General features: G+C 55.3%; 4 protein-coding genes across 5 annotated transcripts in view; 2 read left to right on the top strand and 2 right to left on the bottom strand.

The window, feature by feature from the left end:
• The first annotated feature begins 4674 nt into the window (after positions 1–4674).
• Positions 4675–17793, top strand: LOC142827968 (interferon-induced protein with tetratricopeptide repeats 5-like). Its single transcript, XM_075924751.2, has 2 exons — positions 4675–5033; positions 14965–17793. The coding sequence occupies exons 1-2, from the start codon at positions 5029–5031 to the stop codon at positions 16310–16312; spliced, it is 1353 nt and encodes a 450-aa protein (XP_075780866.2). The 5' UTR covers positions 4675–5028; the 3' UTR covers positions 16313–17793.
• Positions 17794–28177: 10384 nt separating this feature from the next.
• On the bottom strand, positions 28178–30658 carry LOC142827866 (C-type lectin mannose-binding isoform-like). The gene is made up of 3 exons (XM_075924047.2): positions 30506–30658; positions 29287–29401; positions 28178–28245 (listed from the first exon to the last, which is right to left on the bottom strand). The coding sequence occupies exons 1-3, from the start codon at positions 30656–30658 to the stop codon at positions 28178–28180; spliced, it is 336 nt and encodes a 111-aa protein (XP_075780162.2).
• Positions 30659–38032: 7374 nt separating this feature from the next.
• LOC142827937 (C-type lectin lectoxin-Thr1-like) lies at positions 38033–50947 on the top strand. Its single transcript, XM_075924564.2, has 6 exons — positions 38033–42632; positions 43690–43768; positions 45238–45374; positions 45606–45743; positions 47177–47291; positions 50543–50947. Exons 2-6 carry the CDS (start codon positions 43702–43704, stop codon positions 50608–50610), a joined length of 525 nt encoding a protein of 174 aa, XP_075780679.2. The 5' UTR covers positions 38033–42632; positions 43690–43701; the 3' UTR covers positions 50611–50947.
• An 11366-nt stretch (positions 50948–62313) lies between these two features.
• Positions 62314–64897, bottom strand: part of LOC142827963 (C-type lectin lectoxin-Thr1-like) — a 7045-nt gene continuing 4461 nt past the window's right edge. For both annotated transcript variants that reach the window (XM_075924733.2, XM_089777892.1), the window contains exons 5-6: positions 63626–63740; positions 62314–62670 (exon numbers count right to left, since the gene is read on the bottom strand). In XM_075924733.2, coding sequence (XP_075780848.2) covers positions 62603–62670; positions 63626–63740 — 183 coding nt within the window. In that variant the 3' untranslated portion in view covers positions 62314–62602. The remainder of the gene's footprint in view (positions 62671–63625; positions 63741–64897) is intronic.

Raw genomic sequence — 64897 nt, 5'->3', positions numbered from 1 at the left:
TGCTGGTTTAAAAGTTCTTATTGCACATCCTACGATCAGGATGGGTTCACAGGTCTTCCGGGCTCTTCAATCCCTGCAGTGCTGCCTCTGGGATGAAGTGCTGAGCTGAGAACAAAATGGCATCGACCACATGGCCTCTTTATACCCTTCCTGGCCTCTTCTAGTATGTAGCAGGTCACCTGGTCCTCAGCCTCTCTGCTGGCAGCTCTTGGGTCTCCGCCCTCCTGCTTTAGGTGTGTCTTTGGGCCATCAAGTGCCATTGTTCCACAGGGCTTCACTACTCAGCCTGTACATAGCCATGCTCAACCACATTCACAGGAATATTCAGCTTCCACACAGATTACAGATTCCTACCTACACACACAGACATTATACACTCACATAAATAGCATACATAAGATCAACAAACAATAATCTTCCATTCAATACCCCACATGGCTCCCCCCACACCAATTTCTGGGGCCAACACCCCCACCTAGGGGTGCAGCAGCGATCTGGCTGCTTCCCTCCAACTCAGTAATGTGACACCCCCAGCGCAAAATTGATGCAGGAAGTGATGCCAGTAACATCACTGAGGGCATCACAGGCCTCCCCCAACAAAATGGTGGCGTGCCTCAGTTTCCCTCCTTACACAGGAACTTCTGGCGGGAACCCTTTTTGTCCTGTAAGAAGTTCCAAGACCAGTTACAAGTGTTAACCATGAGATATCAATATCACAATGTCCCCTTACATACCGTCTGTCGTTTGGTACATCTCCAGACAGATTACATGGTATTTTCATAAGCTCATGCACACTGTATACCGTTACAATTCTCTGCACCAATAATCCATTGGTTACAAGAATTAACATCAGTAACAAGAACAATCCTATACCAGGTGTATACTGAAATTCTCCGTCAGGCCCCTTCTCTGGCCCCACACCATTGCAGTTTTGGCCCTTCAGGTTTAAACTGCAAATCTTCTTGGCCAAAGCAAGTCCTGCCCCTCCCCCTTGTCCTCTGGGCTCCAGGCCTGAAACCTCTGGCCAGACCAAGACAATGGGCTGGCTGGGCGTGACTCCCTGGCTCACAATGGCCCTGGAATTCTCCCCCTTCCCCCACTCAGTGGGTTAACAGCAGTGAGCTGTAGACTCCCAAGTCTCTCCTCTGTCCCTCTCTAACCTCTGTTTCCACATGGAACCAGCTATCCACTTCCCTGATTGAGTATGAGTGTCCACCGTGTCCAGAGATGGGAGCTTAATTGCCATCTCCTGCCTCCTAGGGAGAGTGACCACACAGCTGTTCTGCTCTGCATACTTGGCTACACAGTCCTTCTCCTGAATCTGAGACACTAAGTTCCCACTCTCCTCACTCACCTGGGAAGAATCCTGTTCCAATTCTCTGGCTGTTCCTGCCTCATCTGGAACAACCCTCAGTCCCTCTGAGACCTCTCCACCACCATCCACACTGGGTTCCCCTAAACCCAAGTCAGTGGAGTCACTGTTAACAGACAAGTTCTGTCTGTCAGGCACCAAAACAAGTGCCTCACACAAGAAGCTGCTGCCTTTTACAGGCAGAGCTTTCTCCTGAATGCCTTCTCCCAGCAAGGCCCTGTCACCTCCCTCAGTCACAGCAAACTGCTTGCCACAAGCACTGCCAGGACTCTCCTCCCTATGAGCTTCCTTAAGCAGCCGTTCACCCTTCCCTGGCTCTGCAGTAGCATTGCCCTGCTGAGCCCCAACCAATTCCTCCTGCAATTCCCTTACTCCCTGAGTCATCTCTGGCCCCTCAGGTGGATTCACAGATAATCCCCTCTCAGGCACACAGACAGACTCACAAGAGACAGGGTCAGAGGCATCTTCACTCCCTGTGCAGCTCTCTAGATGGCTGTAAACGTCCACACCATCATTAGGCACCAGAGTTAACACACCCTCATTCTCTCCTTGTGCCTGGGCTAAGGGGTCTCCCTGTTCCCACAGAGTCGCTCTGCCAGCAACACAGCAGCATCAGGCACAATATCAGGGTCACCACTGTCTGGTCTCTGGGGTTCTGGTAAAACACTGACTGACTCTACCTGAGTCACCTCATCCCTCTCCCCAGCAGACACAAACCTTGGGCCACCCCCTTCCTGGGCCTTTGCCATATCCAGACCCAACTCTGGGACAACCACACTGCTCTCAGCCTTCACAGGCTGTGGGGCACCTTCCTCAGACACAGGAAGAAACTCTTCCCCACACACAGCCAGACAACCAGAGACAGCTTCTCTCTTGTCCCAACACCCCGGCTAATCTCAGGCATACAGCTAGCCACTGGGACAGCTTCCTTTACTGCCCCCTTGCTACTTCCACCAGCCAAATTGCCAGCTTGCACACACTGTGCTTCTTCACACAAATCAACTTCAGCTTGTGCAGGTTCAATTCCACAAACCTCACCAGCCACCAACTCCTCAACTAAAACTTCCCTCTGGCCAGCCACTCCAGACTGCCCCAGAGAAACATTTCCCTGACTTCTGGGCTCTTCTTGCCCTGGTTCTGATTCCAGCCTCACCTCTGAGGCATCAGACGGGCCCTCACCCACAGGCTCACATATAGAGACACTTTCCCCTTGGTTACAGGGAGACTGACCAGCTCCAGGAAACTTTCCATACCCACATGCACCCCCTTCCCAAACCTCCCTGTTAGCTACAGGTAACACAAAAGGTTTGCATTCACACATGCTTTGGGGTTGGGTTCTCACATCAGCTGGGTAAAATACGTCTGCCATCATATAAGCATACCCCATACCCACAGAGTTATACATTGAACCTTCAGGAGAATACAGTCTCTCTTGTTCTTTTAGTCTCTTAAGCTGGAGGTCAAGTCTAGCATTTTCCTCCTTGGCTAGGGCCATCTTCTTTGCATGCTCTGCTCTTCTCTCTGCATGTTCTGCTTTTCTCATCTCAAGTTCCCGATCCATCTCCTTCTGTCTCTTAGCAATTTCTTCATCCGCCTTCCGCCTTCTTTCAGCAGCCTCCTTGGCTTGCTTCTGCTCCTTTTCATCCACATCTCTGGTTAATAACAGCACTACCAGATCTAGTTTAGAGGCCCTTTTCCTAAAGGCAATGCCTCTCCCCAAGCACAAATCCTTCAGAGCACTTTTGCTCAGACTCTCATATAATTCCGGGTTCATTGCAGCGGCTCTTTAATCAACCAAACTCTCAACACCAAAAATCAAATTTAGACAGCGTGGGGTCCTGATCCCAAAGCTCAATTGACCAAGATCTGTGGATCCTGCCGACTATGCCACTGTGACGGACCGGGCCGTGTCTGGGCACAGCTGAGGGCGTCCGCTCAGGGCGAACTGCTCGAATCCGGGGCTACTTACAGCCCCCGACTGGAGACCTCTCCACACAGGCCACACACCAGTCCCAGAGAGCGCTTCAGCAGCCTGCCTGAAGCCTCCCGAGCAAAACCCCTCCGACACCCCAGCAATATCCATGCCCCAGATGGCCCCGGGCCTATACACAGGTGGGGGGTCCTAGCACCCAATCCCACCTACCCCGAACAAGTTCTGTCCGGTTCCAAGAAACCAGCCACAGATCCCTGGTCAATTTACCCTTTGGACCTTACCCACAAATCACGCTGGGCCAATCCTTTAGAATCTATATCTAAAGGTTTATTATTACAAGAAAGAAAAGCCTGAGAGTAAGGTTATTAAAGTACAGTACGTTACATGCACCGAATCTCCCAGTCCTCGATGCAGGCTCTAGCAGAGATGTTGCAGCTGCTGGTTTAAAAGTTCTTATTGCACATCCTACGATCAGGATGGGTTCACAGGTCTTCCGGGCTCTTCAATCCCTGCAGTGCTGCCTCTGGGATGAAGTGCTGAGCTGAGAACAAAATGGCATCGACCACATGGCCTCTTTATACTCCTTCCTGGCCTCTTCTTGTATGCAGCAAGTCACCTGGTCCTCAGCCTCTCTGCTGGCAGCTCTTGGGTCTCCGCCCTCCTGCTTTAGGTGTGTCTTTGGGCCATCAAGGGCCATTGTTCCACAGGGCTTCACTACTCAGCCTGTCCATAGCCATGCTCAACCACATTCACAGAAATATTCAGCTTCCACACAGATTACAGATTCCTACCTACACACACAGACATTCTACACTCACATAAATAGCGTACATAAGATCAACAAACAATAAGCTCCCATTCAGTACCCCACATGGCTCCCCCCACACCAATTTCTGGGGCCAACACCCCCACCTAGGGGTGCAGCAGCGATCTGGCTGCTTCCCTCCAACTCAGTAATGTGACATGGGCGTGTATGGAATGCTTCTTATCTTGCACCTGCCTATGCACCAAGAGGAGATAAGGCCAACACCTGGCCCGTGTTGGATGACTTCACTATAGTAGCAACACAACAAGACATTACACTAGAAATGGGGTTTGAGAGACGGTCTGTCAGACACAGGTGACCACCTGTCTGGACTAAAGACTATGTTATGTAGTATTGACAGTGTAATATTTCTGCCAACAGTATAGCGGCTTGTTCCATATTGTTCCTGTGCTTAGAATAACAGTGTTTATTTTATAATTGAGAGCGCTTCTTAAGAGAGGAGGGAATGTGCTGTTTTAGATGCTGTTTGTAATGATTAGAACTGGGAACACTGGCTGTTGGGAGTCTGGAAGCACAGGAAACAGGAAGGGGTGGGGAGAAGATTGGCAGGGGCTGCGTGAGAGCTACTGAGCAATGCAGCAGCTTTGTAAAGAGGCTCCCCTTTTGGTAAATAAAGTCCTGTTGAAGTTTGTTAGGACCTTGCTTGCATGATACAACACACACACAGACACACACACACACCAGGTCCTGTATCAGCGCCCGGGCTGCAGCTGACACCCCAGGCAGGGGGACAGTGGACGGGACGCCGAGTTGCACTTTCCTTTCCACTCCCACCCCGCTCACTCTCCATTTCCTGACACTCCCGCCCCGGGAAGGGGCGTGGAGTGGCAGTAGACAGTCCAGACCACAGACAGGTTGCAGTTCCAAGAGAGGAGCCCTGGCACCGAGCTGTACACAATGAGGTAGGGGCGCTGGGGGCGGTGCATCTCTGGGTCCTTTGCCTCTCCCGGCCCTAGCCGGGCTCACCCAGCTGGCACCCTCTGCTTACCCCCCCCCCCAGCTGACCCCTGATGCCTAAAGGCCCCGTACCCCCCCCCAGGCCGACCCCTGATGGCTAAAGGCCCCCTACCCCACCCCGTACCCTCTGGCTACCCCCCCCAGCTGTCATTCCTGCCTTCCCCCCTCAGCCCCCAGGGCAGCCCCCCCCCCGATGTTTTGCACACAGACGTGTCTGGGGCGGGGATCTCCCCAGCCTGTCACCGCCCCCCCGCTGCCCTGCACCCTGGCTGGGGGGGACCCGGGATCTCTCCGGCCCCGCAGCGCTGTGGCCCGGGGCGGGGCAGGGGAGGAGGCGGCGGGAGCCCGGGATTCCTGTAACGCCCGGCCCGGAGCTGGAACCAGCCGCCCCCGCGCTCGGAGCCCCCAGCTGCCCGGGGGGCGGGGCCAAGCTTCCGAGGGGAGCAGCGGAGCGAGCCGGGCCCGGCCGGCGATGGGGGGGGGCGGCGGAGAGGACACACCTGGGGAGGCGCCAGCCCCGGCCCGGGCGCCCGGACTCCTCGGCTGAGCGCGGGGACCGAACAGAGAGGAAAGTTGGGGGGGGAGTTGTGTGCCCAGCTAGGCCCTGTGGGGGGACAGAAAAGGGCTGGGCGGGGAGAAGAGGCTCTGTAACTGGGCACAAGGGTGCAGAGTTGGGGTGTCTGTGTGTAGCCAGCCACAAGTGTGCAGGGGTGGGGTGTCTGTGTGTAGCCAGGCACAAGTGTGCGGGGGTGGGGTGTCTGTGTGTAGCCAGGCACAAGTGTGCAGGGGTGGGGTGTCTGTGTGTAGCCAGGCACAAGTGTGCAGGGGTGGGGTGTCTGTGTGTAGCCAGCCACAAGTGTGCAGGGGTGGGGTGTCTGTGTGTAGCCAGGCACAAGTGTGCGGGGGTGGGGTGTCTGTGTGTAGCCAGGCACAGAGGTGCGGGGTGGGGTGTCTGTGTGTGTAGCCAGGCACAAGGGTGCGGGGGTGGGGTGTCTGTGTGTAGCCAGGCACAGAGGTGCGGGGTGGGGTGTCTGTGTGTGTAGCCAGGCACAGGGGTGCAGGGTGGGGTGTCTGTGTGTGTGTAGCCAGGCACAAGGGTGCGGGGTTGGGGTGTCTGTGTGTGTAGCCAGGCACAAGGGTGCGGGGTTGGGGTGCCTGTGTGTGTAGCCAGGCACAAGGGTGCGGGGTTGGGGTGTCTGTGTGTAGCCAGGCACAAGGGTGCGGGGTGGGGTGTCTGTGTGTAGCCAGCTACAAGTGTGCAGGGAGGGGTGTCTGTGTGTAGCCAACCACAAGGGTGCGGGGGTGGGGTGTCTGTGTGTGTAGCCAGGCACAAGGGTGCGGGGTGGGGTGTCTGTGTGTGTAGCCAGGCACAGGGGTGCAGGGTGGGGTGTCTGTGTGTGTGTAGCCAGGCACAAGGGTGCGGGGTTGGGGTGTCTGTGTGTGTAGCCAGGCACAGGAGTGCAGGGTGGGGTGTCTGTGTGTGTGTAGCCAGGCACAAGGGTGCGGGGTTGGGGTGTCTGTGTGTGTAGCCAGGCACAAGGGTGCGGGGTTGGGGTGTCTGTGTGTAGCCAGGCACAAGGGTGCGGGGTGGGGTGTCTGTGTGTAGCCAACCACAAGGGTGCGGGGGTGGGGTGTCTGTGTGTGTAGCCAGGCACAAGGATGCGGGGGTGGGGTGTCTGTGTGTGTAGCCAGCCACAAGGATGTGGGGGTGGGGTGTCTGTGTGTAGCCAGGCACAAGGGTGCGGGGGTGGGGTGTCTGTGTGTAGCCAGGCACAAGGGTGCGGGGGTGGGGTGTCTGTGTGTGTAGCCAGGCACAGAGGTGCGGGGTGGGGTTTCTGTGTGTGTAGCCAGGCACAGAGGTGCGGGGATGGGGAGTCTGTGTGTGTAGCCAGGCAAAAGGGTGTGGGGTTGGGGTGTCTGTGTGTGTAGCCAGCCACAAGGGTGCATGGGTGGGGTGTCTGTGTGTGTGTAGCCAGGCACAAGTGCGTGGGGTTGGGGTGTCTGTGTGTAGCCAGGCACAGAGGTGCGGGGGTGGGGTGTCTGTGTGTAGCCAGGCACAAGGGTGCAGGGGTGGGGTGTCTGTGTGTGTGTAGCCAGGCACAAGTGTGCGGGGGTGGGGTGTCTGTGTGTAGCCAGGCACAAGGGTGCGGGGGTGGGGTGTCTGTGTGTGTGTATCCAGGCACAAGGGTGCGGGGTTGGGGTGTCTGTGTGTAGCCAGGCACAGAGATGCGGGGGTGGGGTGTCTGTGTGTAGCCAGGCACAGGGTGCGGGGGTGGGGTGTCTGTGTGTAGCCAGGCACAGGGGTGCGGGGGTGGGGTGTCTGTGTGTAGCCAGGCACAAGGGTGCGGGGTTGGGGTGTCTGTGTGTAGCCAGGCACAAGGGTGCGGGGTTGGGGTGTCTGTGTGTAGCCAGGCACAGGGGTGCGGGGGTGGGGTGTTTGTGTGTAGCCAGGCACAGGGGTGCGGGGTGGGGTGTCTGTGTGTAGCCAGGCACAAGGGTGCGGGGGTGGGTGTCTGTGTGTAGCCAGCCACAAGGGTGCGTGGGTGGGGTGTCTGTGTGTAGCCAGGCACAAGGGTGCGGGGGTGGGGTGTCTGTGTGTAGCCAGGCACAAGTGTGCGGGGTGGGGTGTCTGTGTGTAGCCAGGCACAAGTGTGCAGGGGTGGAGTGTCCGTGTGTAGCCAGGCACAAGTGTGCGGGGGTGGGGTATCTGTGTGTAGCCAGGCACAAGTGTGCGGGGTGGGGTGTCTGTGTGTAGCCAGGCACAAGTGTGCGGGGGTGGGGTGTCTGTGTGTAGCCAGTTACAGGGGTGCGGGGTTGGGGTGTCTGTGTGTAGCCAGGCACAAGGGTGCGAGGGTGGGGTGTCTGTGTGTGTGTAGCCAGGCACAAGTGTGCGGGGGTGGGGTGTCTGTGTGTAGCCAGGTACAGGGATGCGGGGGTGGGGTGTCTGTGTGTAGCCAGGCACAAAGGTGCGGGGGTGGGGTGTCTGTGTGTAGCCAGGCACAAGGGTGCGGGGGTGGGGTGTCTGTGTGTAGCCAGGCACAAGGGTGCGGGGGTGGGTGTCTGTGTGTAGCCAGGCACAGGGGTGCGGGGTTGGGGTGTCTGTGTGTAGCCAGGCACAAGGGTGCGGGGTTGGGGTGTCTGTGTGTTGCCAGGCACAAGGGTGCGGGGTTGGGGTGTCTGTGTGTTGCCAGGCACAGGGGTGCGGGGTTGGGGTGTCTGTGTGTAGCCAGGCACAAGGGTGCGGGGGTGGGGTGTCTGTGTGTAGCCAGGCACAGGGGTGCGGGGTTGGGGTGTCTGTGTGTAGCCAGGCACAGGGGTGCGGGGTTGGGGTGTCTGTGTGTAGCCAAGCACAGGGGTGCGGGGTTGGGGTGTCTGTGTGTAGCCAGGCACAAGGGTGCGGGGGTGGGGTGTCTGTGTGTAGCCAGGCACAAGGGTGCGGGGGTGGGGTGTCTGTGTGTAGCCAGGCACAGGGGTGCGGGGTTGGGGTGTCTGTGTGTTGCCAGGCACAATGGTGCGGGGTTGGGGTGTCTGTGTGTAGCCAGGCACAGGGGTGCGGGGTTGGGGTGTCTGTGTGTAGCCAGGCACAGGGGTGCGGGGTTGGGGTGTCTGTGTGTAGCCAGGCACAAGGGTGCGGGGGTGGGGTGTCTGTGTGTAGCCAGGCACAGGGGTGCGGGGTTGGGGTGTCTGTGTGTAGCCAAGCACAGGGGTGCGGGGTTGGGTGTCTGTGTGTAGCCAGGCACAAGGGTGCGGGGGTGGGGTGTCTGTGTGTAGCCAGGTACAGGGGTGCGGGGGTGGGGTGTCTGTGTGTAGCCAGGCACAAGGGTGCGGGGGTGGGGTGTCTGTGTGTAGCCAGGCACAGGGGTGCGGGGTTGGGGTGTCTGTGTGTTGCCAGGCACAATGGTGCGGGGTTGGACTCCTCATAGAATCCGAGGGCTTGGAGAGACCTCAGGAGCCCATCTATCCAGCCCCCTGCTCTAGGCAGCACCAATCCCAACGAAATCAACGCAGCCAGGTCGCTGTCAAGCTGAGACTTAAACACCTCTAGGGATGGAGATTCCACCCCCGCCCTAGGGAACCCAGCCCAGGGCTTCCCCACCCGCCTAGGGAAATCGTTTTTCCTAATATCCAACCTAGATCTCTTCCACTGTAGCTTGAGACCATTGCTCCTCCTTCTGCCATCTGTTGCTACTGAGAACAGCCCCTCTCTATCCTCTCTGGAATCTCCCTTCTGGAAGCTGAAGGCTGCTCCCAAATCCCCCCTCGCTCTTCTCTTCTGCAGACTAAACAAAGCCAAATCCCTCAGTTTCACCTCGTAGGTCCTGCGCTCCAGCCCCAAGATCATTTTGGTCGCCTTCCACTGGACCCTCTCGAATGCGTCCACATCCTTTCTATAGAGGGGGGCCCAGAACTGGACACAATGCTCCAGATACTGCCCCTGTATAACACTATGGTACGCCCACATCTGGAATACTGTGTACAGATGTGGTCTCCTCACCTCAAAAAAGATATTTTGGCCTTGGAAAGGGTTCAGAAAAGAGCAACTAAAATGATCGGGGGTTTGGAACGGGTCCCATATGAGGAGAGGTTAAAGCGACTGGGACTTTTCAGTTTAGAAAAGAGGAGACTGAGGGGGGATAGGATAGAGGTCTATAAAATCATGAGTGGTGTGGAGAGGGCTGATAAAGAAAAGTTATTTATTAGTTCCCTAAATAGAAGAACTAGAGGACACCAAATGAAATTAATGGGTAGCAGGTTTAAAACTAATAAAAGAAAGTTCTTCTTCACACAGCGTGTAGTCAACCTGTGGAACTCCTTGCCAGAGGAGGCTGTGAAGGCTAGGACTAGAACAGAGTTTAAAGAGAAGCTAGATAATTTCATGGAGGTTAGGTCCATACAAGGCTATTAGCCAGGGGATAAAATGGTGTCCTTGGCCTCTGTTTGTCAGAGGCTGGAGAGGGATGGCAGGAGACAAATCACTTGATCATTGTCTTCGGTCCACCCCCTCTGGGGCACCTGGTGTTGGCCACTGTCGGCAGACAGGATACTGGGCTAGATGGACCTTTGGTCTGACCCAGTACGGCCGTTCTTATGTTCTTATGTTATGTAGATGTGGCCTCACCAGAGCTGAATAAAGGGGAATAATGACATCTCCGGATCTGCTGGCAATGCTCCTCCTAATGCACCCTAATATGCCATTCGCCTTCTTGGGTACCAGGGCGCCCTGTTGACTCAGCTCCAGCTTCTCATCCACTGTAACCCCCAGGTCCTTTTCTGCAGAACTGCTACTTAGCCAGTTGGTCCCCAGCCTGTATCAACACGTGGGATTCTTCCGTCCCAAGTGCAGGACTCTACACTTGTCCTTGTGGAACCTCATCAGATTTCTTTTGGCCGGGTCACTCTGGACCCTCTCCCTGCCCTCCAGCGTATTTTCCTCTCCCCCTAGCTTAGAATCATCTGCAAACTTGCTGAAGGTGCAATCCAGTGCTTTTTGGTGACAGTACTGCCCAGTACGCAGTACCGGCACCTCCAGACGCAGTACCCACACCTCCAGTCAGAGCTCAACAACTTTTCCCCTGGAGTACCGGCACCTTTTTTTCTTTTAAGCAAAAAAGCACTGGTACAACCCATCCCCTTGTCCGGTCATTAATAAAGATGTTGAACAAAACCGGTCCTAAAACATATCCTTGGGGTACTCTGCTAGAAACTGACTGCCAACCTGTCATGGAATTGTTGATCTGGACCCAACAGTCTAGCCAGCTTTCTATCCATCTTATCGTCCATGTATCCAATCCATATTCCCTTAACTTACTGGCAGGAATATTGTGGGAGAGCGTATCAAAAGCTTTGCTAAAGTCAACGTATATCACATCCACCGACTCTCCCATATCCACAGTTACCTCCTCATAGAAGCTAATCAGATTGGTGAGGGACGACTTGCCCTTGGTGAATCCATGCTGACTATCCCTGATCACTTTCCCCTCTTCCAAGTGCTTCCAGATGGATTCCTTGAGGATCCCCTCCATGATTTTTCCATGGACTGAGGTAAGGCTGACAGTTCTGTAGTTCCTGGATTGTCCTTCTTCCCTTTTTTAAAGATTGGCTCTGCATTTGCCTATTTCCAATCATCCGGGATCTCTCCCGATCTCCACGAGTTTTCAGATAATGGCCAAAGGCTCCGCAATGACATTTGCCAGCTCCCTCAGTAACCTCGGATGCATTAAATCCGGGCCCATGGATTTGTGTATGTTTAGCTTTTCTAAACAGTTCCTAACTTGTTCTTTCCCCACCAAGGGCTGCCCACCTCCTTCCCATACTGCGTTGCCTAGTGCATTTGTCTGGGAGCTGACCTTGTCCATGAAGACAGGCAAAGAAAGCATCGAGTACTTCAGTTTTTCCTACATCATCTGTCACTAGGTTACCTCTCTCCTCCAGTAAGGGCCCCACGCCCTCTCTGATCACCTTCTTATTGCTAACAGGCCTGTAGAAACCTTTCTTATTATCCTTCACATCCCTTGCTAGCTGCAATTCCAGTTGCGCTTTCACCTTCCTGAGAACTCCCCTGCATTCTCGAGCTATATATTTATACTCCTCCCTAGTCATCTGCCCAAGTTTCCACTTCTTGTAAGCTTCCTTTTTGTGTTTAAGTTCACCAAGGATGTCCCCGGTAAGCCAATCTAGTCGCCTATCATATTTGCTTTTCTTGATGCACATCGGGATGGTTTCTTCCTGTGCCTTCAATAAGATTTCTTTAAAATACTGCCAGCTCTCCTGGACTCCTTTCCCCTTCATGTTAGCATCCCATGGGATCTTGCCCATCAGGTCTCTGAGGGAATCAAAGTCTGTTTTTCTGAAGTCCAGGGTATGTATTTTGCTACTCCACTTTCTTCCTTTGGTCAGGATCTTGAAATCTACCATCTCATGATCACTGCTTCCCCAGTTGTCACCCATCTCTACTTCCCCTACTAGTTCCTCCCTGTTTGTGAGCAGAAGATCAAGCTGCGCACGGCCCCTGGTCGGATCCTTCAGCACTTGTACCAAGAAGTTATCCCCAACATTCTCCAAAAACTTCCTGGATTGTCTGCGTCCTGCTGTATTGGCCTCCCAACAGATGTCAGTGGGATTGAAGTCCCCCATGAGAACCAGGGCCTGTGATATGGAAGCTTCTCTCAGTTGTCTGAAGAAAGCCTCATCTACCTCCTCAACCTGATCCGGTCTATAGCAGACACCGACCACAACATCACCCCTGTTGCTTCCACCTCTAAACTTAACCCATAGACTCTCAACAGGCTTTTCTCCCTCTAAATACTGGAGCTCCGAGCAATCCTACTGCTCTCTTAGGGTACATCTAGACTACAGGGTTTTGTCGACAGAATTTTTGTCGACAGATACTGTCGACAAAACTTCTGTCGACATAGAGCGTCTAGACACATTCAGTTCTGTCGACAAAGCAAGCTGCTTTGTCGACAAAACCCTGTAGTCTAGACGCAACCCTACAGGCAATAACACCTTCTGTCGACAGAACTCTGTCGACAGAAGGTGTTATGCCTCGTAAAATGAGGTTTACCAGCATCGACAAAACTGCTGAGTTCTGTCGACGTTATGTCGACAGAACTCAGCAGTAGTGTAGACGCAGGTATAGTTTTGTCGACAAAAGTCCACTTTTGTCGACAAAACTCAGTAGTCTAGACACACCCTTACATACAGAGCAACTCCTCCTCCTCTTCTCCCGGCCTGTTCTTCCTGAACAGTTTATACCCTTCCATGGCAGTGCTCCAGTCATGCGAGTCATCCCACCAAGCCTCCATTATTCATTTTTTGACTGGGCCAAGGTTTCTAATTCTTCCTGTTTGTTTCCCAGGCTTCTTGCATGGGTGTACAGACACCTTCGATAACCAGTTGATTGACCTATCTTCTCCATCCCAATCCGGGCTCCTCCCTTGTTCCTCGTTCCTCCTTGTCTTTCTTCCCGGTATCTGACTTCCTCACTTACCTCAGGGTTTTGGTCACCGTCCCCTGACGAACCTACTTTAAAGCCCTCCTCACTAGGTTTGCAATCCTGCCCGCGAAGATGCTCCTTCCTCTCTTGGTTAGGTGGATCCCGTCTCTTTCTAACAATCCTCATGCCCGGAACAGAGTCCCGTGATCGAAGAAACCAAAGCCCTCTCTGCATCACCACCTGCGCAACCACGCATTGACTTCCTCAATTCGACGATCCCTACATGGATCTTTTCCTTCAATAAGGAGGATGGACGAGAACATCACTTGCGCTTCAGATTCCTTGATCCTTCTACCCAGCGCTACATAACCTGCTGTGACCTGCTCAAGGTCGTTCTTGGCCGTATCGTTAGTTCCTCCCTTTCCCCTGCCTATCCTTGGGCAACCTGGACTCTTCTGTACCCACGTGACCAGTCGCACCTATTATCCAAGCCGGGATGATGCCATAAGAATGTAAGAACGGCCGTACTGGGTCAGACCGAAGGTCCTTCTAGCCCAGTATCCTGTCTGCCAACAGTGGCCAACACCAGATGCCCCAGAGAGGATGGACCAAAGACAATGATCAAGCGATTTGTCTCCTGCCATCCCTCTCCAGCCTCTGACAAACAGAGGCCAAGGACACCATTTTATCCCCTGGCTAATAGCCTTGTATGGACCTCACCGCCATGCCAGCGAGGCCGCAGCTGGGTTTGTTTAGCAGCCTTCCACATCCTTCCTGCGTCTTCCCCACGATACACACAACTAAGACGCTGATTCGATTTTGCCCCCCGCTTCTGTCTTGTCTCCGTGGTCCCTGCTATTACAGCCCCTGCTCCCACCAGCTTGTGACCTGGCCTCCAGCTCTCCGTGTTTATGACGTACCTGGGGGCTCTGGTCACCCGCCCCCACCAAACCCAGTTTAAAGCCTCCTCGCTTGACACACAAGCCAAAATGAACCTCCAGGTCACAGCTCCCGCTAAGGTGGGCCCCTGCGCCACCGCGCACAAAACATTCTTCCCCCACCACCTCCACTTGTACAGCAGCTGGGTGCTCCGGCAGGAGGGGACAGCTGAGACGGTGTGGTGAGGGATCCGCTGAGGTAGGGGGGCTGGGACCTGCCATGACTGGTGGCGGGGGCCTCCACGAGGGCGGGAAGGGGCTGGGGGCTGTTCTGGCGGCTGGGGCCGGGAACAGGACCTGCCACATGGTGGGAGGCAGGGTGGAGTTTCTGCACTGCTGGCCGGGAACGTCTCTGTGTGAAAAACTTGGGTGCCACGGTGGCAAACGTCCAAACCAGCGCCCATGACCTCAATATTGGTGCACAAGCCAAAACGCACTGTGCTCCTGGCTGGAAAATCTTAGAAGGAACCCTGTTCCTGGGGTACATTTTGGCTTTGATGAACATGCATCTGATATTACAGAGTGTCAGATATTCTAGCTTCAGCCCTAACGGCGAATGGCACAACCAACCGAGGTACAGCCAAAAAACGTGCAATGTTCCCATCTCCAGCTCTGGGGTGGAGGGGCATTGAAACCAGTCAATTCACTGTCACCCTTGTAAGCGGTTCCTTCCCCAGGAGAAATTCTCCCGACTACCCGCGCGGAGCTCACCACACACTGCCTGGGCTGCAGGGAGTCGGGTCGCTTTGCAGGGGGGCTTTGTGGGACACAGGAAGTGCTAAGTGGATTCCACAGAGGTTGGGGGAAGCCCATCCACAAAGGCCCCACGCCCGGCGGAGGGGGCATCAGACACGGCCCTCCAAGCTCCGCGCCAGGTCTGCACTTTGCAATTGGCTCTTAAGCAGACAGAGACCTCGTCCCTCCCTGGTCCCCACCCCACGACCTTAGTGTGCTGGGGAAATTCATTCATTCAACGGTGTCTGGTTCCCCCTCTCTCTGCAGCTCCCTGCCGCTGAAGGAGAAGCTGCAGACCCTCCAGTGCCACTTCACCTGGGACTTTGAAATCAGGGACAAGGTGGACGCCGCTCACATCCTCCATACGGTGGCTCTGAGGATTGCCCACACTCCCTACCCGAACCAGGCCGCCTACCTGGCCCTGCAGGCTTATCTCTGCCACCTGCAAGGGCGATATGAGGACGCTCTGCAAAGCCTTAGGGAAGCTGAAGAGTTCCTGGCCAGAGATCACTCAGGTAATGTCCCCCGCCAGGCCCTGGTCATTTACGGGAACTACGCCTGGATCTACTATCACCTGGCCCATTACGACGTGGTGGAGCGTTACCTGGACCAGGTGAGCCAGATCTGCCGCTCCCTGAACAGCCGCTTGCCGTACGCAGCTCTGATCCCTGAGGTCCACGCACACAAAGGCTGGTCTCTCCTGGCAACCGGCTTCCGCCACGGCCAACAGGCCACAGAGTGTTTCCAACGGGCATTGGCAGAAGACGAAGCCAATGGGGAATTTCTTGCTGGGTCGGCAATCGCAGCCTTCGCCTCCTGGACCCACTCACGTGATTTTCAATATAAGTTAGAAGCCAAAAAGAAGTTGAGCGCCATTATCCAGGAAGAGCCGCAAAACTATGAAGCTAAGATGTATTTAGCCAAGATCCTTGAGACGTGGGATAGACCCCAGGGAGAAGCCCTGGTCGAAGATGTTGTTCGGAATAGCCGGGACCCCGAGGTCCTGAGAAATGCAGCCAAGTTCTTTCAAGCTGAGTTTCCAGAAAAAGCAATTGCTATTCTAGAGCGAGCAATCTCTCTGGACCCCACTTATCACCTCCCTCACTATGACCTGGGTCGTTGCTACAAACAACAACTGGCGGCGGCCGAGACGGACAGGAGAGAAGAAATCGTAGCAGCGGGTACGGAGGCCTTCAAGATGGCTGTGCAGAAAGATCCCGCCTCTGTGTTTGCAAAGCTGGCGCTAGCTGAAATGTACGGAGAAAAGACACCTGAGTACCAAGAGGAGATTTACCTCAACCTCCTGAGCGAGGTGTCCACCCTCAGCAAGAGGTGCCAGCAGGCCGTCTACCTTGGCTTTGGGGACTTCCTCTTCTACACACGGAAGTCCCTGCCCGAGGCAGCTGAGAAGTACAAAGCCGGTTTTGCCATCGCAGGCAGCATCTGGGAGAAAGAAACACTGAGAAGAAGGCTGCAAGAGGTGGCAGACGAATTCCAGCAGCGCTCCCAGACCACCGAGGCTGCAGCCATACAGCATGTCCTGCAACGGAACACAAGTCCCAACTACAGGAATTACTCCACTCGTGGCCGGAGCTGGAGACTGGAGAGGCAGTGAAAATGGGGGAATCCACCAGCAGCGCGGGACTCCTGCATTTGGAGAGGCCCCCTCACACTGCCCCCTGCTCCTCTCCAAGGCCCCACCCTGCTCAGCCTCCTCCCCAGGGCCCCACCCACACTGCCCGCTGCCCCAGCCCAAGGCCCCACCCCCGCTCATCCTCCTCCCCAGGGCCCCACCCACACTGCCCCCTGCTCCGACCCAAGCTCTGCTCCCTCCCTCCCCGCCCTGCCATTCTGACCTGTCTGCCTACTTCCCCCCTCCCTGTCACTCAGGCCTCAGGGTGGTCCTTGGGGGAGGGGCAGTGCAGGGGAGGCTGTGGGGTCAGAGAAGGAGCCAGTCAGGCCTCGGTGGCAGAGCGCGGAGGGTCCACCGCCCGGGCACCCTTCCAGCAGTAGCAGCCTTGGGACCCTCCCCCACCCCAGTGTGTTCCCTCTGCAACACATCTCCCTGTGCACCCTGGTGAGATCTGCCTCTGGCTCTGTGCACCCTGCCTGCAGCCAGCAACGCGGACAGTTCCCTCACTGATGCAGTACACACACCCCCACTCACATTCCCAGATAGACACACACTCATACTCATTCATACACACACACACATACACAGACTGACACATGCACACACACAGAGACACACACACACAGACTATTTCCAAATAGATTCGAAATAAGCTACGCAATTTGCATATCTTATTTCTAGTTTCGAGTACTGTGGTCCTTGGGGGAGAGGGCAGTGCAGGAGGAGCCATGGGGGGAGACGAGGAGCCAGAGTCGGACTGCAACACATCTCCCTGTGCACACACTCACACTCACACTCATACTCACACTCACACACGAACACACGAACACAGACCCACACACATAAGCAATTTCGAAATACTTTCAAAACAAGCTACATAATTTGCGTTTCTTATTCTGAGTTTCGGGTTTCAGGTGCTGTGTAGACGCACCCCAACAGAGCTACTGATTAGAAGTGTATAAGAGTCCTTAGCGCCTGTCATAACCAGGAGAATTGACCAGCAGCCTCATGGCTAAGGGGCATACCTAGCCAGGTCTATGGTCAGCCGATAGTAATGCAGGAGGGATTTCAAACTGGAACAAAGGAATTTTTATCTTTTCCCTCCTTTGTCTGAGTCAGAACAATTTCTCCAGGTACTAAGGGAGACAGAAAGACACTTCTGTCCCCAAGAAGGACTTCTTACATGTGTACGTAAGGAAAAGTTTAGCTAGTCCGTCAGGTTTTATTGTTTTCTGGTTTGGGAATTTGGAACTGAGGTCTGTGCTATTAACCATGTTTTTTTCTTTTTCTTTGTTTAACAGTGTTTTTTCCTCTTTTGCAATGAAGCTTCCAAACCCAGGGCATTTTGTCTGAGTGTATCAATTTGGTGGCTCTTACCATCTTGCCGCCTCAACTATGCTCGCAACTGCAGTTTTCTTTTGATAATAAAAGCTTGTTTTCTCTTGTCTAATTAATCGGTATTGGTTCATTTTTGTGTCCTGGGAAGTCTGTCTGCCTAAGGAGTCAGCTTCCACAGACAGCAGCTTGTTTTCTCTTTTCTTTTTTCAAGCTCTTTGGGGGAAAGGAGCTTGAGGTGCCCTTGATGTTTTAGGGAGGAAGTTTTCCCAAGTGATCTCTTCCCTGGTTTGCTGGGAGCCCCCGAGTGTTGCGTGGAACAGCTGTAGCCCCTCAGCTCTTTGCTGTAGCTTGGCCCTGGTGCCCCCTTGGTGTGCTTGGTCTGTGCTGCCCCAGCTTCCAGCTCCTCTCCCCTTAGCTCTGCCCCACTGAGGCCCAGCCACCCTCACTGGCCTGTCCACCCTGTCAACGTCCAGCGTTGGCATCTCCCCGCTGGCTCTGCGAGCCGGGTCCTTCTTTCCCTTTGGCCCTCTCCCCTTCATGGACTCTGTGTGGCTGTAGCTGTCAGCTGGGGCCCAGTGCCTGTACCCGTCTGGATACGGGCCAGCGCTATTCCAGCTGCACGTACCAGCGGAGCCTCCATTCGGATAACGTCAGGTCCCCTTCGAGTGCTGCTTGTGTAACCACCACCAGGCGGATTTGAACCTGGGATCTCTGAAGCTGAGTGTAGGCGCCTCTACCCTCTGAGCTAAAAGCCAGCTGGCTCCCAGCCCCTGCTGTAGAGGTCTCTTAATCTTAGCTGTTGCTGTGGTCTAGGTACCACTTGCATTGCTCAGCAACCACACTAGGTGTGTGGGTTACATATGGACCCAGAGGAGGAGCCGGGACCGAGCCATTTGTCCCCCTGAGGGCTACGGGGCCTGAGGAGCCTGCATGTCGCTCCCCCTTCCACCGGGGCGCCCCCTCATTGAATGGGCGAAGGGGGGTTCGCACGGGCTGTACCTGACTGCGGGGCTGGTGGGGAGAAGCCAGCGCCCTCTGCTGACAGCCTGAGAGAACTCCAGTGCCTGGCCCGTTCCTGCCTCCCGCCCAGTCCCTAAAACCAGCCAGCCTGGGGCTGGCCTTTGGGCTATGGGGCAGGAATCGATCCCCCTCCCTCCCGTCCCCCAGCGATCTGTGACAACCAGCCTTTCCTCTCTCGTCCGGCCCACCCCTCTCCTCCTGCTCCCATCTCCACACGGACCCGGGATCCCCACAGCGGGGACGGAGTGAGCTGTTGTGGAAGCGTCAGGCCCCTCCAGCGCCGGGAGCCTGAGCCCGCAGAGCTTCAAGGCTCCATCCGGTTCAGCCTGGGACCTGCCCCCCCATGGCTAGCAGCTGCACCTGGCTAAGGCTGGCCCCTGGCCATGGGGCGGGGGGTATGCGAGGCAGGAGGAGGCTTTGCCTTCCCAAACCGCCAGCCTGGCCCCGCCCAGACTCCACCCCCAGAGCATCTACTGTAGCCGTACCGGGGGCGGAGTGTTACTGCCCCAAAGCGCCTGCCCTCCCCATGCTCCTGGCCCGGGGAGGCTGTGACCACCCGCCACCCACCCGCCCTAAAGTACTGGGTGGGGGGCTCACATGGGTCTGGGTCCTGAGCGAAAGGGCGGGGCTGGGGGCTTGCCTCCCCCACCTCTAACTTCACCCACCGCTCATGCCCACGGCTGTAGCCAGAGAGGCCAGGAGCAGACACAGAAAGTGGATTTCACCGCAAGGCACCGTGGTCAGTGCTATGAAAGGGCCGTCCAGGGGGGCAGGAAAGAGGAAGCCAGTCAGGCTAACGGGGGGAGAAGAGCCCAGCTGGCTGGGGACGATGGCCAAGGCAGAAGGGACACAACCATGGGGAGGGGGAGTGGTGCCCACGCACCAGACTAGCGGGCAGCTGGGAACGGAAGGAGAAAGGCAGGAGACTCGCAGGGGCTCAGTGCTCACCCGGGGGAATCGGGGTTTGCAAGGGGCTGGCCCAGAGGGCAGGATGGGGCTGGGCGAGGGATCTGTCAGAACGGACCAGTGTTACCTGTCAGCCCTGTGCTCTTGGGGAGCCGGAGAGTGACACTCATGGAAAACCATCCCCTTCCCCCAGGCCTCTGCTTGAATCAGAGGCAAAGCCATGAAAAGGCCGGGGGAGACCCAGCTAACCCCTCCAGACAAGGGGAGTAGAATTAAGGAGACGCCCCGGCCTCATGTACATTGACGCTAGAACAGAGAGACATCCCCATTGGCATACAGCATGGGGACCAGCTCTTCCAAAGCAGGAACCGCACTGAACTATGGGATACTGAAAGCAGAGACGCACGGCCTGATGGGAAATCTCGGCTCCAGATGCTAATGAACCCAGGCCTGCTCACACCCCAATTAGTCATTATCAGACCAATTCTAGTAACGATCCTATTGACATCCAAATCCTGAAACTGCTTCTTTGCATTGTGAATTCCTTCAAGGAACATCCCCCCTAGCCAGGGGTGCTCAGTCTATTGTCTCACCTCCGTTAACCCTTAAACAAATCCAGTGTCTCTTCGAACCATTGTCCTGTCCCTATACAAACTCCTACCCTTGCCCCAAGAACAACTGTTCTGATACCTGGATTTAAACTGCATCAGTTCCATTGAGACCATCTCCTGTCTGATCGTGCTGGGGGCTCTGCTCTGCTGGTCTCCTGCCCTCTGGCCCCCGGCTCCCATCAGCATCTGGGAACCCCGCTCAGTGCAAGTGGTGAGGTCTCTCTCTCTACATTTAGATCTATCTCTTCCCGCCCCCTCCCCGCAGCTACCTCTCTCTAGGCATAGCTTCCCGACCCTGCCCTAGGTAAACTGTTCATAGAATCATAGAATCATAGAATAATAGGACTGGAAGGGACCTCAAGAGGTCATCGAGTCCAGCCCCCCACCCTCAAGGCAGGACCAAGCTCCGTCTACACCATCCCTGACAGATGTCTATCTAACCTGTTCTTAAATATCTCCAGAGAGGGAGATTCCACCACCTCCCTTGGCAATTTATTCCAATATTTGACCACCCTGACAGTTAGGAATTTTTTCCTAATGTCCAATCTAAACCTCCCCTGCTGCACTTTAAGCCCATTACTCCTTGTCCTGTCCTCAGAAACCAAGAGGAACAAATTTTCTCCTTCCTCCTTGTGACACCCTTTTAGATATTTGAAAACCGCTATCATGTCCCCCCTTAATCTTCTTTTTTCCAAACTAAACAAGCCCAGTTCATGAAGCCTGGCTTCATAGGTCATGTTCTCTAGACCTTTAATCATTCTTGTCGCTCTTCTCTGTACCCTTTCCAATTTCTCCACATCTTTCTTGAAATGTGGCGCCCAGAACTGGACACAGTACTCCAGCTGAGGCCTAACTAGTGCAGAGTAGAGCGGCAGAATGACTTCACGAGTTTTGCTTACAATACACCTGTTGATACAACCTAGAATCATATTTGCTTTTTTTGCAACAGCATCACACTGTTGGCTCATATTCAACTTGTGGTCCACTATGACCCCTAGATCCCTTTCCGCCATGCTCCTTCCTAGACAGTCGCTTCCCATCTTGTATGTATGGAACTGATTGTTCCTTCCTAAGTGGAGCACTTTGCATTTCTCTTTATTAAACCTCATCCTGTTTACCTCTGACCATTTCTCTAACTTGCTAAGGTCATTTTGAATTATGTCCCTATCCTCCAAAGAAGTCGCAACCCCACCCAGTTTGGTATCATCTGCAAACTTAATAAGTGTACTCTCTATCCCAATATGTACATCATTGATGAAGATATTGAACAGTACGGGTCCCAAAACAGACCCTTGAGGAACTCCACTTGTTATCCCTTTCCAGCAGGATTTAGCACCGTTAACAACAACTCTCTGACTACGGTTATCCAGCCAATTATGCACCCACCTTATCGTGGCCCTATCTAAGTTATATTTGCCTAGTTTATCAATAAGAATATCATGCGAGACCGTATCAAATGCCTTACTAAAGTCTAGGTATATGACATCCACCGCTTCTCCCTTATCCACAAGGCTCGTTATCTTATCAAAGAAAGCTATCAGATTAGTTTGGCATGACTTGTTCTTCACAAACACATGCTGGCTATTCCCTATCACTTTATTACCTTCCAAGTGTTTGCATATGATTTCCTTAATTACCTGCTCCATTATCTTCCCTGGGACAGACGTTAAACTGACCGGTCTGTAGTTTCCTGGGTTGTTCTTATTCCCCTTTTTATAGATGGGCACAATATTTGCCCTTTTCCAGTCTTCTGGAATCTCCCCTGTCTGCCATGATTTTTCAAAGATCATAGCTAAAGGCTCAGATACCTCCTCTATCAGCTCCTTGAGTATCCTGGGATGCATTTCATCAGGACCTGGTGACTTGCTGACATCTAACTTTCCTAAGTGACTTTTAACTTGTTCTTTGTGTATCCTATCTTCTAAACTTACCCTCTCTCTGCTTGTATTCACTACGTTAGGCACACCTCCAGACTTCTCGGTGAAGACCGAAACAAAGAAGTCATTGAGCATCTCCGCCATTTCCAAGTTCCCTGTTACTGCTTCTCCCTCCTCACTAAGCAGTGGGCCTACCCTGTCCTTGGTCTTCCTCTTGCTTTTAATGTATTTATAAAAGGTCTTCTTGTTTCCCTTTATGCCTGTAGCTAGTTTGATCTCATTTTGTGCCTTTGCCTTTCTAATCTTGCCCCTGCATTCCCGTGTTGCTTGCCTATATTCATCCTTTGTTAGTTGTCCTAGTTTCCATTTTTTATATGACTCCTTTTTTATTTTGAGATCATGCAAGATCTCCTTGTTAAGCCAAGCTGGTCTTTTGCCATATTTTCTATCTTTCCTACACAGCGGAATTGTTTGCTTTTGGGCCCTTAACAACGTCCCTTTGAAATACTTCCAACTCTCCTCAGTTGTTTTTCCCTTCAGTCTTGCTTCCCATGGGACCTTACCTACAAGTTCTCTGAGCTTATCAAAATCTGCCTTCCTGAAATCCATTACCTCAATTGTGCTGGTCTCCCTTCTACCTTTCCTTAAGATCATGAACTCTATTATTTTGTGATCACTGTCCCCTATACTGTCTTCCACTTTGAAGTTCTCAACTAGTTCCTCCCTATTTGTTAAAACCAAATCCAGAACAGCTTCTCCTCTGGTAGCTTTTTCAACCTTCTGAAACAGAAAGTTGTCTCCAATGCAGTCCAGAAACTTATTGGATAGCCTATGCCTCGCTGTGTTAGTTTCCCAACATATATCTGGATAGTTGAAGTCCCCCATCACCACCAAATCTTGGGCTTTGGATAGTTTTGTTAATTGTTTAAAAAAGGCCTCATCCACCTCTTCCACCTGGCTAGGTGGCCTGTAGTAGACTCCTAGCATGATATCACCCTCGTTTTTTACCCCTTTTAGCTTATCCCAGAGACTCTCTACACAGCTATCTCCTACGTTCATCTCCACTTCAGTCCAAGTGTGTACATTTTTAATATACAAGGCAACCCCTCCTCCCTTTTTTCCCTGTCTGTCCTTCCTGAGCAAGCCGTACCCTTCCATACCAATATTCCAATCATGCGTCCCATCCCACCAGGTTTCTGTAATACCAATGATATCATAGTTGTATTTATTAGTTAGCAATTCCAGTTCTTCCTGCTTATTACCCATACTTCTTGCATTTGTATATAGGCATCTAAGATACTGATTTGATCTTGCCTCCCTGTTGTGGCCTGACCCTCCTTTCTCCTTGCCATTATAGGCCGTAGTCCCCCCTATTTCCAACCCATCTCCCAGTCCCGCACATTCAGCACTTACCGGTGGGCTTTGCTCACCTGCCCCCGACAAACCTAGTTTAAAGCCCTCCTCACAAGGTTAGCCAGTCTGTGTCCAAACAAGGCCTTCCCGCTCCTGGAAAGGTGAACTCCATCTTCCAGAACAGATAAGGTGCACTGTAAATGTTTCTGTCACACCTTCAGGCAAATCACATCCTATTCAGCTATGTTGGACACTGGCTCAGCAGTATCTATACTACCTGATTCCGTCTATTTGCATTACTTTAAAGATGTGCCTCTTACTGAACCCAAACTTCACTTGGTGTGCTATTTGAAAAGCCAAATTCCAGTACGTGGCTGCCTGCCAGCAACAGTGACTTTTGCTGATTACTGTGTAACTGCAGAGTTCTACATTGTCCACAAAGGCACTCCTATCCTCGGCAGAGATTTATTGGCTGCTTTAAACCTCATGGTAGTTAATGGACGAATTGATCTTGCTCAGCAAAGCACTCCTTGGCTACGTCTACACTGGCCCCTTTTCCGGAAGGGGCATGTTAATTTCAGAAGCCGTAATAGGGAAATCCGCGGGGGATTTAAATATCCCCTGCGGCATTTAAATAAAAATGTCCGCCGCTTTTTTCCGGCTTTTAAAAAAGCCGGAAAAGAGCGTCTACACTGGCCCCGATCCTCCGGAAAAAGCGCCCTTTTCCGGAGGATCTTATTTCTACTTCAAAGTAGGATCTTATTTCAAAGTAGGAATAAGATCCTCCGGAAAAGAGCGCTTTTTCCGGAGGATCGGGGCCAGTGTAGACGCTCTTTTCCGGCTTTTCTAAAAGCTGGAAAAAAGCGGCGGACATTTTTATTTAAATGCCGCGGGGGATATTTAAATCCCCCGCGGATTTCCCTATTACGGCTTCTGAAATTAACATGCCCCTTCCGGAAAAGGGGCCAGTGTAGACGTAGCCTTGCAGTACACACACCAGTTTCAGCTGGGACCCAAGACCAGGTTGAGGAGAAACTTGGCCGTGCTTATGGGTTTGTGCACAAAGTTAAAATGCAACATACTATGATGCCTGTAGGACAGAAGTTACGGCGCTTACCATTTTCAGTCAGGGAAGCTGTGTCAGAGGAACTTAAGAAACTTGCACAAAAAGACATTATTGAAGAGATTGACTCATGGGAATGGGTTTCACCTATAGTGGTGACACAGAAGGAAGGAGGCATTCGCCTTTGTGTGGACTTAAGGGAGCCAAATAAAGCTATTGTGACTGACAGCCACCCACTGCCTCACACTGAAGAAGTATCTGCAGAACTCCATGGAGCAAAGATGTTTTCTACTCTTGTTTGCAGAGCGCATACCACCAGGTTATGTTGCATGAAGACAGCAGAGACCTCACAGCATTTATTACACATGAGGGACTATTTCATTTTAAACGTGTTCCATACGGTCCCGCATCTGCCCCAAGTGCCTTCCAAAAAATGATGTCATTGATTCCGAAGAATCAACATGGAGTTCAGTGCTAGCAGGATGATATTATTGTGTTTGGAAAGACTTCTGAGGAGCATGACAATAACCTGCAGTCTGCACTAAACTGCATCAGCACAGAAGGCCTCGAGCTCAAGAAGGAAATGTAGACAAACAGAACTCTCCTTTCTGGGGCATACAGTGTCACCGGCTGGACTGAAACCTGAGCCAGATCATATCTTAGCAATTTTAAAGGCTCCTCCTTCAACAGATTTGCAAACCTTACGTTCCTTCTTGGGTCTTACCTCCTGGAATGCAAAATTTATTCCCAATTATGCTTCTGTCATTGAACCGTTACGAGAATTACTACGGAGAAGTTCAACCTTGGTGTGGACAACGGATGCACAAGCTAGTTTGGAAACTGTGAAAGACTTGATTGTACACAGTCCAGTACTTGCACTATTCAGTCCTGCACTGCCTACAATTGTGACTACTGATGCGTCTGATTATGGGTTTGGAGCTGTCCTCACAACTTCATGAGGACAACACAGAGAGGACTGTTGCATTTGCTTCAAGGACACTGAGGGTATGTCTACACTACAATGTTAGTTCGAACTAACGGACGTTAGTTCGAACTAACATTCATAGGCGCTACACTAGCGCTCCGCTAGTTCGAATTTGAATCGAACTAGTGGAGCGCTTAGTTCGAACTAGGAAAACCTCATTTTACGAGGACTAAGCCTAGTTCAAACTAGCTAGTTTGAATTAAGGGGTGTGTAGCCCCTTAATTCGAACTAGTGGGAGGCTAGCCCTCCCCAGCTTTCCCTGGTGGCCACTCTGGCCAACACCAGGGAAACTCTACGCCCCCCTCCCGGCCCCAGACCCCTTAAAGGGGCACGGGCTGGCTACAGTGCCCGTGCCAGGTGCAAGCCTGTCAGCACCCAGCCAGCAGACCCTGCACCTGGCACGGCACGAGCCAGCCACAGTGCCTTGCGGTGAAATTCTGTGTCTGCTCCTGGCCTCTCTGGCTACAGCCGTGGGCAGTGGGTGAAGTTAGAGGTGGGGGAGGCAAGCCCCCAGCCCCGACCCTTTCACCCAGGCCCCACCCGCACCTCATATGAGCCCCCCGCCCCAGTACTATAGGGAAGGCGGGTGGCGTGTGGCCGCAGCCTCCCCAGGCTGGGAGGGCAGGCACTTTGGGGCAGTAACACTCCGCCCCTGGTACGGCTACAGTAGATGCTCTGGGGGCGGAGTCTGGGTGGGGCCAGGCTGGTGGTTTGGGAAGGCAAAGCCTCCTCCTGCCTCGCATACTCCCCCCCCCCCCCATAGCCAGGGGCCAGCCTTAGCCAGCTGCAGCTGCTAGCCATGGGGGGGGGGAGGTCCCAGGCTGAGCCGGATGGAGCCTTGAAGCTCTGCGGGCTCAGGCTCCCGGCGCTGGAGGGGCCTGACGCTTCCACAACAGCTCACTCCGTCCCAGCTGTGGGGAGCTCGGGGTCCACGTGGAGATGGGAGCAGGAGGAGAGGGGTGGGCCAGATGAGAGAGGAAAGGCTGGTTGTCACAGATCACTGGGAGGGGAGGGAACCGAGTCTTGCCCCTAAGCCAGTGGTCACCAACCAGTCGATCGGGATCTACCGGGAGATCCTGGAGCGTCTAACAGGGGATCCTGACTAGTTTGGCCGGGAAGCTCTCAAACGCTGGCAGTTCAGTTGCCCCTCCCAGCACTGTCATGCTGCTCCTGCCCTCTGCCTTGAAGCTGCCCCCCCGGGAGCCTCCTGCTTGCTGTGCCCAGTGTAGGAGGGAGAAGGGGGGGCGCTGATGTCAGGGTGCCTCTCCTCCCCCCACTTCCACACAGAGGAAAGGGGATGCAGGGAGCTTGGCAACGCGAATCTCGTTCACTCTGCCATTCTCACAAACACACACCGTCCTTCACTCTCATCTCCAGATGCAACACAACACACACGTGGAGGGAAGGGGGCAGGTGTTTCTTGTTACTTCTACTATTTGCAACGTGGGTTAGTTTGGGGGTTGACTGGTCCGTGCATTTCATCGTTTTCATTTCTCTCTTACGCCTAAATGGAATTCTTTGAGCAGTGAGTTCTCAAGTGCCGAACCTGCCCTGGATGGAGTCATTATCCCTGTGGTGACGGCTGCTCCTGGAAGTGGCTGGCGTGTGTCCCTGCAGCCCCTGAGAGAGGCAGAGCAGGAGGTCTCCACACACTGTCCTTGCCTGCAGACACTGCCCCTGCAGCTCCCAGTGATCAGTAATAGGGAACCGTGGCCAATAGAACCCGTGAGCTCAGTGCCTATAGACAAGGAGCAGCACATGGTGCCATGCTGTCCATGCCAGCTGCTTTCAGGAGCGGGGCAGGGCCAGGGCAGGAGGAAGCTGCCTTAACCCCCCTGCTCCACCACCCGGAACCCATCTCAGTTAAACGGTGCCCAGCCAGAACCTGCTTCCTGAACCCCTGTCCCAGCCCTGACCCCCCCTGCTGCACCCAACCACCTGCCCCAGATGTGAGTCCCTCTGCACGCAAACTCCTTCCCAGAGCTTGCACCCTGAAACCCCTCCTGGACCCCAATCCGCCACCCTGAGCTAAGCCAGGAGCTCCCCCCGTCCAAATCCCTTGGCCCAAGACCAGAGCCTGCACCCCAACCCCCTACCCAGCCAGGTGCAAGTGAGTGAGGATGGGGGAAGCGGGGGGATGGAGGGAGCAGGGGGAGGCCTTCGAAAAGGGGCAAAGCAGGGGCAGGGCCTCAAAGAAGGGGCGGGAAGGAAGTGGGGCCAGGGTGTTGGCGTTTGGGGTAGATCTTACAGTGCACGAAATTGAAAAAGTGATCTGGTGGTTAAAAAGGTTGGAGACCACAGCCCTAAGCCCAAAGCCTTCTTCTGAGGTCCCCTCCCTCTCCTGCAGCGGGGTCCGGGCTGCTCAGGACCAGAGGGGGCTGGATGGACCCATCTACGCAGGGCCAGGCATGGGGCAGAGGAGACACACACAGACCTGCATGCTCAGGAGAGTTTATTGCTGTAGCAGCTGCAGCTGTGCAGGGCACAGGGGTGTAACAAGCGCGGAGACACTGGGGGGAGGCAGTTTGTAGCTGGGGACCTGAGAGCTGGTCTCTCAGGAAGGGGCAGAACTGGCCCCAGATGCAGCAAAGCAGCCGAAAGTCTGGGACGTTGCCTGATCGTGTCCCAGGGGCCCGGTTCGATGCGTCCCAGGCGCTGAGTGACCTGTCGGGGCCCAGGCGAGCGGCCCCCTCGCTAGAGTCTGTACTTGCAAATGTAGGCGTTTGTCTTGTAACAGGGCATATCATTCCAGTCCGTATAACCTAGAAGGCAAGACAGAAATCAGTGGGGCGGAGGAAGGGCAAGCGGGTGGTGCCTGCCTTGGCAGTGCCCCCCTGCCCCGATGGCATCGTGCGGAGAGACGACCCCGCGGCTGTGCAGGAGACCCGAGAGCAGAGCACAGAGGCCGGGTCAGGGGCCAGTGGGGAGACACGCCGAGGTTGTGGGACCCAGCTCACTCAGAACTGAAAGGGCCGGCCCGACCTCCAGCTCCTTTTTTAAAATAAATAAAAGTTAAAAATCACCTAGAAAAGTTAGATGCCTGCACGTCACCAGGGCCTGATGAAATGCATCCTAGAATACTCAAGGAGCTGATAGAGGAGGTATCTGAGCCTCTAGCTATCATCTTTGGAAAATCATGGGAGACAGGAGAGATTCCAGAGGACTGGAAAAGGGCAAATCTTGTGCCCATTTATAAAAAGGGAAATAAGAACAGCCCAGCAAACTACAGACCAGTTAGTTTAACTTCTGTGCCCAGGAAGATAATGGAGCAAGTAATTAAGGAAATCGTCTGCAAACACTTGGAAAGTGGCACAGAGCAGAGCAGAAGAATCGCTTCTCGGGTCTGGCTCCCAACACTCCGGTTCATGCCGCCCAGACGGAGCTTTTCTGTTTTTGGCAGCCGTGTGGCACTTGTTGATGTGAAGTGATGGGATTAGAACAGCCCCTCTCCCGGACGGGTGAGCCGTGGCCAGAAAGGGGTTAAACAATCCCTGGCCAAACGGCTGGGAGTGAACTTGTCCGGGCGTGTGGGAGCAGTTGGCCAGTGACAAGTAGGACCGGCCAGGGCTGGGAGGCACATGGACGGTGAATTAGAGGGAAGACTAGTTGGATGTCGGTACTTGGACCTTAGAGATGCTGCCATGGAAACAGACATTTCCTGTGTCACAGAGATCAGCTGGGGGAGCCGGGGGAGAGGCAGGGAGACGGGACAGGAGGCCAGGCCCTCAGCGGGCTGTGTGGTGTGCACAGGGTCCTGGTGGGGCTCCTTTGCTGGAGCAGGTGTGTTTGAGACTTTACCTTACCGGTGTACTCCAGCAGCTCGACACAGTACTCATTGTTTTTGTCGTTGTTTGGTTCCCCATTATTCCAACTATGGTAGCGATAGAGGGAGCCATCTGACCACACCCAGGTCCTGTCCTGTGGAGCCAGGGGAGAAGAGACCCTGGTGATGTGGCACCATAGACACACCAAACCCGCATACAGCAGGGCCCTGCTCAGGCCGGGGCGAGGGCGGGGGAAGGGGCAGCCCAGAGACACGGACGTCACAGTAACGCTCAGCCCCTCAACTTTCCCTTCTGCCTCCCAAGCCCTTCGCCGACGGACCAAATCCCCGCACCAAGCTGCAGTCACTCGGGGGGGGGGGGGGGGCAGTCCCCAGGGGCCAGGGCCCGCCGGGGGGGGCAGGGGGCTTCCTGTGCTGGTTTCAGCCGGTGGGAGCAAAATCGACGTGTGTCTGTGATGGAGACGCTGGGGGTCGGGGGAGGGGACTCGGGGCTGTTTCCCTCTCGAGGGCTCAGCACCAGCCTGGCCCCAAGGCAGCAGGACCGGTAGCTCCGGACACTCAGAGCAGGGGACAAGGGGCCGGTCACTGTAAGGGCCTGGCTCTGGCCTGGCCTCAGCGCTCGGGGGGACTAGCTGGCTTTGGGGGGCACAGAACTAGCTCCATGCAGTGCCGGGGGAGGGGGAGCTGGATGGCTGAGCAGGCTGGAGAACGGCTCACAGCGCCTCCCCCTCCCGCACGGGGCCCGGCCCAGCCTCTGCTCTGGGGCAGGGAGCCAAGGCCCCAGTCTGTGGGAACTGCCCGGAGCTCCCCTCTGGGCCAGCATCACCCTGAGCAGGGACAGGAAACGGATGGAGCAGAGCTCGGATGGAGGTCGATGTGGTTACACAGGGGAGCTGTGGGGGGGCTGCCGGCCAGATCCCAGGCTGGCTCGCTGCCCCCCCGTCCCTGAGGTTCTTGCCTGGGCTCCTTCCCAGCTGGTGATGGGTTCCCCTGCCCCTCCCTGCCCGGTGGAGCTGGGGTCCCCTACAGAGAACCAGGCCAGGGCGGGACCCCCAGGCTGAGGGAGTGAGCAGCAGTCAGGGGCCGTGCCGAGGTCATGGGGGAACAAAACCTTGAGTCTTGGGCAGGGAAAAGTGTCTAGAAAACAGCAGTGGGGTGGAGAAAGGGATCGTGGGTTTTGGGAGCCAGAGCCGTGGGGCGGGGCAGCTGCCTGAGGCCAAGCTTGAATAGGCGCTCACCTTGTCGGGGTCGTGGAGTCCGATCCAGACGCGATCCGTGGAGCCCGACACGGTGATGTAGTGAACCACTATGTCCCTTTCTGCCTCATTGACGATGGAGGCCAGATGGGCCCCCGGCTGGTGATGCTGACACTGCACCTGCAGCAGGGACATGGGCCAGGCCTGTCACCCTGGGGGAGGATGCCGATTGCCCTGCTGTGGGGTCCTGCCCCACCCAGCTGCAGCAGGGCAGCGGTGGCTGAGAGGAGAGAGAGCCCCTCTTGGAGCCTGTTCCTGAGCCACAGGGCTGGGCCCCAGCTGATTCATCTTGCCCGCACCCCACCCCCCTCTTCAACCTCCACCCCCAGGGCCAGTCACCAAACTGCTTCAGCCCCTAACTGCTAACTTGCTCCTCCCCTGGAGATGAGCCTCCTACCTCAGCCGCTGACCAGGTCACCTTCTGAGGGAAGAACCTAAAGCAGTGGTCTCTGTAGTGGAACCAGCCATTGCGACAGCCTGTGGCCTTTATCCCCGATCCAGGCCAGAGAGAGCGCTCATGTAGGGGCGAGGCTGTTGTTGAGGCGAGAGAGGAAGCGGAGCTGTCAGTAGCCACCCGTCCAGCTTCTCCAGACTGCCAAAAACGCTGTGAAATTTCGTCCTCTCCCAAAATGGCCCCTCTCTCCTGTTGCTTTCAGCGGGGCTGAAGCCCCTCAGCTAAAAGAGCTGCCACCCCCTCTCCTCTTTTCACTGTGGCAGTGAGGCTGTGCTACCGGCAATGACCACTGTCCCTGCTGTCCCCTGTCTTCTGTGCCACGGCGCTGGGGAAACTGACACAAAGGGTCAGCAAGACGGTGGAGTCTGAGTAGATGGGACTGTGGGGTGAGGGTGGGGAGCACTGGGTGTCAGGGCGACACTGGTGGGGCAGGGAGCAGAAGGGAAGTTGGGGCACAGGGGTACAGCACAGGCTGAAGGGACCCCATGCACTTGTTTGCCAACCTAGGGACGGGTCTTTAAACTAGGTTTAAAATCCCAGAGCTGACCCTAACAGAGGCTGTGTGTTGGGCTGGAAACAGAAAACGGCAAAAGCGTCGGGAGGTCGTAAGAGCAACAAGAGTGAGAACCGTGCGGGAACGTGCTCGGCCTCTCAGATGCCTATACACCGATGCAAGGAGTAGCTCTCTATGGATTTTAGAAATTTCTTGTCTTTCTGTTTGTTCAAGAACTCCTGCTAAATGGTAGGATGAGAACCACCGAATCTGGTAGGCAGCTTCCTCTCCTCTAACTTAAAGCAACATCAGGGTACGGTGGTGCCAGGCCAATGGGATGTGTGTGGAACTGGATTGTTTCTCATAAAATGGAAAGGGAGGGGGCTGGTAGAAGGGAGTTATGCTGCAGAATGCCCACAGGGGGCAGCAAGGGGCAGAGATGGGACCAGGACAGCAGTAACCGCACTGGGCCAGCAGGGGGCAGGGGCGGAGAAAGGGACAGCTCTCTGCTATAGATTTCTGAGAGTCTGTCTGGGAATCTGGGGCCATGCACTTCTCCCCCGACTGGGCCCACTGGGGCTACAGCATCCAGGGAGAGGCGCGTCTCACCTGGCCCCAAGCTGCTGGGGTGAGAGAGGGCTGGGGTTGTCCTCTCTCCCCAGAGCAGCCTGCACCCTGCACCCCTCCTCCCCAGCCCCACCCCAGAGCAACGATTCAAATGAAGAAACAAGAACTTATTTAAGTATCCGGGCAAGGCCGGGTAAATCTTCTAGTGGGGAATAAATGGAAGCACTGGAAGTATTGGTGTAGAAACTACATGATGAGCTCTGGCCGGGATCTGGATCGATGGGCTTGGTGGGGCAGGGGCTATGGGGACCCAGCTGTGGTGGCTGCTCCCCCACGGTGGAATGAAATGACTGGGTGAAATGACTTCACGTCCCATGGGGGCAAACAGAGCCTGGGGTCTCCAGGCCGAGGGGCCGGGCAGGGACTCACCTTCCAGCGAGGGGTTAAAGATCAGGCAGCCGAGGAGGCAGAGGCTGAAGAAGGCGACTGGGCCCATCGTCTCACTTCCCTGGGGAGAAAACACACAAGGGGGATGGGCGGGGGAGCCTGACACCCCCCTGGAAAAACTCCACCCCCCCCATGGGGCATTTCCTGGGGAGGGGTTCTGGGGGGGGGGGGGGGGCTGTGCGCTAAGGAGCCTGGCCAGGCTGAAGGGCCCCAGAGGGATCCCAGCCCCCAGCCTCGGGGTCCCTGCTCAGAGCCCGTCTCCCTGGCTCCAAAGGGCCCTTTGGTTCTCCCCCTCGCTGAGCCGCACCCCAGGGACAGAACCGGACACCCAGCAGGGAGCCGGGTCCCAGCTCCGCAGGGCCTGGGCTCTGCAAGCCGCACGGCCAGGGACCCCCACACCAGGGCTGCAGGGGGGACCCCAGAGGGCAGCAGGGAGGCCGGGATCACTCAGGGGCCCCAGGAACCGGATCCTCAGCACAGTGATTCTCAGAAGGGGCATTTGCCACCCCCGCTGCCCCTCCCCCAGTGCTGGGCTGGCAGGGCCCCCCGCAGTCCCCCCATGGGACCGGGAGGGGGGAGCAGGCGGCGGGAGGGAGGAGTTTGGAAGGGCCCCAGGGCCAGGCGGGGGGCCGGTCTGTGTGCACATGGCTGGAATGGCAGCAGCAGGGGCAGCCCCTCGGCCACAGTCCACTGGCCAGAGAGCGGGGTGAGTGCTGGGAGCACAGAGCCTCTTGTCTCCACCCAGCGCCCGGGGCACCAAACAGCCACTGACCCCCCCCCCCTCGGGGCCTTTTCCCCACTCAGTGTGCACGGGAAGCAGTGAGACCCAGAGGGGTTCCTGGCGCACACAAGGCACCAGCCCAGCAATGGCCCTGCTGCCACCAGCCACCAGCGCAGGGGGGAGATGCGGGAGGGAGCCGAGGACTCGCCTGAGTGTCACTGGGGAGCTGCTCTGGTGCCGGGTCGGTCCAAGTGCAGCCTGACGGGGCACTGGCCCTGCCTGGGCATTTATAGACCAGTGGGGGAGGGGCTGAGAGGGGACCAGTTATCAATAGTGAACATGCAAATCTGTATAGATGGCAGATGAGTCACTTCCTGCCCAGACAAGTGGCGATAAGGGGAATCACAACCCACCTGCCAGCTGGGCTGTGGCCAGGTGGACGTGCTTGTCAGGGCTCAGCTAAGAGATACGGTAAAAGCTGGTCCTCCCCTCTCCCCCGGCAGTGCTGAGATCCATGGGGCTGTAGGGAGCCCTCTCAGTGCTATTGGGGTCACAGCCCAGTGGGTACAGTCAGGGCAGGGTTATTGGGGTCACTAGCATCAGACCCCACTGGAGACAGTCTGGGCAGGGCTATTGGGGTCAGACCCCAGTGGGTACAGTCTGGGCAGGGCTATTGGGGTCACACCCCAGTGGGGACAGTCTGGGAAGGGCTATTGGGGTCAGACCCCAGTGGGGACAGTCTGGGCAGGGCTATTGGGGTCAGACCCCAGTGGGGACAGTCTGGGCAGGGCTATTGGGGTCAGACCCCAGTGGGGACAGTCGGGGAGCGCTATTGGGGTATCAGGGGTGCACTGGGCAGCGCTACATTGGAATCACCGGGGTTAGCACCCCCGCGGGTGAGAACCGGCTGTAGCTCCAATGGGCTCCATGAGGTCCAGCAGCTGAGATCTGGCCCCGCCAGGGCAGGGTAAAAGGCCACGTTTCCAATTCCCAGCCCTCCAGTGCAGAATGGCCCTCGGCCCCTCCCACGCCCTGTGCCTGGCTCGTCGCCTCCCCCCCCCGCACCGTGTGTTGCTGGGAAATGCACCGTCCTGGCGGGGCGAGTCCCTAGTGACTCCTAGCGAGTCTCCTGAAAGCTCCCCAGTGAAGTCAGTGTGTGGGGGTGACGCGGGAGGAGAGGGGGCAGGTCTATGGGCAATGGAGCCACCTCGGGGCAGGGCTGGTCTCCCGTGCGCAGGGCCCCTGCAGGGAGGGCGCTGGGTGGCTGCACATGCACTTCAGCCAAGCCCTGGTGAGCCCGGAGTGGGGCCAGCTCGGCACCTTCCCCGTCCGGTTCAGCCCGGAGCTCACAGAGCGCAGAGGGAGCCATGGGGGAGCTGCCCTGACAGAGGTATTGCCTGACAACCTGTCTCCCCAAGTCCCTGGGCCTGGCTGAGCCCCAGCCCTCGGAGTCCTAGGGGCCCCCTGCACGTGGACGAAGCGAATGGGTCCCTCCCCATGAGAGGGGCAGGGGAGCGAGGACAGCCGTGGCCCGCCCTCGCCAGGCTGAAGCAGTGGAAGATGATGGTCATGGGGGATAGCGGCTGCAGGAAAACGGCTTTGCTCTGGTGTGGGCGAGAGGCGCCTTCCTGCAGGCGGGTGGGTGCGTACTCCGACCAACGACCGGGGCACTGTCTGGAGTGGGCCAGGACACGGGGCCAGGTCACCTGAAGCTGGAAGGCATTTTGGATCTGGTACTTTTCCACTCACGGGGGAGACGGGGGGACTTTGAAACTGAGCTCAAACACGTCCCGCCAGGGGCCAAAGGGATGTCGAGGTGGGAACCAAACAACAGGGCCGTGGTCGGATGCCAGGAGACCCTCTGACCACCCAAGGAGCCTGCCTCGCTTGGGAGAAACACGATGAGGAGACGTGCTAGTGTAACACACACCTAGTGCGGGTCCCTGTTACCCACCAGCTCTGTGATTCTTGGGGAACCAGAACATGGTCACCTGTCAGCCTGGTGCTCTTGGGAACTCATGGAAAACCAGCCTCCTCCCTCAGGCCTCTGCTGGAATCAAAGACAAAGCAATGGAAAGGCCGGGGAAGACAGACCTCAACTGCTTCATACAAGGGGGATACAATTAAGGAAACACCCCAGCCTCATTTGCATTAAAGATGGAACAGAGGGACATCTCATTAGCATACAGAATGGGGACCAGCTCTTCCAAAGCAGGAACCGCACTGAACTATGGGATACCGAAAGCAGAGACGCACTGCCTGATGGGAAATCCCTGCTCCAGATGCTAATGAACCTAGGCCTGCTCACACCCAAATTAGTCATTATCAGACCAATTCTAGTAACGATCCTATTGACATCTAAAATACTGAAACTGCCTAGTTGCATTGTGAGCTCGTTCAAGGAACATCCCCCATAGCCAGGGGTGATCAGTCTCTATTGTCTCGTCTCTTTCTCTTCGAACTATCCCTATACAAACTCCTATCCTTGCCCCAAGAAAACTGTTCTGATACCTGGACTTAAACTGCATCAGTGCCATTGAGACTTCATCATCTCCTGTCTGATCGTGCGGGGGGCTCTGCTCTGCTGGTCTGCTGCCCTCTGGACCCCCGGCTCCCATCAGCATCTGGGAACCCCGCTCAGTGCAAGCTCCAGGGAGTATTGAGGTCTCATCTCTCTCTCTCTCTCGCTCTCTCATCAACTACCTCTCTAAGCATAGCCTCCTGCCCCTGCCCTATGTAAATTGTGATATGGTTACCTAACATTTGTAATCAGTTTCAATTTAGATTTAATATTGTCACTCTTTTATATCTATTCACTACTCAGAAATACAGGCAGTCCCCGGGTTACATGGTTCCGACTTACATCGGATCCCTACTTACAAATGGGGTGAGGCAACCCCGCACTAGCTGCTTCCCCCCAGCAGACCAGGGAGACACGGAGCGGCTTTTCTCAGCAGACACCTCAGCTTGAGAATAAAGGACTGAGGGAAGTGAGGTGTGGGAGAATAAAACTGAGCTCTGGAGAAATGTTTGGCTAGAGTTTCCCCTACAATATGTACCAGTTCTGACTTACATACAAATTCAACTTAAGAACAAACCTACAGTCCCTATCTTGTACGTAACCCGGGGACTGCCTGTAAATCACTTTCATTGTTAAGCTGGTTGCTTCTCTCTCTTTCTTTCTCTTTTGCTCACTTTTCCTTCAGGGGGGTTGTTTTGGCCTCCCCATTCACTCTGCAACAACGCTTCCTGTACCCAAGCTGAAGATCCCTGAAGTGCCCAAAATCCTGTGGGGTTTGCTCATCGTGTGGTTTACCAGTGAATGACTGGGGTGTGAAAGTGGGGCTAGGGGTGCTGAACCTGGGGGCTTATGAGGATGGCAGCTTAAAGTGCTTTTGCGGAAAAGTGTCCGTGTCAGTCTAGACACTCTTGTCCGCAAATGCTTTTAACAGAAAACTTTCCACAGCACCCTAACCTCAAAATAAGATCCGCAAATAGCTTATTTGAAATTTGGTGCATCTACACAACACCAAATTTCGAAATAACATGCAATTTCGAGCCATCCTTTATCCCTTGTGCAACGAGATTTACCAGGATGGCTAAATTGCGCGCCCGTTATTTTGAAAAATATTTTGAAATAACGGGCAGCTTGTGTAGATGCAGGCTAGCTATTTTGGGATACCGAGAGTATCCCGAAATAACTGTGCAGTGTAAATGTACCCTCAGGCTTGGCTGGTGTATTTTGCTTATTTTAGCCTAGAAACTTATTTTGATCTATCTGTTTTCACTTGCAATCACAGAAATCCTATTTTTATACTTTATAAAACACTTTTCTTTATTATCAAGCCCACTGTAAATAACTGTTACCTGGGGGCGGGGGCAGGGGGAACCACAGCTGTGCATCTCTGTCTCTCATTCAGGAAGAGAATGAACTTACGAGCTTTCTCTGTGTAAAACTGTTACACGGAGTCGGGCGGATTCATCTGGGGGTTGGTCCCATTTGAGGGCTGTGCTCTGGTGCTGGCCTTGTAGCTGCGTCGACCCTGAGCCGAGCTGTTCTCAGCGTGTGTGTAACTTTGCTGGGGAGGCTGTTACCCCAACTCTGTGCTTTGGCAGGGAGAGACCAGAGTTTCACCAGCCGGACAGAGTGGTGCAGGTAGGCAGGCTCAATGGTATGATCGGCACACCGCATGACGGACCCAAGGGGATCTCTGTGATTGATACTGTCACCCCCACCCCACCCCACCCCAGAACCTGTCTGCCCGGCTGGCAACCCATGGACTTGATGACCTTCTGAGGTCTCTTCCAGTTCTATGATTCTATGATTCTATGAACCCTCCCCTTGCATCCTGTTACTAGAAAGGGCACCAAAATACACCTTCCCCTCGCAGGCCCTTTCCCCTGAGATGGGAGGGGATGGTCCCGCTCGATGCCAGCAGCAGTTTAGAGCGAGCAGAAGGGCCGAGATTTCTTGCCATGGGTTCCAGAGGTACAGACTGAGCGGAGGAGAAAAGAAAAGGAAGAGGGTTTGGTTCACGAGCAAGCGAAGCTGCATGGGGAGCAAAACACTATGGCTACGTCTACACCGGCATGATTTTCCGGAAATGCTTTTAGCGGAAAAGTTTTCCGTTAAAAGCATTTTCGGAAAAGTGTGTCTAGATTGGCAGGATGCTTTTCCGCAAAAGCACTTTTTGTGGAAAAGTGTCCGTGGCCAATCTAGACACAGTTTTCCGCAAAAAAGCCCCGATCGTCATTTTCGTGATCGGGGATTTTGCGGAAAACACTACTATGCTGTCTACACTGGCCCTTTTCTGGAACAGTTTTCCAGAAAAAGACTTTGGCCTGAACGGGAGCAGCATAGTTTTTCCGGAAAAGCACTGATGATTTTACATGAGATCGTCAGTGCTTTTCCGGAAATTCAAGTGGCCAGTGTAGACAGCTGGCAAGTTTTTCCGGAAAAGCAGCTGATTTTCCGGAATAACTTGCCAGTGTAGACACAGCCCCCATGTGTGGCAACCTCGTGAGTTCTGGAAGAGACCCGGGCCCCACAGAAGTTTCTTTCCTTAAACTTGCTTGACAGCTTCCTTCATTGCCTCTAACAAAACTACCCGGTCACACCCTCTGTCAACGTACAGGTTCCCTGGAATACACTGTTTGCCTCGTAGGTAAATAGTACTGTGATAACAGTTGAGAGACAACGTCGGCCCCGTGCTTTTTATGTAACCCTGCTTCCTCATGCCAAGTGTCCCGTATCCGCTTGCACTTTCGGATAAGTGCCTAGGCTCAGAGCAGAGGAGGGAGTTACCACAGCAACAAATGCCGCCCTGGAAAGGGCCTACAGAAAAGGACCAGCCATGGGCCAATTCTGTCTCTGCACAGACCTCGGAGGGGCCTTCGCCCCCTTTGGCCCTGGCCCTGCACGTGCGCACAGCCAAGAGGTGCGGGTGCACGATGGTGCCAGAGGAACAAGGGAGCAAACTGGCGAAGTCCAGTTTCAGATGCCGAGCACAGTGGCTTTGCCTTGCAAACGGGGTAGGAGACGGTGTCAGGGATGTGATTTCGGGAACCCACCTTCCGTGTAAGGGGAATGTAACAATGATCATTCTCAGTGGTTTACATAAGAACATAAGAGCGGCCAGACTGGGTCAGCCCAAAGGTCCATCAAGCCAAGGCCAGGTGCCCTAGAGGGAGTGAACAGAATAGGGAGCCATCATGTGATCCCTCCCCTGTCACCCATTCCCAGCCTCTGCCAAACAGAGGCGAGGCCAGTGGTCACCAACCAGTTGATCAGGATCTACCAGTCGATCTGGAAGCCTCTGACAGGGCATCCTGACTGGTTTGGCCAGGAAGCTCTCAAGCGCTGGCACTTCACTTGCCCTCCCGCCACTGTCCCGCTACTCCTGCTCTCTGCCTTGGGGCTGCCCCCTGGGAGCCTCCTTCTTGTTGTCCAGGGTGTGGAAGAGAGAAGGGGGGGCTGATGTCAGGGTGCCCCTCCACCCCCCCTCCTGTATCCTGTGTCCACACAGAGAAGAGGGGGTGGAGGGTGCTTGGCAATACAAATCTCTGTCACTAGCACACACTGGGTGTGTCTCTGTCATTCTCACAAACACACACTGTCCTTCCCCCATCTCCGGACATACGTGGGGGGTTGTTACTTCTTCCACTGCTCGCAGTGTGGGTTAGTTTGGGGGTTGACTGGTCCGTGCATTTCATCGTTTTCATTGCTCTCTTACGCCTAAATGGAATTCTTTGAGCAGTGAGTTCTCAAGTGCTGAACCTGCCCTGGCTGGAGTCATTATCCCCGTGGTGATGGCTGCTCCTGGAAGTGGCTGGCGTGTCCCTGCAGCCCCTGAGAGAGGCAGAGCAGGGGGTCTCCACACACTGTCCTTGCCTGCAGAAACCGCCCATGCAGCTCCCAGTGATCAGGAAGGGCATGTCCACACTAGCTCGTTAATTCGAGCTAGGTAGGCAAATCAGGCAACCAGAGTTACAAATGAAGCCCGGGATTTAAATTCTGCTGCACAAGCATGTTGCTGACCCAGTGCCCTGGTCAGCCGGGAAATCTGAGGCAGGGGCTTCAGAAAGATGGAATCCGAGCGTAGGGGAAGAGGGCCGGGATGCTGGTTCCTTGTCTTCCTGCGGGATCCACTGGGAACCCTCCTTCCCAAGAGACTAGTGACTGCCACGAACCTCCTCCAGCCTATCCCACGGGCACACGGCAGAAGCTGGGGGTGTGGGACTAGGGGCTCACTGTAGATTTTACTGATGGCTCAGCCCTGGAATACAGGAAGAACTGTGGGAATCACCAGCATTTCGGTTCTGGGACTGGACTGAAAACCCAAAAGGAAAACAAATGGAGTGTCTGGGGGAACATCTTTTGTTGTGAGCCAAAGAAACATTTTGTTTCATTCTCGAGGGTTTCTAACCTACTGAAGCAGGTTTTAAATACAACTCAGTGACATGACAAAGTTTTCCTTCACTCAATGCACAGTCAACCTGTGGAACTCCTTGCTGGAGGATGTGGTGAAAGCTAGGACTTTAACAGGATTTTTAAAAGCGCTAGATAGATTCATGGAGGTTAGGTCCATCAATGGCTATTAGCCAGGATGGGTAGGAATGGTGTCCCTAGCCCAGTGGTCTCCAACCTTTTAAAGCATGAGATCACTTTTTGAATGTAAGTGCCATCCAAGATGTACCTCAGACCCAAATACCCTTCCCCCAAATATCCTTTGTGCCCTTCTCTGAGGCTCTGCCCCTGCTCACTCCATCCTCCATCCCTCCCCCATCCTCCTTCCCTTTCATTAGGCAGGGCAAAGGGCTGGGGTTCAGGCTCTGGTCTTGGATTAAGGGACTTGGAGTGTGGGAGGGGCTCTGAGCTGAGCGTGGGGCAGGCAGTTGGGGTACAGGAGGGGGTTCTAGGTGCAGGATCTGGGAGGGTGTTTGGCTGCAGGATGGGAGAGGAGGCACCTTGACATCAACACCTCTCCTGTCCTTCCCCTGCCCTGCACAGCAAGCAAAAGGCTCCTAGGCACGGGGGGAAGCAGCTCCAAGCCAAAGGGCAAGAGATGCACAGCAGTGGAGGGAGGCGCACTTGAGAGCCTCTTGGCCAAACCAGTCAGGATCCCCCGTCAGAGGCTCTGAGATCGACTGGTAGATCCCGATCGACTGGTTGGTGACCACTGCCCTAGCCTCTGTGGCTACGTCTAGACTGGCATGATTTTCCGGAAATGCTTTTAACAGAAAAGTTTTCTGTTAAAAGCATTTGAGGAAAAGAGCATCTAGATTGGCACGGACGCTTTTCCGCAAAAGCCATTTTCGCGATCGGGGCTTTTTTGCAGAAAACAAATCTGAGCTGTTACACTGGCCCTTTTGCGCAAAAGTTTTGCGCAACAGGGACTTTTGCCTGAACGAGATCAACATAGTATTTCCGCAAAAAGCACTGATTTCTTACAGTAGGAAGTCAGTGCTTTTGAGGAAATTCAAGCAGCCAGTGTAGACAGCTGACAAGTTTTTCCGGAAAAGCGGCTGATTTTCCGGAAAAACTGGCCAGTCTAGAACAGCCTGTGTGTCTGGAGGTGGGCAACAGGGGAGGGATCGCGTGAGGATTCCCTGGTTTGTTCCCTCCCTCTGGGGCATCTGGTATTGCCCACTGTTGGCAGACAGGACACTGGACTAGATGGACTGTTGGCCTGACCCAGCCTGGCAGTTCTTATCTATTGTTTGCTTGCACCCAGGTTCCCAGGAAGTCTGTATCAATGACCCATCCCCTCATTAATTCCCTATTCCTTTCACATTCATTAAGTACAATTAACATCCTGGTCTTCAAAGACTCACTTAAACATTTCCCTCTGCAAACATTGATTCACAGGATAAACTTAAAAAACAACCAATAGTCTGGTACGTACTAAATGGTGGACACTACGTTAGCTGTTAGCGCTCAGGAGAGAGATCTTGGAGTCACCGTGGAGAGTTTTATGAAAACATCCACTCAATGTGCAGCTCCCTGCCATAAGACTGGCACAGGGCAGCCTGAATGTGCGTGAAGCTGGATTTGACCAGCTAGGATGCAAACGGCAAAGAACCGTGAGCCGTTGCAGCAGCAGACGTCCCGTGAAAGGAGGTCCGAGAGTGCGATGTTTTATTGGTGTTATTGTTAATCACCACGTCACTGATCAATAATACTACGTTGCATATTTTCAGAGCGTTCTTCTGCGGCTCTTTGTGGACCGATTCTTCTGAATTTGGATGGAGTTTGGCGCTTTGGCGTGAACAGGGGCCGACCCTTTAACGGAGTCTTTGGCGGGAAAGCTCTGAGAGACGGATCCCGCGGGGCAGTCTCTGGTGGGAAGCCCCGGACGGGACTGGTTCCCACGGGCGCAGTCCAGACTCACGGGGGCTGGTGCCATCACAAGATGGGTTCATGGTTCACCACCCCGGACTCCATGTTGATTTCACAAAGGCGCGATCGTCGTATACGGAAACCCCAACAGCTAACGCTGGGAACAGATTGACAGTGATCAACAGAAGAACGTATTTAATCCCAGCACCCCCGTAGCCCTGCCCAGACTGTGCCCAGTGGGGTCTGACGCTCGCCACCCCCACAGCACTGAGACACACCCTACAGCCCACGGAGCTGTGCGCTTTAACAGGGGGCGGCCAGGGAAGGGACCAGGCCGATTGTATCTGTTATTTGGGCCCTGATGGGCACTTCCACCTGACAGGTGGATTGCGGCTCCCCTTATCTCTGCTTTTCAGGGCAGGAAATGGCTCTATCTGCCATCTGTGCAGATTTGCATGTTCACTATTGACCCCTGCTCCCCCCTCAGCCCCTCCCCCACTGGTCTATAAATGCCCAGGCAGGGCCAGTTCCCCGTCAGGCTGCACTTGGACCGACCCGGCACCAGAGCAGCTCCCCAGCGACACTCAGGTGAGTCCCCGGCTCCCTCCCGCGTCTCCCCCGTGCGCTGGTGGCTGGTGGCAGCGGGGCCACTGCTGGGCTGGGGGCCAGGCTTGGCCTGTGTGTGTCCCCCAGTCCTGCCCTTCTCCACCTCACCCAGCGCAGCGCTGCCCACGGCCCCTCACGCCCTGCGGAGCCGTGACGAGCTCTGCCCCTCCCCAAGCCAGGACAGCCCCCGGCCCCGTGCCCGGTTCCTGCTGGACCAGCGCTCTGCAGGGAGGCTCCTACACTGGGCCCTTCTCCCCGTCACGGTGCCAGGGGGATCCAGCCCCTCCCCGGGGTGCAGCAACAATCCCCCCTCCGCTCTTCTCCCCCCCCCCACACACATGGTGTCGGCTTCCCACACACTCAGGGTCCATGGGGGGAAATGAGTGTGGTTCACACACCTGTGAGGGGGAAAAGGCCCCGGAGGGGGGGGGGGGGGGTCAGTGGGTTTTGGTGTCCCAGGCGCTGGATGGAGACAAGAGGCTCTGTGCTCCCAGCACTCACCCCGCTCTCTGGCCAGAGGACTGTGGCCGAGGGGCTGCCCCTGCTGCTGCCATTCCAGCCATGTGCACACAGACCGGCCCCCCGCCTGGCCCTGGGCCCTTCCAAACTCCTCCCTCCCGCCGCCTGCTCCCCCCTCCCGGTCCCATGGGGGGGCTGCGTGGGGCCCTGCCAGCCCAGCACTGGGGGAGGGGCAGCGGGGGATGGCAAATGCCCCTTCTGAGAATCACTGTGCTGAGGATCCGGTTCCTGGGCCCCCTGAGTGATCCCGGCCTCCCTGCTGGGTGTCCGGTTCTGTCCCTGGGGCGCGGCTCAGCGAGGGGGAGAACCAAAGGGCCCTTTGGAGCCAGGGAGACGGGCTCTGAGCAGGGACCCTGAGGCTGGGGGCTGGGATCCCTCTGGGGCCTTTCAGCCTGGCCAGGCTCCTTAGCGCACAGCCCCCCCCAGAACCCTCCCCGGGAAATGCCCCATGGGGGGGTGGAGTTTTTCCAGGGGGGTGTCAGGCTCCCCTGCCCATCCCCCTTGTGTGTTTTCTCCCCAGGGAAGCGAGACGATGGGCCCAGTCGCCTTCTTCAGCCTCTGCCTCCTCGGCTGCCTGATCTTTAACCCCTCGCTGGAAGGTGAGTCCCTGCCCGGCCCCTCGGCCTGGACACCCCAGGCTCTGTTTGCCCCCATGGGACGTGAAGTCATTTCACCCAGGGGGCCAGCCCCACCGTGGGGGAGCAGCCATCAGAGCTGGGTCCCCATAGCCCCTGCCCCACCCGACCCATCGATCCAGACCCCGGCCAGAGCTCATCATGTAGTTTCTACACCGATACTTCCAGTGCTTCCATTTATTCCCCACTAGAAGATTTACTCGGCCTTGCCCGGATACTTAAATAAGTTCTTGTTTCTTCATTTGAATCATTGCTCTGGGGTGGGGCTGGGGAGGAGGGGTGCAGGGTGCAGGCTGCTCTGGGGAGAGAGGACAACCCCAGCCCTCTCTCACCCCAGCAGCTTGGGGCCAGGTGAGACGCGCCTCTCCCTGGATGCTGTAGCCCCAGTGGGCCCAGTCGGGGGAGAAGTGCATGGCCCCAGATTCCCAGACAGACTCTCAGAAATCTATAGCAGAGAGCTGTCCCTTTCTCCGCCCCTGCCCCCTGCTGGCCCAGTGCGGTTACTGCTGTCCTGGTCCCATCTCTGCCCCTTGCTGCCCCCTGTGGGCATTCTGCAGCATAACTCCCTTCTACCAGCCCCCTCCCTTTCCATTTTATGAGAAACAATCCAATTCCACACACATCCCATTGGCCTGGCACCACCGTACCCCGACGTTGCTTTATGTTAGAGGAGAGGAAGCTGCCTACCAGATTCGGTGGTTCTCATCCTACCATTTAGCAGGAGTTCTTGAACAAACAGAAAGACAAGAAACTTCTAAAATCCATAGAGAGCTACTCCTTGCATCGGTGTATAGGCATCTGAGAGGCCGAGCACGTTCCCGCACGGATCTCCCTCTTGTTGGTCCTACGACCTCCCCCCACTTTTGCAGTTTTCTGTTTCCCACCCAACACGTAGCCTCTGTTAAGGTCACCTCTGGGATTTTGCCACCTACCTCTTTTAAACCTGGTTTAAAGCCCCGTTCCTAGGCTGGCAAAGTAGCACATGGGGTCCCTTCAGCCTGTGCTGTACCCCTGTGCCCCAACTTCCCTTCTGCTCCCTGCCCCACCACTGTCGCCCTGACACCCAGTGCTCCCCACCCTCACCCCGCAGTCCCCTGTCTGCTCTGACTCCACTGCCCTGCTGCTCCTTTGTGTCAGCTTCCCCAGCGTCCTGGCACAGAAGACAGGAGGTGGCCATCTTCCTTGAGGACACCCCAGCGCCTGTCCCCTGTGGGGGAGGGGACACCGGTCATTGTCGGTAGCGCAGCCTCACTGCCACAGGGAAAGGGGGCAAAAGGGGGCAGCTCTTTTAGCTGAGGGGTTTCAGCCGCACTGAAAGCAACAGGAGAGAGGGGCCATTTTGGGAGAGGACGAAATTTCACAGCGTTTTTGGCAGTCTGGAGAAGCTGGACGGGTGGCTACTGACAGCTCCGCGCCCTCTCCCCCCTCCACAGCAGCCTCGCCCCGAGGTGAGCGCTCTCTCAGGACTGGATCGGGGGTAAAGGCCACAGCCTGTCACCGTGGCTGGCTGCACTACAGAGACCACTGCTTGAAGTTCTTCCCTGAGCAGGTGACCTGGTCAGCGGCTGAGGTAGGAGGCTCGTCTCCAGGATCCATGGGGCGGGGCAGGTTAGTGGGCAGGGCAGAAGGAGTTTGGTGATTGGCCCCGGGTGCAGGGTTGGGGAGGTGCGGGCACCAGGAGGGGACTCTCTCCCCACTCAGCAGCCCCTGCCCCGCTGCAGCCGGGTGGGGCAGGACCCTGCACCAAGGCAATGGGCGTCCTCCCCCAGAGTGACAGGCCTGGTCCATGTCCCTGCTGCAGGTGCAGTGTCAGCATCACCAGCCGGGGGCCCATCTGGCCTCCATCCTTGGTGAGGCGGAAAGGGACATAGTGGTCGAGTATCTCAGCATGTTGGGCTCCAAGGATTATGTCTGGATCGGACTCCACGACCCCAGCAAGGTGAGTGCCCAGCGCCGTCTTGGCCTCTGGCAGCTGCCCCGCCCCAAGGCTCTGGCTCCCCGGGGCTGGGCACATCCCAAACCCCACAATCCCTTCATGTGGCTACCAGGGTCTCCCTCCCCCACTCACGAGCACCAGTGTCTCCCCTCTGCACTGCCCCTATCTCCCCTGCCCCCTTTCTGTTCCCATCCTACTGTAGCCTCCTCCTCCCCTCTGGCTTCTCCCCCTCAAATACAGCCTGGTCCTGGTCCCCCCAACCTGGTCCCCCCCAGCCTCAGGCTGACCTTTGACCTGCACCTACCACCCCAACTACTGCCCCCTCCCTTCCCCTTCCAAGCCCCCCACTGTGCTGAGCCTTCCCCTGCCCCCCACAACCCTTCTCTCTTTCCCCTCCCCACATTTTCCAGCCACTTTTCCCTGCCCGAGACTCAAGGTTCTGCTCTCATTTGACCTCTGCACTGTCCCCAACTGCTGGTCCCTCCCTCAGCCTGGGGGTCCTGCCCTGGCCTGGTTCTCTGTAGGGGACCCCAGCTCCACCGGGCAGGGAGGGGCCGGGGGACCCGTCACCAGCTGGGAAGGAGCCCAGGCAAGAACCTTGGAGGAGGGGGGGAGGCACCAAACCAGCCCAGACTCAGGCTGAAAGGCCCGTCACAGCGTCCCCTGTGTAACCGCATCGATCTCCAGCCGAGCTCTGCTCCTTCCGTTTCCCGCCCCTGCTCGGGGCGGCGCTGGGCCATGGGAGAGCCCAAGCAGCTCTCACAAACTCGGGCCTTGGCTCCCTGCCCCAGAGCAGAGGCTGAGCCGGGCCCCATGCGGGAGGGGGAGGCGCTGTGAGCCGTTCTCCAGCCTGCTCAGCCATCCAGCCCCCCCTCACCCGGCACTGCATGGAGCTAGTTCTGTGCCCCCCAAACCCATCCAGTCCCCCAAAGCGCCGAGGCCAGGCCAGAGCCAGGCCCTTCCAGTGACCGGCCCCTTGTCCCCTGCTCTGAGTGTCCGGAGCTCCCGGTCCTGCTGCCTTGGGGCCAGGCTGGCGCTGAGCCCTCGAGAGGGAAACGGCCCCGAGTCCCCTCCCCCGACCCCCAGCGTCTCCATCACAGACACACGTCGATTTTGCTCCCACCGGCTGAGACCAGCACAGGAAGCCCCCTGCCCCCCCGGCAGGTCTTGGCCACTGGGGACTGCCCCCCCTCCCCCCGAGTGACTGCAGCTTGGTGCGGGGATTTGGTCCGTCGGCGAAGGGCTTGGGGGGCAGAAGGGAAAGTTGAGGGGCTGAGCGTTACTGTGACGTTCGAGTCTCTGGGCTGCCCCTTCCCCCGCCCTCGCCCCGGCCTGAGCAGGGCCCTGCTGTATGCGGGTTTGGTGTGTCTATGGTGCAGCATCACCAGGGTCTCTTCTGCCCGGCTCCCCACAACCTTTCTCCCCTGGATCTGCAGGACAGAACCTGGGTGTGGTCAGATGGCTCCGTCTATCGCTACGATGCTTGGAATGACTGGGAACCAAACAACAAGGGAGGCACGGAGTACTGTGTCGAGCTGTGGACTTCCACTGGTAAGGCAAAGTCTCAAACACACCTGTACCCAGAAAGGAGCCCCACCAGGACCCTGTGCACACCACACAGCCCGCCGAGGGCCTGGCCTCCTGTCCCGTCTCCCTGCCTCTCCCACGGCTCCCCCAGCTGATCTCTGTGACACAGGAAATGTCTGTTTCCATGGTAGCATCTCTAAGGTCCAAGTACCCACATCCAACTAGTCTTCCCTCTAATTCACTGTCCATGTGCCTCCCAGCCCTGGCCGGTCCTACTTGTCACTGGCCAACTGCTCCCACACGCCCGGACAAGTTCACTCCCAGCCGTTTGGCCTGGGATTGTTTAACCCCTTTCTGGCCACGGCTCACCCGTCCGGGAGAGGGGCTGTTCTAATCCCATCACTTCACATCAACAAGTGCCACACGGCTGCCAAAAACAGAAAACCTCCTTCTGGGCGGCATGAACCGGAGTGTTGGGAGCCAGACCCGAGAAGCGATTCTTCTGCTCTGCTCTGCCCCACATTGGCCTCAGCTGGAATAGTGTGTCCAGTTCTGGCACCACATTGCAGGGAAAATATGGACAAACTGGAGAAGGCCCAGAGCAATGAAACTGATGAACCTTCTCGAGCACATGAGCTGGGAGGGAAGGTTGACAAAATGGGGTTTGTTCCTTGTGGAGAGGAGAAGACGGAGAGGGGGCAGGAGAGCAGCTTCCAAATACCTGAAAGGGGGTTGCAAGGAGCAGGGAGGAAAATTGTTCTCAGTAACCTCTGGTGGCAGGACAAGAAGCAAAGGGTTTGAATTGCAGCAAGAGACTCTCAGGTTGGAGAATAAGAAAAACTTTTTGTCAGAGGCTGGGATTGGGCAACAAGGGAGGGATCACATGCTGGTTCTATGTTGTGTTCCCTCCCTCTGGGGCACCTGGCACTGGCCACTGTGGGCAGACAGGACACGGGGCTAGATGGACCTTTAGCCTGACCCAATCTGGCTGTTCCTGTTTTTATGTTCGTAACCACTCTGAGGCATGGTCCAGACTGCAGGCTTCTTTCGGAAGAAGCTTTTCCGAAAGAGCTCTTCCGAAAGCGCGCGCCCACACTGCCAAAGCGCATCGAAAAAGCCATCTGCTTTTTCCAAAGAGAGCGTCCACACTGAATGGACGCTCTCGCGCATGTAAGCTGTGATTTTTATGGGCGGAGTGGCCACCAGGGCACCTGTGCTTTTTCCCCTTTCCCCTTCTTCCGAAAGAGCTCCCTCTGCCCTGTCCACACACGCCCCTTTCTGAACGTGCTCTTCAGCAAAAAGCTTCTTCCTCCTAGGAAGAGATTTAGCAATGTCAGGAAAACCCGTCTGGTCTTTCGATTCTTTTTCGAAAGAACGTGATGGCAACGTGGCTGTAAGTGAAGGGTTTTTTTGAAAAACGACTGTTTTTCTGAAAAAACTCTGTAGTGTAGACATAGCTTGACTGTTAAGAAGTTAAGCGCTGGAAACAATAGCCTAAGGCAATGTGGAATCTCCCTCCCTGGAGATTTCTGAGAGTAGATTATAGACAAATGGGGATGCTCTAGTTGGTGTTTGGTCCTGCCTTGAGTGCCGGGGACTGGGCTAGAAGAGCTCTCAAGATCCCTTCCAGTTCTATATCTACATAAGAACATAAGAACGGCCGTACTGGGTCAGACCAAAGGTCCTTCTAGCCCAGTATCCTGTCTGCCGACAGGTGCCCCAGAGAGGGTGGACCGAAGACAATGATCAAGCGATTTGTCTCCTGCCATCCTTCTCCAGCCTCTGACAAACAGAGGCCAAGGACACCATTTTATCCCCTGGCTAATAGCCTTTTATGGACCTAACCTCCATGAATGTATCTAGCTTCTCTTTAAACTCTGTTATAGTCCTAGCCTTCACAGCCTCCTCTGGCAAGGAGTTCCACAGGTTGACTACACGCTGTGTAAAGAAGAACTTTCTTTTATTAGTTTTAAACCTATATCTATAGTCAGGGCTCGACAAATCACTGAATCTACTCGCCCGTGGCGCCCCGTTCACGGATCTTGTGCATGCGCAGTGCGGGGCAGGCAAGTAGGTTTTGTTGCCATTTGTCAAGGCCTGTCTACAGTTATTGCTCACTTCTTGATATGCAGGTGGGGTATGAGATCTTCAGGTGGCCCATGGGTGGGTTTTGCCACCCTGATTCAGAGGCAGCCGGGGGCTATTTTGTCCCTAGGGCAATTGAGAGCTGCCTCAGGGCTGCTCTGACAGAGGCAGTAACAAATAGGATGCCTAGAGCGCAGGGGCGTCAGCCACACTCCCGCTGTCCCCGGTGCTGCGGAGGCCAGGACTTAGCAGGGTACTGTCTGCTGGGGAACCCCGGCTGGCCATCACACCGCTTGCTGTTGTGTGCTGGCGTGGCGCAGGCGGTGGAGCAGGGCTAGTCCCTTTGGCTGGCGATCGCACAGAGCCCCGGCTGACCAGGGGACGCTCACGCGCTAATTCCGGAGGGACTCATTCCTCGTGGGCCGGGCCCGTCGCACGGATCCGCACCAATGCTCCTTCCCCCCATGCACACGGGGGAGGATCCCCCCCCCATCATCTCCTACTTAAACCTGTCCTTCATCCAGTCACTGAGCAGGAACAACGTCACGTGACCTGCCCGGCCAATCACACACGCGGGGAATGGAGGCGGGGAAAACGTTGCCCCACACGAGTGGGCCCCTGTCTCTGAGTGACGCTCCCGGGGAGCCTAATCCGAACTAGCTACTCCGTGTCGCGTGTAGCCGCGCGGCACGGGGTTCGAACTAGCCGGGATTTAAAAATGGAGGCTCCCGGATTATGCAAATGAAGCCCGGGAAATTCAAATCCCGGGCTTCATTTGCAAGTGCGGTATGCCTACATTAACCACCCTAGTTCGAACTAGGAGGGTAGTGTAGACATACCCTGAGTGACGCTCCCGGGGTGGCTGGGCGCTGGGAACGGAGCCGTTCATCAGCCAGGCACCGCAGCGCTGCCCTGTGGGGGGAGATGCTGCCGCTGGCCCAGGCCCAAACCCCAACGTGGAGGAGATGGAGGTCGGGCCGGCCCATTCAGCCCCGAGCGAGCTGGGTCCCTCATCCGCAGCGTGTCTCCCCACGGGCCCCGACCCGGCCTCTGTGCTCTGCTCTCGGGCCTCCTGCGCAGCCGCGGGGTCGTCTCTCCGCACGATGCCGTCGGGGGAGGGGGTCACCGCCAGGGCAGGCACCACCCACGTGCCCTTCCCCCGCCCCACTGATTTCTCTCTTGCCTTCTAGGTTATAAGACCTGGAACGATAAAACCTGTAGCACGAAAAACGCCTACGTTTGCAAGTATCGACTCTAGCGAGGGGGCCGCTCGCCTGCGCCCGACGGGGAGCTCAGCGCCTGGGACGCAAAGAACCGGGCCCCTGGGACACGATCAGGCAACAGACTTTCACGCACTTTACCCCTCCCTGGGAGAGCGCTTCTCAGTCCCCCGCTGCAAACTGCCTCCCCCCAGTTTCTCCGCGCTAGTGACACCCCTGTCCCCTCCACGGCTGCAGCCACTACAGCAATAAACTCTCCTGAGCATGCAGGTCTGTGTGTGTCTCCTCTGTCCCATGTAGATGGGTCCATCCAGCCCCCTCTGGTCCTGAGCAGCCCGGACCCCACTGCAGGGGAGGGAGGGGACCCCGGAGGGAGGCAGGTTGGGCCTGGCCCTTGGGCTAAGGGGCAGGACTCGGTCTCCCCCCCCCCCCCCGCTCTCTGTGACAACCAGCGTTTCCTCTCTCGTCCGGCCCACCCCTGACCCTGAGCTCCCCAGAGCCGCGATGTGTCCGGAGCCCGCCGAACCGGAGCAGAAGGACGCGGAGCCGGAGCTGGGAGCCATCGCAAACTCCCGGGATGGGGCGCTGAAAGGGGCGCACCAGGGTCACCACCCGTCCTGATTTCATGGGGACAGTCCCAATGTCTGGGGCTTTGCTCCTACAACCCTTTAGCCCCGCCCCCGTGTCCCAATTGCTCACACTTGCTCTCTGGCCAGCACTGCCCAGCGGGTTCGGGCTCCAGGCACGTCGACAGGGCTCTAGAAACCACGTCCTGTCCCTGACACCGACGGCCTGGGCCAGGACCCCTGGGTTCCCTTCCCGGCGTGGCCACCAGCGGCCTCCTGTGTGGCCTCCCCAGCTAACGACACCCACCTGCCACTGCACCACAGGGCGAGAGTGACGCCAGGTACGACTGTGACACACTCAGACTGTTGTGCGTATGGGTGTGAGCGGGGGAGGGTTCAGAAATAAGACAGGCGGAATGATGGAATCCCAGGGGCTTCCTGATGCCACCCCGGGGCGGTGTTCAGACCCGGCCTGGCAGATGAGACCATGCGGGACAGGAAACCAGCGAACCAAAACGGGAGTGTTGGGAATCGAAGCAGAGACGTGGCCCCCCATGGAGACCGACTGGGCGGGACGGCTCGGCGGGTGAACCAGCCGGGTGACAGCTGTCAGGGGAGGGGCTGGGACTGGGGGTACCAGACGGGGGCACCCCTGGGACCCGAGAGTGAGTGTTCAGCACCGGGCGAGGATCAGCCCTTGGCACCGATCTGCTACCGCCTGGACGGCCCCGTCAGCGGCTTGCAGGTGCCGCAGCCAATCAGCTCCCCCCAGCTGGCCAGTCAGCTGCTTGGCAGGAAGCCCATCTCCACATCAGCTGCTTGGCAGGAGGCCTGTTCAGAAGCTCTCCCGGCCTGTGCCGGCTGCAGATCCCAGCTCAGCTCTGGCTGCCGGCAGGTGAAGCTTTTTCCAGGACAGGGAGCTGGGCCTGGGCCTGGAGGGACATGGGCGGCTCGTCCGCTGGCTGCAGGGGGCTGGGACCCACAGGGAAACAGGCAATTTTGAATCTAGCTGCAGGGAGCCGGGGCTGGAGGGAGCTGGGTGGGCAGCTAAGCAGATTCAGGGTCTGGCACCCGTCTTCGCCATGAAGACTTGAGCATCCCACCTTCCTTGCACCCAGAGACCCATTGTCAGCCTCCCCAGCCAACTCCGTGGCTTGGGCCCTCTCCCGCTGTCTGGCCCCAGAGGCTCTCGAGATCCGAGTTTGACAGTTTGGGAGCCGTATCCCATTAGAACAAGGACCCAAGTTCCTTTGCCAAGCCCCACGGACACACACACCTGCACGCTGCCCGCACGGCACAAGGGGCAGAGCGAGGCAAAGCAAAGCTTCAGGATTCAGTCCCTCTCCGACCCGTCTCACCCCTGCTGTGAGTCTCCGGGTTTGGCTCACGCCCTGAAGGGTCTCCGGGGGCCCTTGTGGGTCTCCTGCCTCCACCCTTTCTGCTGGGACTGCCGGTTCTGGCCTCGCTTGGCTCCCCTCGCTTACAGAGCACTGAAAGGCCAAAATCCCAAGAACAGGTATGTAAGATCTTGACCACAGTCTCTGTTAGGAATCTCTCCCAAATGCCCAAACTCCACGGGCCTGGTCTGAGGCATGAGGCCTAGTTAACAGTGGACAACATGGCTAAGGAAGGTTGAGATCAGCAAGAAACAGACATGTTTGTTTAACCAGCCGTAAACTAGCAAGACAGCACAACCCCCGGTGGGGAGCAGTAATTGGGGACGTATCATGAGTTACAGGCTCGTAATTCACAGAGAGGGGAGTAACAGAGTCCAGGGGCCACCTCCGGGGACCACCCTGCCACTGTATCCCCCGCTCTGCCTCTTCTATGTTTCTTCTATGTGGGTGCATAATTGGCTGGATAACCGTAGTCAGAGAGTTGTTGTTAACGGTTCTAAATCCTGCTGAAAAGGGATAACAAGTGGAGTTCCGCAAGGGTCTGTTTTGGGACCCGTACTGTTCAATATCTTCATCAATGATGTAGATATTGGGATAGAGAGTACGCTTATTAAGTTTGCAGATGATACCAAACTGGGTGGGGTTGCGACTTCTTTGGAGGATAGGGACATAATTCAAAATGACCTTAGCAAGTTAGAGAAATGGTCAGAGGTAAACAGGATGAGGTTTAATAAAGAGAAATGCAAAGTGCTCCACTTAGGAAGGAACAATCAGTTCCATACATACAAGATGGGAAGCGACTGTCTAGGAAGGAGCATGGCAGAAAGGGATCTAGGGGTCATAGTGGACCACAAGTTGAATATGAGTCAACAGTGTGATGCTGTTGCAAAAAAAGCAAATATGATTCTAGGTTGTATCAACAGGTGTGTTGTAAGCAAAACTCATGAAGTCATTCTGCCGCTCTACTCTGCACTAGTTAGGCCTCAGCTGGAGTACTGTGTCCAGTTCTGGGCGCCACATTTCAAGAAAGATGTGGAGAAATTGGAAAGGGTACAGAGAAGAGCAACAAGAATGATTAAAGGTCTAGAGAACATGACCTATGAAGCCAGGCTTCATGAACTGGGCTTGTTTAGTTTGGAAAAAAGAAGATTAAGGGGGGACATGATAGCGATTTTCAAATATCTAAAAGGGTGTCACAAGGAGGAAGGAGAAAATTTGTTCCTCTTGGTTTCTGAGGACAGGACAAGGAGTAATGGGCTTAAAGTGCAGCAGGGGAGGTTTAGATTGGACATTAGGAAAAAATTCCTAACTGTCAGGGTGGTCAAATATTGGAATAAATTGCCAAGGGAGGTGGTGGAACAGGTTAGATAGACATCTGTCAGGGATGGTGTAGACGGAGCTTGGTCCTGCCTTGAGGGCGGGGGGCTGGACTCGATGACCTCTTGAGGTCCCTTCCAGTCCTATGATTCTATGATTCTATGATTAACCCTCACTGGCCATGCCCCTGAGTTCCAGTTGACCCCATCACTCAACGTCCGGCCGGGCTTCCTCTCTGGGGTTCCGGCCTCTCCACTCTTCTCTGGATGGGGCCAGTTGCTGGGGTCGAGGTCGGGGTCCTCTCGGCTCCCCACGGCCAGTCTCCTGCTGGGGAGAATGCAGCCAGCCTCCACGCCGCTTCTTCCCGGCTCTTTCTCCCCATTGTGTGCGTCCCAACCTCCTTTTAAGCTCCCCGTGCTCAGCATGGTGTCGGGGCGACTCTGCGGCATCCCCCGCCTTCCCTCTCCTCTGGGTCCTACGCCCCGCTGCATCTCGGCGCACTGCTGTGCATGTGCTGCAGAACCAGCGCGGCTCAGAGCCCGCTCCCCAGAGCCGAAGTGGCGCTGTGCTTAGTGCGGGGGTTCGAGCCCCCGTCACACCGGGCCTCGGAGACTCCAAATCCAACGTGCCCTGCAGAGAAGCCAGTTTCCACACACTGGTGCCGATTCCCCTCTCCCCGTGGGTGGAGAACGAACTACCCCTCAGGTCTGTGGGCTGAGAGCTGTGCAACACCCATGCATAGGAAAGGGAAACCCGGCCCTGCATCCCCTCTGACAGCCAGTAGGTGGCGCTGCGCCCCCACATGCCCACGGTCCATCTCCGGCTGTGAGGGCCCCAGGTGGATCAGAGCTGGAGCAGCTCTGGGCCCCGCACTGCACTGGGGGGGGGTCTTATGCCTCACAGCTCACCGGGGTCCCCGAGATCCAGGCAGCAGCTGGAGCTCATGGAGGAGGGAAATGCAGAGGGAGCTGCTGCCAACTGGGCTGGGAAAAGGGCCACAGCTGGATCCTCGGGGGGTGTTCTCCAGGCCACTTTGGGGGAAGGAAAAAGACTCCACCCACCCACCTACTCACCCCCCTCGCAGGGCTCTAGCTAGTCCCTCTGTCTCGCGGTGTCCTTATCCAGTTCCGTCTGTCCGCCCGTCCCTCCTGTGATGTTTAGCTTGTGGTCTGAGAAAGCGAAAACCCGGCAGGGGCAGCCTGGCCTCTGGGGGTTGACTCCTTCCCATTTTTAAATCCCCTTAGTCTGAACTCGTGGAATGAGGTGTAACAGTTAACTCAAGCTAAGGACTTAGTTCCAGTTAACGTTTGACTGCCGCTGTAGCTGCGGGCATTTAGTTCGGACTAAGGGGATTTAAAAATGGTGCCCGGACAGGAAGATGCAAATAAAGCCTGGGATATTTAAACCCCGGGTTTCATTTGCAACTTCGAATGCCTCCATTAGCCTCCCTAGTTCGAACTAGGGGCTAGTGTAGACATACCCCCTGGCAGGTAGGAACCTAAACCTCCCTTGCTGTAGTTTAACCCTATTGCTTCTTGTCCTGTCATCAGAGGCCACAGAGATGGATCCCCCCCTCCTCCCTGTAACACCCTTTTAGATACCTGAAAACGACTGTCATGTCCCCTCTCCGTCTTCTCTTTTCCAAACTAAACAAGCCCAAATCCTTCAGCTTGCCTCCTAGCTCATGTTTTCTAGATTTTTAATAATTTTTGTTACTCTTCTCTGGACCTTCTCCAATTTCTCCACATCGTTCTTGAAATGCAGAACCCAAAACTGGACACAAGACTCCAACTGAGGCTTAATCAGCGCAGAGTAGAGGAGAAGAATGACTTCTCGTGTCTGGCTCACAACACTCCCAAGCACAGCTTAGTTTATGATGCAGACAAGAAGCAAAACCTAATAGCAAACATTGCAGTAAATCCATGTCCTGAGATAGACTAAATGACCATAGAAGCCATGGTCTCTTCCTGCCTTAACACCGGGGTCTGCATTTATGAGCGTACCCGAGACATATCTACCAACAGCACAAGCCATTCCTACCGCTAATCAGGAAGGGCAGCTGGGAATGTGAGACAGAAGGATACAGAGTTTATAAGCCAAACATACAGAACTTAGAGCCTTCATTATACTTGTTATATTCTTATACAAACCCTAAAATCCTACGTTTTGCAGTTGTTCCTTCCTAAGTGGAGCGTCTTAGGAATGTGCATTTCTGAAACATCAGCCCTGTAGAATAGCCTCCCCCTAGTAGCTTTCCCCACCTTTTATTTCAGAAAGTGAAGAAAGCTACGAGGGGGGAGCTGTCCTAGATTTGATTTCAACCAATAGGGAGGAACGGGTTGAGAATTTGAAAGTGGAAGGCAGCTTGGGTGAAAGTGATCGTGGAATCCTAGAGTTCATGATTCTAAGGATGAGTAGGAGGGAGAACAGCAACATGGACACAATGGATTTCAGGAAGGCAGATTTTAGTAAGCTCAGGTGACGTCTAGACTACAGGCTTTTGTCGACAGAAGTTTTGTCAACAGATACTGTCGACAAAACTTCTGTCGACAAAGAGCGTCTAGACTACATTCAGTTCTGGCGACAAAGCAAGCTGCTTTGTCGACATGGTAGTGTAGACGCAAAGGACAGTTTACATGCAATAACACCTTCTGTCGACAGAAACTCTGTCGACAGAAGGTGTTATGCCTCGTAAAATGAGGTTTACCAGCGTCGACAAAACTGCTGAGTTCTGTCGACGTTATGTCGACAGAACTCAGTGGTAGTGTGGACGCAGGTATAGTTTTGTCGACAAAAGTCCACTTTTGTCGACAAAACTCTGTAGTCTAGACACACCCTGTATTCGAACTAGGTAAACCTCATTCTACGAGGACTAACGCCTAGTTCAAATTAAGTAGTTTGAATTAAGGGCTGTGTAGCCACTTCATTCGAACTAGTGGGAGGCTAGCCCTCCCCAGCTTGCCCTGGTGAAGACTCTGGGCCAAACCAGGGAAACTTTTTTGCCCCCCTCCCGGCCGCGGAGCCCTTAAAGGGGCACGGGCTGGCTACAGTGTTTGTGCCAGTTGCAAGCCTGCCGGCACCCAGCCAGCAGACCCTGCACCTGGCACGGCACGAGCCAGCCACCCGCTGCCACCCAGCCCTCCGCCTGTTCCCGGGACCAGGATGGTGGCTCCCAGGAGCCTGCCCGGGGCCGCAAGAGGTGGGCGCCTGCCTGGTCTAGTGCGGAGATCGTGGACCTCATCAAGGTATGGGGGGAGTCCTCCAACGCCCATGACCTCCGCACTAGGCAGAGGAACGTGGCCGTCTACAGCCGCATGGCTGCCAGCCTGGCCACCAAAGGCCACGTGAGAACCCAGGAGCAGGTTTGCATGAAAATCAAGTTGGTCCAGTGAGACCCCCGACCCTGAACCTGAGCTTAGAATGGCCGTACTGGGTCAGACCAAAGGTCCATCTAGCCCAGTAGCCTGTCTGCCGACAGCAGCCACCACCAGGTACCTCGGAGGGGATGGACCGAAGACAATGACCAAGCCATTTGTCTCCTGCCATCCATCTCCAGCCTTCCACAAACTGAGGCCAGGGACACCATTTCTACCCCCTGGCTAATAGCACTCCATGGACCCAACCTCCATGAATTTATCTAACTTCTCTTTAAACTCTATTATAGTTCTAGCCTTCACAGCCTCCTGTGGCAAGGAGTTCCACAGGTTGACTATTTGCTTTGTGAAGAAGAACTTTCTTTTATTAGTTTGAAGCCTGCTACCCATTCATTTTATTTGGTGTTCCTCTATTATGGGAACTAATGAAGAACTTTTCTTTATGCACCCTCTCCACACCACTCATGATTTTATAGACCTCTATCATATCCCCCCTCCATCTCCTCTTTTCTAAAATGAAAAGTCTCAGTCTCTTTAGCCACTCTTCATATGGGACCCGTTCCAAACCCCTAATCATTTTAGTTGCCCTTTGCAATTATTCATGCAATTGCAAAAAAAAAAAAAATGGCATATATTTGATATAAAGTTAATATGCATTTTGTGATTTTATTTGGAAATAAATAAATAAAACCCAAAACATTAACAAAACCTTCACTGCCCCAGAGCCAGGCACTCCCATATCCCTGTTCTCACCCAATCCCCTCCGCTCCCCCAGAGCACCCTCCCCCCCCCCCGCTGTAACCCAACACTCCCTCCCTCCCCCAGACCCAGACCCAGATCCAGACCCAGACCCAGACACTCCCAGGCCCTCCCCCCATACCTAATGTGTGGGTCCCGGAGCCAGTGTCACCACCGCTGCACGTTTCTTCCTCAGGCTCTGGGGAGGCGTGAGTACAGCAGCCAGCTGTGAGCAGGCACTTGATGCCTGTGCAGAGCAGCCCAGCCAGCCGTGATCTGCACTCGGCCACGTGTTCCGAGCGGCCAGCCGGCCACACTTTATTCTTTTATCAAACGTAGTGGCAGGCCACAAAAAATTTTGATTGGGCCACATGCAGCTCGCCGGAAGCCTGTTTGACATGCCCGATGTAGATGGGATCATGAGCTTTTGTGAGCACGACCCACTTCCACCCACCAATGCTCATGATCCCATCTACATAAGGGGTGGGCAATCATTTTTGCCTGAGTCACCACGTAAGGGGCGTGGCCTAAACAGGAAGGGGTGGGGCTACCCAGATGTGATTGGTCTGGGGTGGGGGAGCCCCTTTGCCCCCTCCTTCCCACTAGGCACCATGTCTCTGGTAGGGCAGGAGGAGTCTTCGGGAGCTCCCCCACCCCCAGGCCAATCAGGGCTGGAGGGCAGGGGAGCGCGGGAAGCCTCCGCCTGCCTTGCGAGGAGTACGTGGTGCTTGGAAGCACTGGGTGCTGCTCGCAGGGTGGGGGCAGAGCCGAGAAAGTGTCACGTGCTCCCCCACCCCCATGTCCTTAATGGCCCTGGGGGCGGGGGAGCAGTAGGGCCTCTGTGGACCGGATCCACCCCATGGAGGCCTTTTTGCCCACCCCTGATCTACATGTTTGTTAGTCTTTAAAGTACTACTAGACTGGTTTGTTGGTTTTTAACTTCTTCCTCTTACAGATTAATTCGGCTACCCCTCTGAAGCTTATAAAAAAGTTCCTATACTCTACCATTCCTTTTGGCCTCCCTGTGTCCCTTCTCCTTTGGTAAGTTGGGCAGGCAGGAGTTTTGGTAAAAATGCATCAGACGCGGACCCAGCGCCCGCTCGACCTCAGCTGGTGCTGGGTAATCAGAGCCCCGACTCTAAAGGAGTTGGCATTACTGAAGTGATAGATCGCCCCACGTTTAGTTGCCGATTTTCCATCTCCCAGACCTAGCCGAGACTTGGGATTAACGTGGCTTTCTCAACTAAAAGTCTTCTGCCTGTTGGGATGTTGGGATTGTGAACACCTGGCGAGGCAGTCTGCTCAAGATGAAGTTGGCCTTGAGTCTTGACATCGATGGCTTCAGTTGAATGGCTTGTGGGAAATTTGGAAGAGCAGCTCAAACCTCTCTCCTTTACTGAGCATAGAATCTCATGGCAGCCTGAAGGAAAAAGTCCTCATGGCAGACAGAAAGCCACACTTGCAGGGTATCCTCAGCCTTAGGCTACTTATTGCTTCAAGTTCCTTCAAGAAAGCGAGGGTGATTCTTGTGTTGTGTCTTAGTTCTATTTAAAAGTTTTTCGGAGTGTTATTTTAACAGGTAAGTTAATCTCTTAGGCTATGTCTAGACTGCAGGCTTCTTTCGAAAGAGGTTCTTTCGAAAGATCGCGTCTAGACTGCAGGCGGATCTTTCGAAAGAGCAATCCACTTTTTCGAAAGAGAGCACCCAGCGAGTCTGGATGCTCTCTTTCGAGGAAGCCCTATTTACATTGAAGAACGCCTTCTTTCGAAAGAGGAACTTTCGAAAGAAGGCGTTCTTCCTCGTGAAACGAGGTTTACCGCCATCGAAAGAAAAGCCGCGTTCTTTCGAAATAATTTCGAAAGAACGCGGCTTGAGTCTGGACGCAGGGGAAGTTTTTTCGGGAAAAGGATACTTTTCCCGAAAAAACCCCTGAGTCTGGACACAGCCTTAGGGTATGTCTACACTAGCCCCCTAGTTCGAGCTAGGGAGGCTAATGTAGGCATTCGAAGTTGCAAACGAAGCCCGGGGTTTAAATATCCCGGGCTTTATTTGCATCTTCCCGTCCGGGCGCCATTTTTAAATCCCCTTAGTCTGAAGTAATTGCCTGCAGCTACACGCGGCAGTCAAACGTTAACTCGAACTAAATCCTTAGTTCGAGTTAACTGTTACACCTCATTCCTCCTTGCAGGAGGAATAACAGGTAGTTCGAATTGGGAGCTTTAATTCGAACTACCGGGTCCCTGCCGCATGTAGCCGCGGGCAGTTAGTCCGGACTAGTGGCATTTAAAAATGGCGACCAGACGGGAAGATGCAAATAAAGCCCGGGATACTTAAATCCCGGGCTTCATTTGCAACTTCGAATGCCTCCATTAGCCTGCCTACTTCGAACTAGGGAGGCTAATGAGGGTGACCGAAATTGCTAATGAAGCGTGGGATTTAAATATCCCGCGCTTGATTAGCATATTCCCGGCCAGTCGCCATTTTGGAAACTGACTTGCCCAAAAGGCAGCAGAGAAGCTGGATTCCGAGATAAACCCTTAATTCGAATTAACTGTTACTCCTCGTGGATATTTAAATCCCACGCTTCATTAGCAATTTTGGTCGCCCTCATTAGCCTCCCTAGTTTGAACTAGGGGGCTAGTGTAGATGTACCCTTACGTTCATAACTCTCATGTAGTTTTTCGCTGTGCAATAATGTGAAAAACCATTAGATTAAATAGGTAAGTAAATGGGCAGTTAGGAAGTATTACAGATTGCTTACAATAGATGTATTCAGTATCTTGTTAGTCTTTAAAGTGCTACATAACTTTTTTTCTTTTTGTTTTACCAAGATCAGACTAACACGGCTCCCTCTCTATTACCATAAATTTGATATGCTCATAATATTTTTTACTTTTTTTTCATTAAAGCAATGTGTTACTCATTTGCTATAACAGTGGTTTTAAATGCTTCAATGAAATATAGTGATGAAGTATGTATTTAGGGTGTATAACATTCATTTCTCTCGTGTTTTATAAAACTTACATATTTAAGAATTTGACATTTTTTATGTAAAAGACATGAACCTAATGAGAATGGGATATGAACAAATTAAAGAGAAAAAATTATTTACCAGAATGCAAACCACAAAACGTTATAATTTCTATGTCTGTAGTTAGTAAAATAAGTAATTCATTAAACAATAAATATCCTAAGAGGTGGATTATTTACAGTGGTGTAGTGAGGAAGGTGGGGGGAAGGGAAGTGGCCCCTGGGTGCCACACTAGTGAGGTGTCAGTATAGTCCCCTTACACTCCCCCTGTCATCCCTTTGCTCACCTGCTCCTTCTCTGCCCGCTGCCACCGGCTGGAGTTACCTCCTCTCCGCCTCTCTGCCCCCAGCCCGCCCCCCCATCTCTGCCAGGGTCTGTCTACACTACAAAGTTAATTCGAACTAACAGACGTTCGTTCGAATTAACTAATTTGAATTAAATTAGTTCGAATTAATGCTGTAGTGTAGAAATACCCCCAGAGGGTTAGTGCGTGCGGGACCCAGCCCCAAACTGGAGGGGGCCGGATAAGATGGAGTACAAGCTCTCCCCACTCCTTCCAGGGTCGGGCTCAGCTGTGCGCCAGGTTCAGGGCCCCACCATTTGGTAGGGGGAAAGGAGGGTGCCAATTTTGTCTTCGCCCCCGGGCGCGTAACACCCTCGCTATGCCTCTGTTGAGCCTGGAATACCGGCACCTTTTTTCCTACAATATGTGTGTGTGTGTATGAATATGTATATCTATGTGTGTGTGTGTATATGTGTGAAAAATAAAGCTGCCCTACAATAACACGGTTGGTTACCCACAGATTTCCCTGGGACGGCTACTTTTTACTTCTGGATACGTGAGTACAATGGAGATGTGATACTTTTGTACTTTTACTCGAGTAGTTCTCCAGAAGGATACTTTGACTGTTACTGAGTGATGTTTGTTTCACAGCAGCAGAACTTTTACTCGAGTGACTTTTTTGGGGACTTTTCCCACCAGTGACTGTGACCCCAGACTCCTTCCCACAAATCCTCTCTATTCCTCCGCTTGAAATTCAGCTTAAAGGGTGAACTGTGCAGATCTGTGTGGCCAGGGACAGGACTTCTGACCCGGCTACCAGAGAGATCTCACGAAGCAACAGTCCATGGGGATGCGGTATCCAGCGGGCGCAGTTGTTGGGGGCTGACATGGATCCGCTCTCAGCCCGGGGCCGTATCATGCCTCCATTAGTGCTCTGGGTGGAGACCCAGTCCTGCCCCTAAGCCTAGGCCCAACCTGCCTCCCTCAGGGGTCCCCTCCCTCCCCTCGAGTGGGGCCACGTATGGGGCAGAGGAGACACACACAGACCTGCATGCTCAGGAGAGTTTATTGCTGTAGCGGCTGCAGCCGTGGAGGGGGAGAGAGGGAGGGAGCAGGGCTGTAGCTAGTACAGAGACACTGAGGGGGGGAGGCAGTTTGCAGCTGGGAACCTGAGAGTCAGTCCCTCAGGGTGGGACAGGACTGGCCCCTGATGCAGAAAAGCAGCCGAAAGTCTGGGACGTTGCCTGATTGTGCGCCAGGGGCCCGGTTCTTTGCAGCCCAGGCGCTGAGCTCCCCATCGGGCGCAGGCGAGTGGCCCCCTCGCTAGAATCTGTACTTGCAAAGGTAGGGCCTTTTCATATCACAGAAAACATCGTTCCATTTCTTATAACCTAGAAGGCAAGACAGAAATCAGTGGGATGGGGGAAGGGCAAGTGGGTGGTGCCTGCCCTGGCAGTGCCCCCTCCCCCGATGGCATCGTGCGGAGAGACGACCCCACGACAGTGTCACCCATTCCCAGCCTCTGACAAAGTTTTTCTTATTGTCCAGCCCGAGCGTCTCTTGCTGCAATTCAAACCCTTTGCTTCTTGTCCTGCCACCAGAGGTTACTGGGGACAAGTTTTCTCCCTGCTCCTTGCAACCCCCTTTAGGTATTTGGAAGCTGCTCTCCTGCCCCCTCTCCGTCTTCTCCTCTCCACAAGGAACAAACCCCATTTTGTCAACCTTCCCTCCCCGCTCATGTGTTCGAGAAGGTTCATCAGTTTCATTGCTCTGGACCTTCTCCAGTTTGTCCATATTTTCCCTGCAATGTGGTGCCAGAACTGGACACACTATTCCAGCTGAGGCCAATGTGGGGCAGAGCAGAGCAGAAGAATCGCTTCTCGGGTCTGGCTCCCAACACTCCGGTTCATGCCGCCCAGAAGGAGGTTTTCTGTTTTTGGCAGCCGTGTGGCACTTGTTGATGTGAAGTGATGGGATTAGAACAGCCCCTCTCCCGGACGGGTGAGCCGTGGCCAGAAAGGGGTTAAACAATCCCAGGCCAAACGGCTGGGAGTGAACTTGTCCGGGCGTGTGGGAGCAGTTGGCCAGTGACAAGTAGGACCGGCCAGGGCTGGGAGGCACATGGACGGTGAATTAGAGGGAAGACTAGTTGGATGTGGGTACTTGGACCTTAGAGATGCTACCATGGAAACAGACATTTCCTGTGTCACAGAGATCAGCTGGGGGAGCCGGGGGAGAGGCAGGGAGACGGGACAGGAGGCCAGGCCCTCGGCGGGCTGTGTGGTGTGCACAGGGTCCTGGTGGGGCTCCTTTCTGGGTGCAGGTGTGTTTGAGACTCTGCCTTACCAGTGGAAGTCCACAGCTCGACACAGTACTCCCTGCTTCCACTGTTGTTTGGTTCCCCGACATTCCAAGCATTGTAGCAATAGACGGAGCCATCTGTCCACACCCAGGTCTTGTCCTGCGGAGCCAGGGGAGAAAGGTTGTGGGGAGCCGGGCAGAAGAGACCCTGGTGATGCGGCACCATAGACACACCAAACCCGCATACAGCAGGGCCCTGCTCAGCCCGGGGCGAGGGCGGGGGAAGGGGCAGCCCAGAGACACGGACGTCACAGTAACGCTCAGCCCCTCAACTTTCCCTTCTGCCCCCCAAGCCCTTCGCCGACGGACCAAATCCCCGCCCCAAGCTGCAGTCACTCGGGGGGGCCAGTCCCCAGGGGCCAGGGCCCGCCAGGGGGCAGGGGGCTTCCTGTGCTGGTCTCAGCCGGTGGGAGCAAAATCGACGTGTGTCTGTGATGGAGACGCTGGGGGTCGGGGGAGGGGACTCGGGGCCGTTTCCCTCTCGAGGGCTCAGCGCCAGCCTGGCCCCAAGGCAGCAGGACCGGGAGCTCCGGACACTCAGAGCAGGGGACAAGGGGCCGGTCACTTTAGGGGCCTGGCTCTGGCCTGGTCTCAGCGCTCAGGGGGACTGGCTGGGTTTGGGGGGCACAGAACTAGCTCCATGCAGTGCCGGGGGAAGGGGAGCTGGATGGCTGAGCAGGCTGGAGAACGGCTCACAGCGCCTCCCCCTCCCGCATGGGGCCCGGCCCAGACTCTGCTCTGGGGCAGGGAGCCAAGGCCCGAGTCTGCGGGAGCTGCCCAGGAGCCCCCCACTGGCCCAGCACCACGCTGAGCAGGGGTGGGAAACGGATGGAGCAGAGCTCGGATGCCGGTCGATGTGGTTACCCAGGGGAACTGTGGGGGGGGGCTGCCGGCCAGATCCCAGGCTGGCTCAGTGCCCCCCCCCCAGAGGTTCTTGCCTGAGCTCCTTCCTGGCTGGTGATGGGTCCCCCTGCCCCTCCCTGCCCGGTGGAGCTGGGGCTCCCCTACAGAGAACCAGGCCAGGGCGGGAACCCCCAGGCCAAGGGAGGGACCAGCAGTCGGGGGTGTTCCGAGGCTCAAGTCTTGGGCAGGGAAAAGCGGCTGGAAAACGTGGGGTGGGGATGGGAGACAGGCTGTGGGAGGGAGGGAGAGGGCTCGGCACAGTGTGTGGGCTGGGAGGGCGAAGGGAGGGGGCTACTGGGCACAGTGGGGGGGCTTGGTAGGGGCTGGGAGGGGGAAGGGAGACGGGGCAGTAGT

The sequence above is a fragment of the Pelodiscus sinensis genome, chromosome 1 (assembly GCF_052426305.1).
Source record: "Pelodiscus sinensis isolate ZL-2025 chromosome 1, ASM5242630v1, whole genome shotgun sequence".
NCBI lineage: Eukaryota > Metazoa > Chordata > Testudines > Trionychidae > Pelodiscus > Pelodiscus sinensis.
The sequence above is the reverse complement of the archived record's forward strand: the minus strand, read 5'-3'. Positions and strand labels throughout refer to the sequence as shown.

What these genes read in the sequence shown, in the direction of transcription:
- LOC142827866 (XM_075924047.2), bottom strand. Translation starts at nt 30,658, where the DNA reads ATGTCCCTGCTGCAGGTGCAGTGTCAGCATCACCAGCCGGGGGCCCAT. An exon ending in GACTCCACGACCCCGACAAG is followed by an intron (nt 29,402 to 30,505) that starts GTGAGCGCCTAT and finishes CTGGCTCCACAG; the next exon opens with GACAGGACCTGGGTGTGGTC. An exon ending in CGAGCTGCTGGAGTACACCG is followed by an intron (nt 28,246 to 29,286) that starts GTAAGGTAAAGT and finishes CTTGCCTTCTAG; the next exon opens with GTTATACGGACTGGAATGAT.
- LOC142827937 (XM_075924564.2), top strand. Translation starts at nt 43,702, where the DNA reads ATGGGCCCAGTCGCCTTCTTCAGCCTCTGCCTCCTCGGCTGCCTGATC. An exon ending in TGACCTGGTCAGCGGCTGAG is followed by an intron (nt 45,375 to 45,605) that starts GTAGGAGGCTCG and finishes TCCCTGCTGCAG; the next exon opens with GTGCAGTGTCAGCATCACCA. An exon ending in CGAGCTGTGGACTTCCACTG is followed by an intron (nt 47,292 to 50,542) that starts GTAAGGCAAAGT and finishes CTTGCCTTCTAG; the next exon opens with GTTATAAGACCTGGAACGAT.